We start from the raw sequence: 72,089 nt of genomic DNA on the forward strand, positions 1-72,089 counted from the left end.
TGGCTAGGAGGTCCGGAACAGGACTGGTGCCGGCTCATCCGTCGAGCCGGCTTATATACCCTGCCGGCGGTTCCCCCACTCTGCATCGAGGCTGTGGTGGGGGTAACGCCGGCGTCGTAGTGGGGCGCCTCTGGGGGTTGTAGTGGGGCGCCCCTGAGGTAGGGTGACCCGTGTATCGCTTGTGTTTTTGCGTTTAGGGGCGCCTTAGGCGCCATAGCCTCAAGTGGCGGGCGGGTAATCGGCCCGCGAGGCGTTAGTAACGGCCACGCCGTTACACTACCCCCTCCCTAGACGGCGGATCGTACGTGGTCGGCCGAGTCGGGAGGTTGATACAGGGAGCCGCGAGATGGCGTGGGGGGTATGGCGCTGGAGGAATCACGGCGGCTGGCCCTGTTCTACGCCCCGACGGTTTCCTCGTCCTCTTCCTCGGATGCCGCCTTGAGGTCCTGCACATGGATGTGGCGGTGCCATCGTCCTCGGGCGTCCTTGAGGTCAACGATTACGGGGGATACGATCCTCCGGACAGTCATTGGTCCGTTGTACTTCGGGGCCAGCTTGGCGTTGAACGCGTTGGCCTTGCTGGACAGGGGGCGGTCGCGTTTCCAGACGCGTTCGCCTAGCTGCGGTCGCCAGTCTCGTCGCCGCAGGTTGTACGGCTTCTCTTGCCGCTGGAAGGACCGGGCGAGGTGGATCCGGATCACCTTGTAGGCGTCCTCCAACTGGGTCTGGCGGGTGCTTGGTCCTGGTGCTGGTGCGGTTCCTGGTCGATCTTCTGGATGTGGGCGGGCGAGCTCTCGGCCGTGCAGGATGTAGGCCGGAGTGTATCCGGTGGCCTCATGTCGGGCGGTGTTGATGGCGAACTGTAAGGCGGAGATTCGCTCGTCCCAGTCTTTGTGCCGCCGGCCTACGTACTGGCTGATCATTGTCTTAACTGTACGGTTTGCTCGCTCTACCGGATTGCATTGCGGAGTGTACACGGGGGATGTCCGATGTTGTATCCCGTAGGAGGCTAGCAAGGCCTTAATGCGTTGCGCGACGAACTGAGTCCCGTTATCGGACACCAGGGCGACCGGACACCCGTGCCGGTATATCAGGCGTTCGGTGAGTGCTCGGGCTACGGCTACGGCGGTGGCTTTTCTGAGCGGGACCATCTCGATCCACTTACTGAACCGGTCTTGAATGGTTAATAGCCAGGTATGGCCGCTAGTGGATCAAGGCAGGGGACCGATCAGGTCTACGGCGGCTTGTTCCCATGGTGCGCGGACGGGGGTGGCCATCATCCGTCCAGCCGGTCGTCGTTGACTGGCCTTGTGCCGCGCACAATTAGCGCACCCTCGGACGTACCGGGCAATCTCCCGAAACATGCCGGGCCAGTAATATAGCTGGGCCACCCGAGCCAATGTTTTGGAAATGCCCAGGTGCCCGGCGGCCGGGTCGTCGTGCATTCGCTGAAGCAGGGCGGGTCGTTGGTCTGTAGGCACGCACTGCTTTCATTGCTCTTCGGCTGGTGTTTCCCGGAAGTCCAGATCGTGGAGTATATGCCTGTACAATCGTTGATTCTGGATTTTATAGTCCGGGTGATCGGTCGGATGTCTCCGTACTTCGGCTAGTTTCCGGTGGTACCACCGGCATTTCGGCCGGGTAACCGCCAAAGCTTCCGGGAGGCGGGAGAGGGCATCTGCCACCTGGTTAAGTGTCCCGCGCCGGTACTGGATGTCGAAATCATGTTGTTGTAATTCAAACATCCAGCGGGCTAGTCGTCCGGTAGGGGCCTCAATGTGTTGTAACCACTTTAAAGCTTGGTGGTCGGTCACGACGGTGAATCGGTAGCCCTCGAGGTAATCCCGCATCCGGCGTATACCCCACACGACAGCCAAGCACTCTAGTTTGGTAGCGCTATAATTCTTCTCGGCTGCGTTGAGGGTCCGGCTGGCGTACGCGATAACCCGCTCTCCTTCGCCGAGGTGTTGGGTTAATACGGCCCCTAACCCGTGGGCGCTGGCGTCGGTTTGTAGTAGAAATGGTCGCGCAAAATCCGGACAGGCGAGAGCAGGTGCGGTGGTTAAGGCCTGTTTTAGTTTCCGGAACGCGGTTTCTTCTTCTTTTGCCCAGGTCCAGCGCGCTCTCTTTTTAGTGAGTCGAGTGAGAGGGGCGGCGATAGTGGAGAAGTCAGCGATGAATCGGCGGTACCATGATGCTACCCCCAGAAATTGCCGAACCCTGCGGAGGATCGTGGGGGCAGGCCAATCGGTAATGGCTCGCACTTTCTCTGGGTCCGTCCGGATTCCGTGCCGATCGATAACGTGTCCGAGGTACCGGAGACTTGGCCGGCAGAAGTGACATTTTTCTGGGTTGAGGCGGAGTCGGGCGTCACGGAGGCGGCAAAAGACTTCGGCCAAGTGGCCTAGGTGCTCCTCGAAAGTACGGGATGCGACAACTATGTCGTCCAAGTAGACGAGGACGTGTGGTTCTAACTCGGGTCCTAGCACGGTGTCGAGCAGCCGTTGGAAGGTGGCCGGTGCTGAATGCAGTCCGAATGGCATGACGCGGAACTGCATCAGCCCTCTCCCTGGCACCGTGAAGGCGGTCGCGGGGCGGCTCTCCGGAGTTAGTGGCACTTGCCAATACCCGCTGCGTAGGTCCAACGTGGACAAGTAGTGTGCGCCTCGTAGCTTATCCAAGGTGGCGGCAATGTGAGGCAGCGGGTATGCATCTTTCTCGGAGGCCGCGTTTAATCGGCGGAAGTCTATACAAAATCGGTAGGTCCCGTCTTTCTTCTTTGCCAGCACTATCGGAGAGCTCCAGGCGCTGGTGGAGGGCTCGATGACTCCTTCGGCTTCCATCTTTTGGACCTCTTGGTCGATCACGGCCTGCATGGCCGGATTACGGGGCCGATATCGTTGTTTAATGGGCGGCCCCGGTTTTAGCCGAATTTGGTTTGTGGCTTTGTCGGTCGGGCCGCGGACCGATTCGAACTTTGGAAGTTCGTTATTTAGAAAGGCCTGTAGCCTTAGCGCCTCGCTGGTAGTTCCTGGGCTGATACTGGCTGTCGCGATTCCATCTTTGGTTGTTGTCTCGGTGACAGGTCTGGGCGGCGGGCGCAGCTCGACTCCTAATTTCGCCCAGAGGTCTATGCCTATTAGTACGGCGTTGTCTAGTTGTGGTAGTACGGAGAAATGGTGGCGGTACGATTTTCCTCGTAACCTGACCGTTGCCTCGATGGTCTCGGCAATGGGGACTTGGGTCCCGTCGGCCAGGCGTATCTGGGCTGCCTTGAGATCTGGGCTAGACGGTGTGCGGTTGATTCGGCGGGCCGTTTCAGCGTTTACAAATGAAATCTCCGAGCCGGAATTGAGGAGGCCCCACAAATGTTGTCCGGCGATCTGGATCCGGAGGTGCGGTCTCGGGTTGTATTTTAGGCCGAGTCGGGCTGGACGACGGCCGCGACGTCTCCGGCCCGCACCCCGTTTCCCGTCGGGGGGTGACAGTCACGGGTGAGGACCCCGTCCTTGCCACATCTCGAGCAGAATTTCTTCGGAGGTCGCTGGCAGTGCAGGCGTGTATGTCCTCGTTGCTTGCACCTCCAGCAACATTCCTCCCGACTGTAGGCCGCGGAAGCTACGACCGGGGTGTGGATTTGCGGCACGTCTCTTCGTCGTTCTTGTCTCCGGCGGTCGGCCTCTTCGTATTTCGGTGGCTCGGATGCTCAGATCTCCGACGCTGAGCACGTCCGCCCGACGGATGTACAATTGGTACTCCGGATCCATGTTTTCGTAGAGCTGTTCCAGTTGGTCTAGGGGTGAATATCCCCCGGCGCGCCGCATCATGGTCAGGACCTCGGTGGCGTACTTTTGGAAGGACTCTTTAGGGCGTTGTTGACGTCCCTGGATCGTCCTTTTCATCTGTCTCTCATACCCGCTTGGCAGGTATTGCTGGCGGACAGCTTGGCGAAAGTCGGCCCAGCTGGCTATGGTATCGCGGATGTTGCGATACCACAGCAGGGCGTCTCCCCGTAAGAGTTCGGGTAGCCCTAACAGCATCTGGGCGTCGGTGTAGCCGTAGCCCAGGCACAGCTCTTCCGTACGCTCGAGGAATGCCAGGGGGTCCTTGCCCTCGAAGTGGCACCCCCATTTTCGGATCTGATCCATGATCCTGGCCGGTTCAACAGGTGTCGGGGCGGTAGTTTCTTCGTCTTTGGTTGGGCTTCCGGTGGCCATTTCGACGTTGATAGTGGGCACAGGTAGGTGAGTTCGAAATAGCGCAGGGTTTTGCCCGACAAATCGGCGGAGGCGTCGGCGGACCTCGTCTAAAGTTCCTTGGCTATCGATTCCGTGTTTTTTGGCCAAGGCAATAGCTTCGGATTTTAATAATTGATTTACCCACGCGGGCATCTGGATAGGCTTAAGCGAGTCGGGATCTCCACTGGGCAGGTCCCTGTTTCGGGCACCATGTAACGGTTCACCTTTCCCGACGCCGCGGATCGGCTCGCCGGTTCCAGGATTCGGGAGGAAGGGGGAGATTCAGACTCGCTTATTCCTTATTAACAATGCTTTGGTTTATTCAAAAAGAAACAAGTAAACAAAAAGTTTGTTGGCATAAAGCCTAAATAGAGAAACTTATTGACTACCCGGTATAAACAAAATGTTTGTTGGCATAAAGCCTAAAAAGAGAAACTTATTGACTACCCGGTATAAACAAAATACGGAGGCGTATAGCCTGTAGCGGTGTCCGGAAAAGATTTACAAATTACCCGGTATAACTTAGAGATACGGTGTACGGAGGCGTATAGCCTATAGCAGGAAGAAACCGGAAACCGGGAAACCCGGCGTAATGACGAGAAACCCGTCACCCGGTGTATAGCAGGAAGAGACCGGAAACCGGGAAACCCGGCGTAACAACGAAAAGCCCGTTGCCTGGTTAGGAGGTCCGGAACAGGACTGGTGCCGGCTCATCCGTCGAACCGGCTTATATACCCTGCCGGCGGTTCCCCCACTCTGCATCGAGGCTGTGGTGGGGAGTAACGCTGGCGTCGTAGTGGGGCGCCTCTGGGGGTTGTAGTGGGGCGCCCCTGAGGTAGGGTGACCCGTGTATCGCTTGTGTTTTTGCGTTTAGGGGCGCCTTAGGCGCCATAGCCTCAAGTGGCGGGCGGGTAATCGGCCCGCGAGGCGTTAGTAACGGCCAGGCCGTTACACTATATGTAGAATATTATATCTTGTTGGAAAATTTTTTAATCTATTTTAATAGATAATTTTTTACTAATTTCCTCGGTAGCAGTTATACAAATTGTAGATAATTCTCTTGAACATTTCTAAATATGCCTGCGTGTTCTTCTTTCATTAATTTCTCGCGAGACATTTTTTCACAAATATTAGATTAATATCACTTACTAATTGCTGTAATTCTCTACTATCTATTTTAGAAAATCTAAAATTAATATCACATCCTTTTTTTTAAAAAGCTGATTTTCAAATAATTTGGAAAATTATTAAAAGTTGTATATAGAGGAGTAACATTGATGCCAACGCTATACAAGATATACGTGGGGAATTTTAACTGAAAGGTTAAAGGAAGAAATGGAGGGGAAGAATATGATACCGGAGAGTCAGACAGGTTTTAGGAAGGGAATGGGGGTGATGGATAGTATCTATGTGTTGAACTATCTGGTGAATAAGAGGGTAAACAAGAAGGGGGGAAAGGTAGTCGCGGCATTTATGGACCTGAAGGCGGCGTTTGATTCGGTAGATAGGGAGGTGTTAATGGAGGCAATGAAGAGGAGGGGAGTGCGGGAGGGATTAAGGAGTAGGATAGAAGAGGTGTACAGGGAAACGAGGAGTAAGGTAAGAGTGGGGAAGGAGGAGGGAGAAAATTTTTGGACGGCAAGGGGGGTGAGGCAAGGTTGCCCAATGAGTCCGCACTTATTCAGTTTGCTGATAGCGGATATAGAGGAAGTGCTAAGAAAAGGAGGTTGGGGGGGGGGGTGAAACTGGGAGGGGAAAAGGTGCATTGTTTGGCGTACGCAGATGATATGGTACTGTTGGCGGAGGATGAAGGAAGGGATGATACATATGTTGGGGAAAATGGAAAGGTATATGGACAAGAAAAGGTTAGAGGTGAATGTGGATAAGACAAAGGTAATGAGGTTTAAAAAGGGAGGAGGAAGAATGAAGAGAGTGGAGTGGAGATGGAAAGGAAAAAGGTTAGAGGAAGTGAAAGAATTCACATATTTAGGGTATAAGCTACAGAGGAACGGGGGGCAGGAGGCGCAGGTAAAGAACAGAGTTAGGAAAGCAGGAGCGGTGATAAGACAGGTGTGGGGAATGGGAAAGAGAAGGTTTGCAGGAGACTGGATGAAAAGAGTATGGCTAATGGAAAGGTTGGTGGGGACGGTGTTGGAATATGGGGCGGAAATATGGGGATGGAAGGAGAGGAGAGAGGTGGAGGCAATGCAGGAGCGATGGATTAGGTGGACGTTAGGAGTAGACTGGTGCACGCCGGGGTATATGGTAAGAGAGGAGATAGGAAAAGACAAATTTAGGATAAGGGCAGGAAAGGAGGGCGGTAGGGTATGAGAGGAAGTTGGAGGAAGGAAGGGGAGGAAGTTTAGCGAGGAAATGTTTTGAGGATATGAAAGAGAGGATAAGAGGAGGAAAGGAAAGAACGATGTGGGAGGAAGAGAGGGGGAAATTCTGGGAAGAAAGAGGAATAGAAGGGAAAGAGATGGAGGAAAAAAGGGGAAGGGGAGAGGAAGTATATGAGGGATGGGAACAGAAAGACAGGGAAAGGCAGAAGGAGGAAAGATGGGAGAGGATAAGAGAGTCGAGATATAATAGATGGTATGGGGAATGGAAGGAGGAGGGTTTACCGGAATACCTGAAGAAAGGGATGGGGGGAAAGTAGATGGAGAAGGATAGTTAAGGTTCAGAATGAACAATGAGATGAGAGGGGCGAGATACTTGGGAAGAAGAGGGGAAAAGAAGGTGTAGGTTATGCGGGATAGAAGATGAACATGGGAGCATGTGATAGGAGAATGTGGGGGTGAAGGGGGGGAAGGGAAACTGGTGGAAGAATGAAGGAATACTGCAGGAAGAGGAGAAGGGGAAGGATGGATGAGAGAATAGAGAAAAGAGGGAAGAGAGAGATGGAGAAAGGAGGGAAGGAGGGGAAAAGGAGGAAGGAAGTAGAGGAGGAGGATGAGTGAGGTATGAATGAGGTGGTGGAGAATGTATGGGGAATCGGAAGCCGAAGCGAAGCGATAGGTAGGGACGGGCTCTTTCTCTCTCTAAAGTAGTAGATAAGTAGGTTAAGGTAGAATTAAGTTATTTGTAAATTAGATGTAAGAGTAGAGTTAAGAGTAGATTATAAGTAAGATTGTAAGAGTTGTAAGGTTGGGGAACGCTCCTTCCAAAAGCGCCTTCAATCCCTTAGGGGACGAATAAAGAATTGAATTGAATTGAATATTAAAAGTTTGTAATGACTTTGGCTGCAACAATTAAATGTTTGTTTCTAGAACTTGGAAAAATTAAAAAATTTAAACTATGTTTTAGAAATAGGAAATATGCCACAACATTAGAATTTATATTTAGAAATATATCAGAAATAATAAATATTGTCTTAATTTTTTATTTTTGATTCATAATCTTTTTGGTCAAGAAAAAGTTTTATAGTATCCCAAAAATTTAAAAGTCATATATGAATGATAAGATACCACTGTTTATTGGATTATTATTTATATATTTATATTTATCCATTGATTCTTCTTTTACTCTTAGATACAATATTAAATAATATAATGTAGTATATGGCGCCAGACAACAATTCACTTTTAAAAACTTAATATGCCAATGGTGGTACTTCATAGATGATGTGGATAATCGTGATCATTAATCATTTTATTGTTTTAAGATACAAACGTATATATATTGTCAGTATACATGCGTGCAATTAAAAAATTATATAAATACACACACACGCACACACTATTTTTTTATATATACATGTGGATTTTATTTAATGATTTTTGTATATTTTTTAAATTCAAAATAAAATTCTTTGTGTAATATGTTACACATTTTTTTTAAATTAATTTTTTTTTCTTAAAATGTCAAATTATTCATATCATGTATGATTTTAATCAATAATGATTTCATTAATAAGTATATCGTGAAGCTTAATAATTTATTTAAATGTTTACATTTTTGTATCGAGCACTAGTGTATCTTTATAATTATAAGGAATATTTATTAATTATTATAATTTAGAAATTTAATAAACATTCTATTAATTCCTCTATTTTTTATACATATATATTAATATCACTGATATGTGAGAATATTATATAACATATTAATAGATAAAATTTACTTCACATTGTTCTAAAAACAATATATATAAATTCCTTACCACCTCGTGGCCATTGTTTACATGAATGGATTCATCATTAACATAAAACCATTTTGATTTATTACTTTTATAGTCTCTTAACATGTTTGTGTAATGACCTTCATGTAAATTATTTCCATGATGAAATATTGCACTAACGACTTTATAAAAGTTTGTTCCAATAGATATTTTGGCAGTTGAAAGACCTTTAATGTTACATTTATTTATAATTCTAGATGTGTCTTTATCATTTGATAAAAATATCATCAATTGCATTACAATTATTTTTTTAAAAGAACATATATCATATTTAATAAGCAATTGATTGTTTTCTTTGCAATTTTCACACATTCCTTCGACAGATATCCAATGAGAAAAGTTTGTGTTTCATTAAATATTGCATATCTATGCTCTGTTTTAGATTTGTGGGAATAGTTAGTGTAGCTATTATATTTTTTTGCTTATTAACGTTTGTGTATTACATTTTTTGCAATGGATTGTTGTAGAAAGTCGTGTTCAATGATATCTTTAAGAATTGTAATCTTTGCACAGAGCGCTATTAAAAATTCTGCCGCATCTCGTTGAACATTCAGTAAAAATGAATTACCAAGAAATTGTCTTATACTCATACTGTTTAATACATTCTTGTCACCAATATAATCGTTAATTAATTGCTTCATAACATCTGTTTCATCGTGTTGTAATAATAATTTTCTAATAACAGTATTATGTACAATACATTGTAAAACGGTATTTGCATAGCAGGAAACATTATCTGTATTGATAAAGCCTTTAATGGACGGTAATGAAATATTTTCAAGATTTGTTGATTCTTCATAAATTCCTGTCCAGCAAGAAATCGGACAGACACTGTCCATTGTCGATCTTTAATCTTATTACATTGATTTTTTTGCATAATAATGCTTTCTATATCTTGACGATATAAGTTTCTTAAACGATTATATTCAACAATGGCTAATTCATTAGCTTTTACAGATCCTGGATCAAAATTTATCAAATGTAATCCTTCTATAGATGTGACTCGTGACAATGCCACATATGTTTGACCGCAACTGAAAATAAGATTTCCTGCATCAATAACAACCGAATTCAAACTTAACCCTTGATTTTTATGAATTGTTATTCCATAACTAAGTGACAATGGAAATTGTTTTCGAATAATGTATGCTTTGTCCATTACTTCAAATTTGACACTTACACGTTCTATAGTCGAATTCTTTTCCATTCGATAAAGCAATTGTTAATGTATTTACATCCTTATTATCAATATCACGTAAACATTTCGTAATTGTACCAATAGTTCCATTAACAAGTCCTAATGTGACGTCGATATTTCTACGTAGCATAATTTTTGCCCCTATTTTCACAATTATCTCATTTGACAGTCCACCAGTTTTCGTACTATCCTCATCATCTGCACCAATAATTTTCAATATTTTTTTCTTTAAATATTGTGGACAATCAATACTATCTTGTGCTAACAATGAAATATTTTCAGAAGGTATGCGTTCCAACATTGCGGTATTAAGAACATTACATAAATTACATGTTGGTAACAAGCACACTGGATCGCACGGCAATTTTGCAATATAATTACATAATTCTTCTAATCTATCATTACATGATGTAGATTTAAAGTTTATTTTTCTCGAATTCAATGTTTCAATATCAGTATCTGTTACAATTCCAAGTCGAATTCTAGAAAGTAAATCTCTGTAACTGATATCACTTTTTTGACGCATATTAATCCTAAGTTTATCATAAGTAAACAAATTATTCCATAAATTTGTAGCTCCTAATGTTTCCAAATATTTTTCTGTCTTAGCGTTACTCATACGAGGGTCACTATTTATATTTCGGGGAATAGGAACAAAAACAAATAGTTAAGCTGCGAATATATTTTTATTGTTTTTCAAAGTACTCGCCACGATGATCAATACACTTTTGCATGCGCTTAAACCAATTTTCAAAGCATTTATTTCATTCCGAATGAGGTATCTCCAAAACATGATTTTTGAACGCTTCAATAGCTTCTTCGGGCAATGAAAATCGTTGACCACGCAGTTTATTCTTCACGGATGGGAACAAAAAGAAATCATTGGGTGCCAAATCAGGGCTGTACGGCGGATGACCCATCAATTCGATGTTTTGAGTGCTCAAATAGTCTCTTGTTTGAGCCGATGTGTGAGAGCTCGCATTGTCATGATGAAGAACAATCCGACGTCTCTTGTTTGTTTTCCTTATTTCACCGAAGATTTCTGGCAAACAGATGGTTGTGTACCACTCAGAATTTACTGTTCTACGATCTTCTAGAGGCACTGTTGCAATATGACCAGTTTTTCCGAAGAAAAAGGCCACCATTTTCTTTGAAGTGCTTCGTGCGCGAACAACTTTTGTTGGATTTTGTTCATCTTGGAACACCCATACAGTCGACTGCTGCTTACTTTCGGGCTCATACGAATATATCCATGATTCGTCACCTGTCACGATTTTATAAACGTCTTTTGAAGCACCGCGATTGTATTTCTTAAGCATTTCTTTGCACCAATCGACACGAGCCTTTTTTGAGCGATTGTCAAATTATGTGGGATCCAACACGAACATAACTTTCGCACAGCTAGTGTTCATGTAAAATCGCATATATGCTGGTGGAACTAATGCTTAGGGATGCCTCAATCTCACAATAGGTTACATGACGATCTTGCTTAATCATTTCGTGCACAGCATCGATGTTTTCTGGCACTACAGTCGATTTTGGACGACCTTCACGAAACTCGTCGGACAGCGAACTACGACCACGATTGAATTCACTATACCAGCGATACACAGTGGTTTTTGATGGAGCTTCATCGCCAAAAGTCAAATTAAGTTGATTGACGCACTTTTGTTATGATAATCCACGTCGAAAGTCGTAAAAAATCATCGCACAAAAATGTTCACGATTCAGATCCATTTTTTGCCGAGACGAAACTTTCAACTAAATATAAAATAAACAAATAGCGTCTGTATGACAAAATGTTCTGAGTACGCATATCGTCAAAAATGTCAAACTTTACGATGGAACCGTCAGATGGACTCACATGACATCAGTGTTGCCAATTCCCGAATATAAATAGTGACCCTCATATTAATAAAAACAGACTCTTCGCGTACTGGTGGCAATAAATCACCTAATAATAATATGTGCTTTTTCCCGAACCATCCATCATCGTCATTAAACGTGTTGAATATTTCTGTTAATCTAAGATGTATATATATAAAAGTGATATTTGATACCATTGATATTTCATCGATTATAAAAAGAATAGTATTCTTTAATTTATCTCTTAATGTTTTTAAAACAACGTCGGATAATTGTCTGTATTTAGGAATATAGCCATGCTCTACTGGTAATTGAAAAAGTCTATGAATAGTAAGTCCATCAATATTAAAGGCAGCAATACCCGTGGGTGCAGCTACCGCAACATCCTTATTTAAATTTTGTTTCACCCAACATTTAATAGTTTTTATGAGATAACTTTTGCCTGTTCCACCTTCGCCACTTACATAATGTCTCAAGCATTTCGAATCAGATTTAATGGTATTTGTAATGGTATCGAATACTTTCCTTTGATCATCATTTAGCCCAGAAATTAAATCATCGATATTTGTTTCGTCTGGTTTAGCTAAAACATCTCTAAATTCTTGCATAGCATTTCCTGCTTCCAAAGCAAGAAATTCTGTTTCATTATTAGATTGCTTATTTTTCTCTTGTGATTTTACTATTTCATTTAAATAATTCTCAATATTTTCTTTAATATTTTTCAAGTAATTTTGATCATTAACAATTTTTTCATGATAAGATATTGCTTCTGGTAGTTGCGAACATATACTTAAAAATGTTTCTGCATAAGTAGAATATTCTGATTTTATTTCTGATAAATCTCTCCATGGTTTGAATAATAATAATAACGAATAGTAATATTTTTCTGGTTGCATTTCAACATTGTATTTATAATGATTCACCAGATATCCACGCTGTCTTTTCTTAATATAATGTGGATATTTACCTTCACCTTTCAAAGTATAAAAATTATTGGCAGGTATTTTCTTTGTAATATCATACCATTTCGCAAAATTATAAAGGCTCAACGATTCGAGTTCTTGTGGTCTAGTTGGATAGTAATAATCAATCATTGATTTACAAAAAATGTCTGTTGAATCTGCGTCCAACAATTTAATTTCTTTAAGTGTTTTTATTTTTCGGCTTCTAATTTGATTAACATCTAGCCATCTAATTGTTGTACATGGATCTATTCCATATAGTGATATACCGAGAAGTGTGTCGCATGCTTCTAGAGCACCACATTCTCTGTTATTTAAATTACGCATTGCAAAGTTCCAAAGACGACTACGTAATGATTTCGTAGAGTTAACTGCTTCGAATGTATCATTTGCATAACTCGACTCAGATTTTGTAGTATATTTTGTACAGTACCAATTTAACAAAGTTGATTTTTCACCAATAAATTGCATATCCATGTTACCTTCCCATGCAGTTAAAATTACAGGATTGTAATCATTAATATTCTTTTCTTTTTCTTCTCGTGGAAGATCGTATAATCTGCTTTTTGCTTTTAAAGTTCTTCTTCCTGCTATCGACGATACTAGATCTTTTAAAATTAGATTTTTGGTTACTGGACGTGGAAATCCAAATCGACAAACACGAGTAACACCCTTTTTACTTTTCTTACATCGTAAACAGTAATTATTATGAACGTGACGTTGATGAGTATTGACTCTTCGATATAATAAAGGTGAAATATCTTTATCGGGTAATTTACATGATATATATTTCAATAGAAACTTAACAATTTCTTCATTAGAAGATTCGCCGATTAAAGGAGCGTCTTTTATCCATACTAATAAATGAAAATGTTGAGTACCTCTACCTTGATACTCACGTCTCCAAAAGTAATGTGTTACTTCACCAATCGGATGATCACTCGAACATATGAAATCGAGCATAGCGTGAAATTGATTTTCCATATATCTAGATACGGACACGGGATCAGATGCAATAAGTTCATTCGCAGATTTTGTGGACATATTAGGATTTATTTCTCGAAGATATTCAATCATATGTGACCACAGCCATTCGCTTGGACTTAGAGTTAAAAACCAGGTAGCAGGTCCATAATAATAGATCATACAACTTAAATCACATCTAGGTTTGCGCCAATATTGTTCACTGTTGCAAAGTCTTAAAAATATTGTACTTATGTTTCCTTCTAATTTATTTTCTGACATTGCATTCAAGAAGCTTTTTGCTGTAAATCGTTCTCTCAAATTCACTATATTCATTTTATGATAAATACCACTATTTAATTGTCGAATATTTGCATTATTCAATAAATAAAATATATACTGTATATTTAAACGAAATTGAGAATGTTTGGACATTAATCGTGATTTGATAAACTCGCTATCTGACAGACGTATTGGTCTTTCTTCATATTGACCATTTTTTCCAAATGGATATAAATCGGGAAAGCACAAAAGATCCAAAGTTTTATCTCGACCATCTATTGAAATATTTTCAACTCTTAACATTTGATACAACGCTGTTGCACTCTCATTTGTTCTTTTATCATACATTGGATACATAGTAAATAATAATATAATGTTCGTAATACGTGTCCGGATCCGTAATCTGTGTCAATAATGCTTGCTGAATTTGTTCCACATTATCATTCAATTGATATTCGACGTCGTTTAGTTTGTCAGTTAATAGATTATCATGTGATTTTGGTAATTCAATTGCTGTATATAACGGATTGTGTTTTTTGAACCATGTTAATACTTCATAAATTTTTTTAACATTTACTAAATTTTCCCACATTATTTTAGATTTAGTTGGAACACCACGAACTACAATGTATAATTCGTGATCATAATTTAATACGTCTGTTGGGTTACAAATTTTTTTTATCGTTTTATTTACTGGCAATGGTAAGTGAAACGTTCTGCCTTTAACTTTACTTTGAAGATGTGATTGTGGTAAATTTTTCTTTGATACTGTTCCCATTTTCTGTACAACTTGAAAAGCTTTTGCTCTTTGTATCAAAATTTTTTCATATTCATTTAATGTAGTTATTACGTCTGGTGTTTTGTCAACGTATAAATTATTCAAAATACATATTGGTGGTAAAGTGCCTTTACGAAAGTATGTCAAACAGTATCGGCAAATATATAACTCTGTACTTTTTAAATCAATATGCAAGTAGTTTATTAATTTCTTCCATTGTTTTCCTGATAAAGACTTTCTTAATTTTCCCACATTAAAAACATTTCGTTTAAAGCAAAGTTTTTCACAAGATAAACATACAAATTGAGGTGTATCTGTAGACCGTTTTGTCAATACGGTAAAAGCTTTCGAATACTTTAATAATATTTCATCTTCATTTAAGTTTATAACTGTTTCGATATTAACATCGGTAAACATACTTTTCCTACATATATTATCAACAATTTTGTCCAAAATTTGCACATCACCAGAATGTAAAGCTTCGTCCAATTTTAATAGTTTGTGGTAATAATATGTCAAGCGAGAAGCAAGTCTTTGTATATATCTCACTTTTGGATAATGTGGTGACAAGAAATGCAAAGCCAACAATTTAGATTTACATAATTTGGGATCAATGTAACATACTTGCGAATGACCAAGTTTATTCGATTGTCTATATGAATATGAACATGTTTCTATTGATTTAATAAATGTAGAAATATTTCTCACTTTTGAACACTTTGATATTGTTGTTAAAAATTGTTTGAATCGTTCAATTATGATAGCATCATTTATTCTACATAGAGATCCACATTTCCAAAATATTGTTGTTTTATTACGTGTACATTTTGTCGTTATTGGTAAAACATTAGTTACTTGTCCATTTTTATTTATTATTAATGCTTCCTTAAATTCAATATACTTGTAATTAGTTTCAAAAAAATATGATTCTGTGGAAGCAGTATGTTTACTTGAACCACATAAAGCTTGATTATAATTATTGGAAGTAATATCATCATTACATTTATTAGCGCGACTTAAACATACTTCTGCTTTTTCTCTTAATAATGCCAATGTTTTTCTCAAGATTATTATGTATTTTTCTCTAGCGTGTATACACCATTTAATTATTCGTTCTGCTCGAAGTCTTTTTTCTTCTATTGAAGATCCTTTAATATTTCGTAAGAGGATTTTAACATATGTTTCCATTGATTGCAAAATTCCAATTCTATTTTCTTTTAAATACATACGCCTATATTTCCAACATATTTTATTAGCTATACAATTTTTTTGCTTTTTTGTTATATATTTCTTGTGGTTTTCATAATATTTTTTATTAGATAATTTCTTATTTGTAGGACAACGTATATATTTTTCTAATCTTTCACATTCATGTTTCTTATGTAAAACATAATATTTACGTTTTTTTTTCACGTTTATCATTTCTATCATTTGCATATTTTAAACGCTTTATAGCACGATTTTCTAATAAATTATATGCATATGCTTTTCGTTTTGCTGCACGATTTTTAATTCTATTTTCTTCAAGTTTATCATACATTAATTGTTTTTTGATTCGAAGATCATATTGTTCTTGAGTTTCATATTTTCTTTGCACACGTTTTCGATGTGCATCTACTCTTCTGCGTTCTACTACTTTTAAATGTGGAACATTTTCTGGAATGTTATTAATACAATTTTGTGGAAAATGTTCAATTATATTAGTATCAAAAATTTTAAATAAATGACTTCTCATCAAAGAATGTTCATAGTTTATAATATCTGGTTTTAAACCAAATAATAATGATATAGCAAAAGCAATTGCAAACACACCACAATCATTTCCATTTGGTTGTTGTTGCACTTTAGGAAATTTAATATTATTTTTATTGAAATTAAAAAATGGATACAATTTTTTTAAATATATTTCATGATGAGCATGCAGTTTTCCATAATTTAATGAATCATATATATATATATATATTTAGTATCATAATAGCTGCATACCCAGTGACCATCATATTTCAATGTACTGCTATGCAAGATTTGTATATGTTCTTGCATAGCTGAAATAGGCTCTATTGTTTCGGGACATTGAATCCTCCATGTATCACGAGGACAAAAAGAAGAGCAATTTTTTAATATAGAATTAAATGCATCGATATGAATATCTTCCAACCACGTATTATTTGTTTTACAATATTTATATCGTAATTTGATAATTTTATTATATTTTTAATTACCATTTTATTATTTTCTGTATTTTTTTCAATTAAATAAAAATAAAAATATAATTGAAGTACTTACTTGATCCTGTACTTACTTTGTAACTACCGCCAACTATCGCATCAACTGCCAACCCGACTCCTTTAAAAAATGTAAAATTTAAAACAATACTAAAATTATAAACATTATTTAAAAGTACTATGACACGAAACTTGTAGAGAATATGAAATTAAGAAAAGAGACAAGTTATATAAATTAAAATATTATATATATATATATATAATTTATATAAAAATATATATAATTGTATAATTAAATAAAGCTCGATTAAAAAGTAAAGTTATCGTCCGATCGCTGAAGTTAACTAATGCTTGAACATGATCAATATTTAGATGGGTGACCCGCTTGGGAGCATTATTATTTTGTATAATAATATATAATCATATATATTATATATATATTTCTATATATATATATATATTATATATATGTCAATGGCTATTTTGGACGACATCAAAAAATCGAAACATTTTACTTGTATACATAAGATGATACATCGGACTTCCCTGACGTATGTACATTAGTTAGATTAGATTAGATTAGATAATATTTATTTTGCCGCCCCAATTGGGGCTTACAGGCGCTTTTTTTTTAAAGGGAGCGTTCCCAAACCTTTATTCCCTTCTTTACCCTTTTCTCCTTAGCCTAAACTTCTACCTAAAACTTAATCTAATTACCAGTATTTTTCGCCACCGCCTCTCCTCTTCGCCCGCCTTTCTCATCTTTTCTCGCATTTCTGCCCGACCTACACACACACCACACGTCCGCCTTTCCCTAACCTTTCTTATTCTAAATTATCTTAACTACGCAACTCTTACATTCTACTGAGCCGAGTGTTGGAACCTTCCGCTGTCCGGTACCGTTAGTTCTTCCACATCCTGTCCTCTCCTCCCCTCTCTCACGCTCTCCACACTCACTCACACACTCACTCCCCCCTCTCTCTCCCCTTATCTCCTACCCTCTCTCACCCCCCTGTCCTCCTTTTTCTCCTTCTCCTTCTCCCCCCCTTTCCTCTTGCTTCCTCTAACCTTTTTAAACCATATTTCCCCTTCCCCTCCTTCCTAATATCTCCTTTACCATTTCCTGCCAGCTCTCTTCCCTTCCCCAATCCATACATTCCTCCCACACATGCTCCACGTCTCTAACCCTCTCCCACATATCCTGCATTCCTATCCTCCTCCTTTTCCCAATACCTATTTCCCTTCATTCATTCCCCAGTCTGTACCTTGCCATCCTCCTCCATCTACCTTCCGCCCACCCTTTCTTCAAATAGCCCGGAATCCCCTCCCCTTTAATCTGTTTGTACCACTTATTATATTCCGATTTATCATTTTTCCTACCCTCTCCTCCCTCTGTTCCTTTCCTTCCCATTCCTCAACTTCTTCCCATCTGAACTCCTCCTTTTCCCTTCTTTCCTCTATCTCCCTTAATCCCATCCCCTTACCCTCAAAAAATTCCCTTCTTTCTCTCTCCCACCCTGACAATTCCCCTCCTTTTTTTGCCCTTTCTTTAATCTCCCCCAAACATATTCTCGCCAACCATCCTCCCTTACCCTCCTCTAACCTTCTCTCATATCCCCATGCTCTTCTTCCCATCCTTGTCCTTATCTTTTCCCTTTGCAATTCCTCCCTTACCATATATCCAGGCGTTCCCCAATCCACTCCTAACATCCATCTCAGATACCTTTCTTGTATCCTTTCCAATCCCTCTCTCTCTTCCCATCCCCATATCTCCATCCCGTATCCTAAAACCGTCCATACTAACGCATCGAAGAGCCACAACCTCCTCCCCAGTTATTCCCAATCTCCTCTTACCTATTCCCCATACCTGTCCCATAATTGCTGCCCCTCTCTTTATTCTGTCCCTTACCTGTCCCTCTTGACCCCCATTCCTTTGAATCACATATCCTAAATACTTGTACTCCTTTACCTCCTCTAATTTTTTTCCCTTCCAAAACCAACTAGCCTTTTTTAACCTCCCTCCCCCCCTTCTGCATCTCATCACCTTCGACTTCTTCTCATTCAGTTCCAGTTCCTTCCCCTCCAGATATCTCCCTAACCTCTCCATCATACACCTCATCCCCCCCTCATCTTCTGCCAACAGCACCACGTCATCCGCGTACGCTAATGTATAGACCTTGCCCTCTCCTAATCTCACACCCCCCCATCTCCCTTTCTTCATTTCCTCCTCCAAGTCCGCCATCAACATGTTAAACAGAAGCGGGCTCAGTGGGCATCCCTGTCTCACCCCCCTCCCCGTCCAAAACTTCTCCCCCACCTCCTCCCCCGTATACATTAGTTATAATTTTGTAATAAAATGAACTGGTACATATGTATAAGCAATTAAGTATAAAACCATTAGTACAGCGACAGTACAAAATTATGTACAACACATTGTACTATTTGACTATTATAACGACACCACTAATTTCTATAAAACGGTTGTTTTAACGACACTCCAAAAATAAGTTGAAAAATCTTTTTGAATAGCAATCATTTATCAAATTTTTTCAACTTTTTAATCATATTTTCGTATATACTAAAGAATGTCATATAATTTAAAATTAATTATTACTATCGGAAAAGCGATAAACGATTTTTGGAGCTTTCATTGGATTCTCGAGGCTATAGATGTGATGTAATAGTAATATTGGCTCAAAATTCAACCGTCTAATTGAAATTGACTTTTCGTTTAAAGAAATTTATAGGATTTCACAATATATGAAACCCTTATTGTTAGAACAAATTTTTTAAGCAAGAAGTTAATTATTCGATTGACATTATGTATTTTGTTATAATTTATTCGAGTATTATTTTGCTTTGATTTATTAATATTTATAATTTGTTTTTAAGTAAATTTAAGTTGTGTTTTACTTGTAATACGCAAAATTAGCTGGATATCGATTCTGTAACTTTTTCTAAAGTGAAAACGTGAAAAGTAAAAAATTTCCGCCAATCGTACATCGATTTCATTTTAAAATCAATGCGTGATTGGCGAGAATTTTTCACTTTCACATTTTCACTTTAAAAAAAGTTACAGAATCGATATCCTGGTGCAAGGAAGTGAAATCAGTTGAAACGATAGGACGATTTTTTAGTCTTTTCGTAGTTACTTTCAAGTTAGATATTTCGTCATCATGCGTTAACAAGAACGGATGCAATACCGAGCGTTTTCTTTATAAACCTTGTTTTTGAGTGCTATAAAAAGTTTATAGAAATATCAAATTATTAATGTTTTTTTAGTTGGAGTTATATAGGTGACAAGTGTTAGATGTATAAAATATTTATTTTTGTTTTTTGTATATACATAAATACATTAACGCACAAGAAAAGCTAGATTAGTGATGTACTGCTGTAATGTTGAAATTGACGTCTGTAATTCGAAGTTGTTAAATAGATTTCCTATGTGTCTACATTTTTCTTTGATATATATACATAGTCTGTATTAATTATTATAGACATTTAATTATTGTAATTTTTTCTTAAGAGGTGCAGGGAGAAGACAGAACAATATGTGGTTAAATAAAATCGATTTTATATGAAAATCTCATGTATTTCGTAGAGAATATATGAAGTAAAAATATGTAAAATAACAGTAATGAAACTAAATGTTATGTATATAACTGTATCTTTGGTTGTACAGGTTTATTTCATATAGCATTTGATAATGATATGTGACATATGGTAATAATATTTGAACATTTTTTTTTGTTTTTCTGAATGTTTTTTATAATAATTCTACATAGATAAAGAATATGTGAACAAAGTTGAAATATTCACAATTTCAATTAGTTTTAAAAAAAGAAACGTATATATTGTATACATTAAATGACAAAGTTAATATGTTGAAGAAAAAGGGTTATCGCCTATAATCTTTTCGTAAAGTGTTACGTTTACATTAAGTATTTTACTTTAGACTTAACTTGTACATAATCTTAAACTTTAATCAACGCACACAAAAATCATAATGATAAGATCAGACTTAACGTAATTTAACATAACGATTTTTTGTGCTTTGACTAAAGTTTGAGATTATGTACTGACAATGAGTAAAGTCTAATGAATAAAAGGTTAGTACTTAACGTAACGTAACGCGTTACAGAAAAGCTTGTGCGGTGGTTCAAAGAATACATAAAAATCTTAATTATAACGTATTAATATAGTGTAATATACAATTTTGTGTTCGATTTTATAATCTGAAAACATTAATATGTGTTTATAATACCACTAATCATACAAAGAAAATGTGATAAATATATAGTAAGACGAGAGAGAAAATGATAATTGTACAACAGAATGGTAACTAAAATCATTGCTTATAATGTATGTAGAACTTATTTTAAGTATTACTTATTCATTTTTATGACAATACAAAATTTGATATCTTTTTCTTTCTCTCTCTCTCTAGTTATAAATAAGGAAACTTAATACTCTCGACTTCAGCAAAAATAATAGAACCTTGATACATCCACTCATGTTTACTTTGACTATATAAAGCAACATCCTTAAAATTAAATTTAAAATCCTTAAACGTTTAGCGATAATACAAATGATAAATAATATGTAATTAATTAATTAACATAACATAAGAGATATTATACCATACTAACTAATCTATAATAATCAAATTGTAATTAATTCAAGATATCACTATAATTAGTTGTTTGTTGGCTAATCCGTTTATTGTAATTATTTTATAATCTTTTGTAAGGATATCGAAAATTATCAGTTTGTATTCGATTCATCAAAAACACACAGCAATAACAAAACCTTGTTCTAATCAGTAAAATGAAAATGTGTCCTATTTATTTACTATAAAAAATGCTACTTTAATATGTAACAAAGAACTGCACCATTAATAAATTAAATGCAAAATTAATATTTTAAAATTTAGTTAATAAAATCGCCGACGAGTATCACATATCATTTTTTTAGCACAAAAGCAAGTAAAAATCGCATTAGTATCATTGAACATTTAGATTGAAGTGTCTAATATAACATTTGTCTTGGAATTTTCGCTACTGTTAACATTATAATAAAATAAAAGTTTGTCAGCTTAATTGCTCTCAATTTGCAACCTTTTCATACATTTTTTCTATATCAAAATTGATTTAAATTGCATAAAGTTTTTAAGTTTATGACTTTTGTCACTTGCATTTCATACACTGGCTTGACAAATTTACTTGAAAACATCAAATATATCAAAGACTTATATTAATAATGTTTGCAGAGATGATAGAAACATCACTGTGAAGGTTGCTTTACTGTTTCTGCCTTGTGCTTTGTTGTAAAAGGAACAGAAGTAATCTATTATTCTTTTATCAATCTCATGATTTTTTAACAAGTGAGTACTATTCAAGCAGCTATGGAATGTTAAATAAGATACAGCTGAACATCTTCTGGAACATATCACTTTATAAATTCCATCTTGTACTGAATCTGTTCCGTTAAGCATTCTATCCACTTCTCATCGCTGGGTATAGCAATATTCAGGTTCTCTGATTCTATTGAATATATTCAATATATCCGATAATCTAGGTGTATTCAACGTTAATCTTGAGTTGAACGCCTTTACAAAGTTCTCCTAAAATGAGGCAGTGAAACTGAAACTAAAAGATAGAATAAGATTTACTTTGAACATCTATAATGTTGACGAACTAACGCACACATCTATATATTAGCTTATCTAATATACAGATTACTACAGATGTACAAAACAAAAGAAAAAGATATTGAATCAGAGTTGTATAGTACATATTAAATTAAAAAGTTATATATTATACAAAAATATAAAGTATTAAATTATATGAATTTTAATTTAAAAATTTAAGATTTAAGTAATATGAAAACATTTTATATTGTTTTTAAAAAATTCTGATTTTTTTACAAGTATTCATAAAATGTTTTGTACGAAATTGCAAACTCTTACACTATTGTTGTTGCAAGGTTTTTTGTTTATTATGCAGCCACGTTTTGATTTGCGGCGATGTACGCCGAGCCAGAGAAATATATTTTTTTTTTACTTCTTGAATCTCTTTTAGAGACGACAATGTATGATTTTCTATATGTTGTGCAAACGCAGAAAGCACTGCTTCTTTCTCATTTTCTGTCCATCGTACTCTTTTTGTTTTTCCATAAGGAGATGCTAGAGGAGTATAGAGAATATTGTTGAAATAATTTAACAAAACAAAATAAGTATACTATTTGTTATTGACTTTGACATAAGAATAATATGTTGAGTGCTATAATTATACATTCTTATTATATTCCATCTTCAACGATAATAAATTATTTAAATGTTAATACTATTTTATTTTACTTATTTACTTTTAATTTTGAATAGTAATTATAAATAGTTTTAGTATAAATATTGGAAAATGTTATCGGTCATGGAAACAAAACTAAGTTATGTATTTCGGTATAATAAAAAAGGAGCGACAAAAGATAATTATTTGCAGGCACTAATCAAATATGTAATGTTATATTAGAAATATATAAATAAGTATCATTTTAAGAACGAATTAACATAATAATAAAGGAAACTGAATAGTATTGTAATTCGTACAGTTATGGATTGAAAGTAGATATGAAAAATTACTTACTACTACGTTTCCGTTTTCCACCTTGTTCATCCGTTTGCTTGTCAGAATTTCTGGAATGATTTGATGTCTCACATAATGAAATATCTACAATAAACAGTAGTTATTAAACATTTACAAAATTACAATATCATAATATCGTAATGCTCTTATTTGTTATTATATCATTACAATATTAAAATAATATACAAAAGGAATACTTAGTATAAAATAAATAAGCACCAAAAAAACAAAACCAATTAATAATAATAAATAAACAGTGAAATAATTAATAATGAAAACAATAATGTAAATATAATGTAAATAATGTAAATCTTAATAATATAAACAATGTAGATATTAATGTTATAAATTCTACGTCTTACATAATTTAAGCAAATAACATTACTTATTTCGCCAGTATTATTGTTGTTAACGTCAATTATGTTATCTTCTATTTCAGAATCACTGTCCGATATCGATTCATTATTCGTATTTTGTGCATTTCCTTCCGATACTGCTTCTAAATAGCGGGAGATTTTCAGTATATCTCTGCTTGCTATTGGTTGCCTATAATGATCTCTATGTATTTTATCAGCATGACCCATAAATGTGGCAAGATCCGAAACATCAGTATCATTCAGATTAAATTGAATGCAGTGTGTTGCTATATGTTTTCTTAATGTTGTACCGCGCAAAGTAGTTGATTGACTTGCGTTACATTGTTGGGAAAATTTACGCATTAAAACACAGGCCCTCAGGTATTGGTGTCTATTTTTGTCGACAGCAGGTAGTCCAAAAATATAAGGGTTTTTCTTTAATACATTAGCCTCTTCACGATATTTTAAGATTAAAGTGATACAATCAAAGAGCTCATTCGGTAATAAACAGGCACTGTGCGTCCTAGTTTTCCTCTGATGCAAAATCGGACATATTTCTCTGCAATTTTTCTATCTTCCATTGACAATGATTTATAAATATCACTGTACATATTTTTATTTACTTTTTCATAATTTTCAAAATCTTCTATTAATGCTCGCTCAATTTCTCCTGCTCGTCGTCTATTAAAGACATGTGTTGAAGTTAATGTTACTTCTCCTAAAGAAATCCACTTCTCATATGAAAAGGACTCATTTAATGCTGTATATGCTTCAGTTCTTATTTTCGCCAAATGTGTGTGTAATTTTTTAATATCTTCCAATGACGGGAGATTTATTTTCTTGTGCCTTTTATGTGCAGACTGCGTTTCGAGAACTGTTTTGTTGACACTCGTACCTATATCCACAACTAACAGTTTTAAAAAGTCTTTAACTAATTTTTTCTTCTCTTCATCTTGAGTCTTGATGCATTCCATAATGAAAAGATTTCCTATATGCTTAATAAGTGTTGACAAGTTAGCCGCTACTGCAGGAGTTTTATAAAGTTGTTCTTCATTGTCATATCCTGCAACTACATTAATTGCTGAAATACAATCGTCATATATTTGTGGATGATACAGCGACTGAAAATCTTTTACATTCGTATTTATATCTTTTAATGCTATAAGAAAACGACCTAGTAGACGTAATCGTGCACGAATCATATCATGCTGATGTTGGGATTTGTATTTAACACACAACTTATTTGCATATATGATCAATAATTTGTCATATCTCACAATACGTGTTACTTCATCATCTCGCATAACAGGAAACACTGTTTTTCTTAAACACTCATTTGCTATTGAATGTATTCTACCAGTGATTTTTCTTCCCATAATCATAATATTTTTATTTTTTCGAAAATCTTTTTTAAGACAAACTCGAGCATGATGACGTATTGTGTTTTTTGCGAAAAATTCTTTACATTTTACACAGGCAACAAAATCTTTAGCAGTCTTATTAGTTTTCTCATTTGGACGTCTGCATACAATTAATTGACCAGTATTAAATTTTGGGTTGGTGTTAAATTTAAAATTACCCATTTTTCGAATAGTATCTATTATTTTTTTCCTTACTGGGTTTCTTTTAGGCAGAATGGCAAATTTTTTTACATTAGGCTCATTAGCATGTACTGTTTCCAAATGTCGTGCAAGCTGTGATTGCAACTTCATACAAAAAGCGCAATAATTTTGTTTCGATTTTATATTAGACTTTTGAACATACATAACTTCATCGTTACATGCTGATGTACCAACAACATTTGTATTGATGTATCAAAACTGGAAGTGGATAAAATAGTTCTGTTAACAATTGACACTTGCTTTTGAGGAGATTCGTTATTTAAAGAACTGTGTTCTGAAGGTATATATTCTGAATCTTCATCATCACTTTCATTCTTATCATTATCTAATATAAAAAAAACAAAGAAATTATATAACTATGAACAAAGGACATAACTCACATATCATTGAAAAACTAAAGCACACAATATTTGCATGTCAATGTATATATTACCAAAAGACAAAAAATAATGTTTGAAGTAGGTAATAGAGATAATAAAATTTATTTATTTTAATTTTAATTCAAATATAGAATTAATAAATCAAGAAAAGTAGGCCAAAACTACGAGCCAAAGTAATTTAGATGTAAAAAAAATTAAACATAATTTATTTATATAATAAAAAGTATACGTTTCGATTTTACTAGGTCTTTCTCAATACAAAAGATAGTTTGTTCAAATATAGAGCACAATATTGCACGAATTACATTACTTAAATTTATAATTAGTCTTGCAAAAGTATATATTTATAATTAGTCATTATAATTAGAATCTCTAAAAGTTTATATAAAATTAATGAAACAAAATTATTGCCGCTTTTTGCATGAAGTTGCAATCGCAGCTTGTACATTATATGAAAATAATAACGAACTTGATGTAAAACAGTAGCAACTCAATGTTATAAGAATTATATCCATTAATATATATAATATTATATATGTACGTATATGTATATCAATTATATACATAATATTGTGAAATTTGTTAATTAAAAATGTACGTCAAAAATTATTTATAAAGAAAAAAAAAACATAACTACATACTATAAGACACTGGCGCAGCAACAATTTCTGGATCTGGCACATCATCTCGGCAAGGAGATAACATGCTTACACGTCTTGCATCAGTTTCTGTATGATTTATTGAAGATATAAAAAGAGATAAGTGTAAATAACATAAAATAATCCATGTTTACAAGATTATACTTTAAACAAATTTTAAAATGTCAGTTTATAAATACTTCATAAAACTTTATCAAATTGTATTACTGTGTTATATTTATTTTTGTTTTATGTCTAAAATTTTATCATTTCTTATGTATATTTGAAACTACAAAATCTGTTTTTTTTTTAAATTTATATAAGTATAGATACAATCTTTTATCTCTAAACAAATATAAATATACACAAACATTATTAATATTAATATTAATAATAATATTAATATTGTTTAATAATATTAATAGTTATAATATTGTTTGTTTATGTCTGGGCAAAAAAAACGGCGTTATTTAGTTAAAAGGCAACAAAGTGAAGTATTGTTTCGGAAGATCTGAATAGCTTGGTTATAAGAGCAGTCGCTTGGAAAGCGAAAGACTCGGGTTCGATTCCCAATTCAACCAACTTTCAGACCGATATTTTTCTCGTCTACAGCTTTACAGAGGGGTTAATGGAAAACATGAGAATTAGAGATCTAAATCAAAGATACTATTCCCAATTAGCAGAACAATTAATTTTCGCAATAACCGACGCAAAAGATATCGTATTAGGCTCCTGCAGCTGATATATTTATAATATTATTATATAAACATTAATGTTTATATTTTAATTTAAGTGGTTGTCTATTACTTTCATGATATGCTTATATATATATATATATATATATATATAAATTTTATTGCATTTATTTCTTATTTTTTATAATTTGTGTATATTTATATTTTGTTTATGAGTTTATACTTATTTATATAAAAATAATTCAATTTTTACATACCAGTCATATTGAAACTTAATCTCCTAACACACTCATTGATTCTAATAGATCCATTAAATGAATCTGCAAACAAAACATGAGATTAGATAAACAGGGACAAATACGTTCATTCAACAGTGCAATAAAAAATTGCATATTATTTATAGTATAAAATATGAAACTTAATATTTGAAATTTAATTCTAACAGTATTGCATACCAGATAAAGAAATATTTGCCTCTGCTGCTTCAATATTATCATTCATGAAAAAGTTACTTGGCATGACAGTTTCAATGCTCTCATTTTCATCTGTAAAGATTATTGTGCCAATATCTGAAACAATATATATAAAAAAAAATATTTCATACAGATAATAAAATAGTGCTTAGAAATATAACTGATAACATTATCTAAACTAACCAAAATTTACTGGGAGATCTGTAATCTCTTGATAATCACAGTTGTCAATAATTACGGGAATTTCATCTTCTTTTATGTCATATCCTTTATTCTTCGCATTTAAAAGCGTCGGTTTATGGTGACAATCTAAAATAATGAAAAAGTATTATAATCTAACACATAGAATACCATATATGCTGCATTGTGTCATTGCTGGAAAGAACCCAATGTGTATTTGACAATTTAAAAAAAAACAAAATTAAATAAAAGAATGTATTATTATTTATATGTATTTTATTATTATATTAAAAGATATTAAGTATACAAATAATTAAAGATAAAGATATTTGTCAGTTTCTAAATAATTGCAAATATGCACATTTACCAGCATTTGATGTAACATTGATTATCTTCTCATTACAATCTTTGTTTGACACAGATTCAATATTTTTATCTCTTTCATCCATAGACATTATCATGTCAGATGCACCAATATTTAATGAAACATCATATTTTTAGTAATAGACTCTTTGTTTAGTATCACAGACTCATTGCCTTTGTTTTTATTTATAAGACTTATCGAATTAATATCTGCAAGAGAAGAAATACATGATTATGTGACATACATGCGATAAAATAAGCATTACAAACATCATCCATATGAGCTAAACCAAATAATTGAGAACGTGCACATTTACCAGTATTTGATGTAGCATCGGTCATCTCCTCATTAGAATCTTTATTTGGTACAGATTCATTATTTTTATCCCTTTCATCCATAGACATTATCATGTCAGATGCACCAATATTTAATGAAACATCAATATTTTTAGTAATAGACTTCTTGTTTAGTATCACAGACTCATTGTCTTTGTTTTTATCTATAAGAATTATTGAATTAATATCTGCGAGAAAGAAATACATGATTATGTGACATACATGCGATAAAATAAGTATTACAAACATCATCCATATGAGCTAAACCAAATAATTGAGAACGTGCACATTTACCAGTATTTGATGTAGCATCGGTCATCTCCTCATTAGAATCTTTATTTGGTACAGATTCATTATTTTTATCCCTTTCATCCATAGACATTATCATGTCAGATGCACCAATATTTAATGAAACATCAATATTTTTAGTAATAGACTCCTTGTTTAGTATCACAGACTCATTGTCTTTGTTTTTATCTATAAGACTTATCGAATTAATATCTGCGAGAGAAGAAATACATGATTATGTGACATACATGCGATAAAATAAGTATTACAAACATCATACATATGAGCTAAACCAAATAATTGGAAATGTGTACATTTACCAGTATTTGATGTAACATCAGTCAACTTCTTATTACAATCTCTGTTTGACACATCTTCATTATATTTATGGTTTTCATCCATAGACATTATCATGTGAGATTCTCCGATATTTAATGAAATATCAATGTTTTTGGTAATACACTCCTTGTTTAGTATCACAGACTCATTGCCTTTGTTTTTATCTATTAGACTTATCGAATTAATATCTGTGAGAGAAGAGATACATGATTATCACATACATATGATAGAATAAGTATTGCAAGTATTATCGATATGAGTTATACTTACCACTAAATTTTGGGAAATCAGTTCTTTTGCGTAATATATGTGGTTTATTTGTTATAATATTTTTTTAATATCTTGCAATATATATTTATTATCTGTAATGTTAAAGAAATATTTGTTAATAAAATAAGAAATTGAGAATACATTAAAATGTGTTCCCAATTACTTATTTTATTTGTAGATGTATTTTTACATGTATATTTTCATTATATCGTGAATAATCGCATCATTACTGTTTACTATTCAATCTTGGATTTATGTATATATTGTTAATGTAATATAAATGTTAATTACATACAATAATAATAAAAATATAAAATATAGATATGAAATGTATTCTTAACTCACCATTTTTCACTAAAATGATTGCTGGGTAGCTTCGTTTATCGCTATATGTAGCTTTTGTAACATTTTTTTTAATCGTAATTTGGTTAGATGTGCACACATGATAAATATCATCATAGAACTTTACTAACGTATACATATTTAAATTTATTGTATGTATAATATATTATTTTTATTGTATGTAATTAACATTTATATTACATTACCAATATACATATACGTAAATCCAAGATTAAATAGTAAACAGTAACGATGCGATTGTGTACGATATAATGAAATTATAGATGTAGAAATACATCTACGAATATATATTGGTAATGTATTAAATGTTAATGACATCCAATAATAATAATAATATAAAATGTTGATATGAAACATATTACAAAGATTGATGTTTTATTTAACTTACCATTTTTCGCTAAAATGGTTGCTGGGTAGCTTCATTTATCACTATATGTAGCTTTTGTAACACTTTTAAATCGTAATTTGATTAGATTTGCGCACATAATAAGTATCATCATAGAACTTTACTATATATATATATATATATATATATAACGTGTACATATTTAAATTTTAGTACTATTGTATAATACATATTTAGTATTAGTAGAATAAATATTATATTGTAATACCTCAATCTTGTTCACATATTCTTTATCTATATATCTTTATCAAATGCAATATGAATACAATCTGTACAACCAAAGATATTGAGTTATATACATAAATAAAATTAACTTTTTTTTATTAAAATAAATTTTAAATAAATTCAAATATATAACATTGAATTATTGTTATTTACATATTTTTCTTTCAACAATATATAGTTAAACATAACAGATTTTATATGTAAATCTCATATGTATTTACTACGAAATACATATGAGATTTACATATAAAATCTGTTATGCTTAACCATATATTCTGTCCCCTCCATGTATCATCTTAAGAAAAAATTGCAATAATTAAATGATTATAATAATTAAAATAATGCCGGAGCAGTGGCATCTGTTTTGTCAGTTTTTATCGACCGAAAAGTGAGATAGATTCGATTAAAAATCTATTGACTAATACAGATTGTTTTATTACTTGAAATATAGCTAGCGCGATTTATTAATTTTAATACTTTAATATGGCAAAAGGGTTTGTCAATCTGTATAGTCAATCAAAATTCATTCAAAAATAACTAATTACTATTCATTTAAGTCATTCAAATTATTTGTAATGAAAAAGAAATAATTGTATTATATGTCAAATATTATATTTTCAATTTTTTGATAAATTCTTATACTGTCATCAAAATCGCCAAAAAATAAATATAGTGTCGTCAAAGTGTACAATGTCGTCAAATTAAACAATTCTCCATTTTGAGTTAGTTTGACGACGTCGCCAAAGTGTACGATTTATCGGTAAAATTTTGACGACCGTCGTCAAAATAGCCAAAAGTCGTTGAAATAGCCAAGTGTTGCGTAAAATCGTCGTCAAAGTATGCGATTGACATATATATATTTATTTATATATGCTTATATATGAAATATTTTTTATATTTCGGATATTCTTTTAAGTTATTGGTTTTTTGAATAAATCTAAACATATATTAAATAAAATATGTCTCGATATACATACAAATTTGTGTCAAAGTATATATATATATATATATATATATATTCCTATACTCCCTATTAAATAATCTTTAAAATTATTATATTATATTTTACGTATATGCATATATGAAATTTAAAAAATAATACAGAGATAAAAATTACCGAGAGAGAGTAAGAGAAGACGAGAGGGAGCGAGAGAGAGCGAGAGAGGCCGAGAGAAAGCGAGAGAGAGCGGGAGAGAGCGGGAGAGAGCGAGAGAGAGCGAAAGAAAGCGAGAGAGAGAGCGGAAGAGAACGAGAGAAGGCGAGAAACAGCGTGAGAAAGCGAGAGAGAGCGAAAAAAACCGAGAGAGAGCGAGAGAAGACGAGAGAGAGCGAGAGAACGCGAGAGAGAGCGGCAGAGAGCAAGAGGGAGCGAGAGACAGCGAGAGAGGGCGAGAGAGAGCGAGAGAGAGCGATACAAAGCGGGAGAGAGCAAGAGAGAGCGAAAGAAAGCGAGAGAGAGCGAGAAACAGCGAGAGAAAGCGAAAAAAACCGAGAGAGAGTGAGAGAAGACGAGAGGGAGCGAGAGAGAGCGAGAGAGGCCGAGAGAGCGCGAGAGAGAGCGGGAGAGAGCGAGAGAGACCGGAAGAAAGCGAGAGAGCGAGAGAGAACGAGAGAAGGCGAGAAACAGCGAGAGAAAGCGAGAAAGAGCGAAAAAAACCGAGAGAGAGCGAGAGACGACGAGAGAGAGCGAGAGAACGCGAGAGAGAGTGGGAGAGAGCGAGAGAACGCGAGAGAGAGCGGCAGAGAGCGAGAGAACGCGAGAGAGCGGTAGAGAGCAAGAGAGAGCGAGAGGCAGCGAGAGAAAGCGCGAGAGGGCGAGAGAGAGCGAAAAAAGACGTGGGAAAGCAAGAGAGAAAGGGAGAAAGAGGGGGGAGAGAAAGAGAGAGAGTGAGAGAGAATTTATTTTTTGTTTGGTTGCTTAAAAGGTTAAGCAGCTGAGGAAAATGTCACTATACTGGGATGGGTGACCGCGGATAAGGTAAAGCAGCTTCGGGCTTCGGACAGAATCACTTTGTCGGGATGGGTGACCGCGGACAAGTACGACGCCGTAGTCTTAAAAAAAAGTGACACCTTTTCGACCAAAAAATAACTTAAAAAATTCATATCTTCGCAACCAATAGAGCTATCAAGTTCGTTAAGGTCTCATTTTACTCGGAAAAAATCGCGCTTTCGATTGATTTGGTCATCTTTTGAAAAATATGTTCCCGTTCATGAAATATTTCAAATTTTTGTTTTCAAGGTGACGAAAATCGTGTTACGTCCGGTAAAGGATACACAATAGCGTCCTACGGATAATTTTTGCTTTTGTTTTGATATTTTCGCTATCTTTTCGATATCTTTCAATATTTTTTTTTGTTTTTTTGTAGATTGTATTTCAATTTGACGAATGAAAGATATAACTTAGCGAGACGTACCGCGTCTCCTGATTGCATAATAAATAAAAATTCTCTCTTACTTCTTGGGTAATTAATGAGGAATTATTAAATTCTTGGCAGATACAATCCCACGCAGCTTCTTTTTCGCGTAGTGTATTAATGTTACTTTTTTTACATTCGATAACTTGTTTATATTTATTTAAAATTTGTAAAAAAAGACTTCTTTCCGCTGGCGTATAATGCTTACTTTTGCTTTTGTTTTCCTTTTCTATTTTTTCCATTTTTTATAAGATTCTTTAACTTATAAGATAAAAAAAAGTAAAAATGTTTATGCACATACATACTACGAAATCAGACTAACCTGTAATTTCATGGAACGAGCAGAATAGCCTTCTGTCATTGGTTGTTTCAACGGAATTATTCCGAAAATTTCCGAACGCAAACAAGCATTGTCTTAAGCACGGTCTTTATAAAGATAGTCTTATACGACACAAGACGATCCTAAGGATTAGCTTCTTCTTAAGAATTATCTTATGCATAGATTATGAATTTATAATGTCTTAAGACGATCTTAATTGAATAAGATGATCTTCATGAAGATTTTGCCTTGAGAAGGGACTATGAATACGGGCCTATTTGACGATGTAATCGCCACAATATATATAAAAACACAAACCTAATACATATATGTATAATAGTATGTTGCACTTGTAATCATGAATACATATTATCAATAAAAAAATTAAAATAAATAACTTTACAAGTATTGCTTCTATACATATAATATAAATATATGAAAAAATCAAAATAAAAACTTGTGTAGCTTTTGCTTTCTTTTTTATAAAATTCTCGCAATGTAACTTAACTTTTAGTTTAATGTGTTATATAATTAATTTCACATATTGCACTTGTAATCATGAATACATATTATCAATAAAAATTGTAATAAATAACTACACAGTACTGCTACTCTACATATAATATAAATATATGAAAAAATCAAAATAAATAGCTTGCGCAGTGCAGCTTTTCTAACTTTTTTTTTTATAAAATTCTCGCAATGTAACTTAACTTTTAGCTTAATGTGTCATATAATTATTTTAACATATTGCACTTGTAATCACGAATATATATTATCAATAAAAGAATTGTAATAACTACACAGTACTGCTACTCTACATATCTATATATATAAGCACCGTCTGTCTGTATGTATGTACGCGAACTACTTCCGCATTTGTGGACCGATATTCGTGAAACTGGTACCAAAATGTTGCAAATTTTTTGGGGGTGGCTGCTGTGGGGTTTTTTTTTTAATTTTTTAATTTTTTTTTTTTCTACAGAGGAGGGTATGTTTAATCTTTTTTTGCAATATTTCTGAACACATGGTATCAAAATGTTGCAAATTTTTTTGGAGATAACGACGATGCGGTTTTTTTAAGTGTTACACCCCCACCCACGCACCCACCCACGCATCCACCCACGCGCTTGCGCATTTATGGACCAATTTTCACGAAATTAGCACCAAAATGTTGCAAATTTTTTTGAGAAAACTACTGTTTTATTTTTTTAAGTTTACGCCTCCACCCACGCAATCATCCACGCGCGTGCGCATTTATGGACCAATATTTTTACGAAATTGGTACAAAAATGTTGCAAATTTTTTGGAGATGGCGACGATGCGGTTTTTTCAAGTGTTACACCTCCACCCACGCACCCACCCACGCAATCGTATATTTATAAACCGATTTTTTAAAAATTGGTACCAAAATGTTGCAAATTTTTTGAAGATGGCGACGATGTGGTTTTTTCAATTGTTACACCTCCACCCACGCATTCATCGACGCGCGTGCGCATTTATGGACCAATATTTTTACGAAATTGGTACAAAAATGTTGCAAATTTTTTTGAGAAAGCTGCTGTGTGGTTTTTTAAAGTTTTATCCCACCCACGCATTCACCCACGCATTCACACATTTATTCACAGACTTTTTCGAAATTTGTACTCAAATTTTGTTGGGGATGGCTACTATGATTTTAACAAATTTTTATCATCTTATTCATCCACCCACGCACCCATGCACCCATGTGCATACGCATTTATTGACTTGGTCACACCAATAAGTAATTTTAAATAAATTTGTGTACATGTTTGTGATTGCAAAAATTTGCAACATTTTGGTACTAATTTCGTGAAAATTGCATACAAATTAAAGGTTTATTTACACGAATTGCACACATAATCACAAATACGTACACAAATTTTTTAAAAATTACTTCTTGGTGTGACCAAGTCAATAAATGCGTATGCAAATGGGTGCATGGGTGCGTGGGTGGATGAATAGGATGATAAAAATTTGTTAAAATCATAGTAGCCATCTCCAACAAAATTTAACTACAAATTTCAAAAAAGTATGTGAATAAATGTGTGAATGCGTGGATGCATGCGTGGGTGGGATAAAACTTAAAAAAACCACACAGCAGCTTTCTCAGAAAAATTTGCAACATTTTGGTACTAATTTCGTGAAAATTGGTCCATAAATGCGCATGCGTGTGGGTGGAGGTGTAACACTTGAAAAAACCACATCGTCGCCAAAAATTTGCAACATTTTGGTACCAATTTTTTAAAAAATCCGTTCATAAATATGCGATTGTGTGGGTGGATGCGTAGGTGAAAGCGTAAACTTAAAAAACCCCACACACATACACACAGAGAGAGAGAGAGAGAGAGAGAGAGAGAGAGAGAGAGCGTGTGTCTTAAAGAAAGAGGGAGGGAGAGAGATAAGGAGAGAGAGAGCATGTGTCTTAAAGAGAGAGAGAGGGAGCGCGTGTGTTTTAGAGTGAGAGAGAGAGAAAGCGTGTCTTAAAAAAAGAAAATAAAATATCTGGGAGAAAGAAATAGATAACATAGTAGTCATCCACAAAAAAATTTAAACATTTATTTTGGTATAAATTTCGTGAAAGTCGAACAACAAATGTGGAAGTAGTTCGCGGTAATACAAAAAAAGAATTAATTTTTTGTGTTAAAACGGATTTAATATAGACTATATGAGGACCGCGCAAAGCGCGGTCCGAATAGAAAGGCTGGCTTTGAGGACCGCGCGAAGCGCGGTCCGAAAAGCTAGTAATATAAATATATGAAGAAATCAAAATAAATGACTTTGCGCAGTGCAACTTCTCTAACTTCTTTTTTTATAAAATTCTCACAACGTAACTTAACTTTCAGTTTAATGTGTTGAAATAATAAAAATTAGGTATTCTACTTATTTTTTGCATTTGCTTAAATACAAGTAATCTACGTATTATTTTTGAATAAAAAATTAAAATATTTTCGATTTGACTACATAAATAATTTCTGAAAAAATATTTATTCATTTAGTGAAGTTTAATTTTGCCAGATATATAGTTAAGGATTTACGTTTTAATTTGAGAAACGGATCGATTAAATAAGCACTTATTTTTTTCTTTTATACAGGAAATTTTTTTCTTAGATGGCAGCTGTGAAGTGATAATTTCTTTTTGAAATTCTTTCAATATTGTATTACGTTCTTCTTCCGTCCAACGTCTTCTTTTTGTTATACCAAATGGAGATGCTACAAAATAAATTAATTATCTATGAATCAGAATAAATATTTCTATATAAAAAGCAATAATTTACTTAAATTTTATTTAAATGTATTTTTATTTATATTACTAATACAATAAGATTACTTTAAAATTCTCTTCAGAGTACTGACAAACTTTCATTAATAAGAAAATATTAAAATTAACGTCATAATTATAAGAATAAAAAGAAATAGTAATACAAAAATAAAAAATATAAAATAATATATAAAATACAAATAATATAAATAAATGTATAATTAAATTAAGCTAATGTGTGTGAAACCTTTATCATTTATCATTATTATTTTTTAATTAAATATTATTATTATGTACATTAAAATTCTATCAAAAAATGCATTATAAATAAAAGCTTAATATATTAATATACTTTGACATAGTCACATGAAAATATAATACTAAATAATATTTAAAAGAAAATCCACTCTGACTTGATAAATTTATAAAAACTGAATATAATATGTGAAAATGAGAAAATCCTAAAAAAATCATAAAAATGAAAAGATCAGGCCATGTTCAAAAGAAGGTACTCAAAAATTTAAACGATCTAATAATAAATTATCACGAAAAGTAACTGATATGTTATTCAAGGTGCCAGTTCAAAGTGAACATACGTAAAGTAGATATTATCTAAATTTAGTAATAATATATTACCATGAAAAGTAACTGTGATATTTTATTCAAGGTGCAAGTTTACATTGAATATACATACATATAAGTAAAACTGATTACAATTTGATTCTAGAAAATAAGTGCGATATGTTATTCTTAGTGCACAAAATATAATAGTCGTTTATAAAGATTTGATTTGAAATTCATACTAGCCCGTACAATGAAAAATAATTGCTCGTAATTCCAGAGTACCAATTTGTTAATGACTCAGAAAAATAACATGGCGGCCTTTATACAGCGCCAGAGCAGCCGATGTTTTATTTCGGCGCTTACGGCAGCCTTTATACAGCGCCAGAGCAGCCGATGTTTCATTTCGGCGCTTACGGCAGCCTTTATACAGCGCCATTATTTAATCTGTTCTAAGAACAATATGTATGCCCCTTGTGCTCCTTTGGGCCATTTTTTCTTGAACACTACCATATCATTAGAGTAATATCATTCCGATTTTGTGTCAGCTCTCAACATACACGTGTAGTGACCACGATTCATTTCTTCACCTTCGTGAAATATAGCGCTTATTACCTTGTACTTTTTTTCATTAATTGTGATATTACTCGTCGGCACGGCATTAATCCGATTGTTGATAATTTTTTTAGAAGCACCGTTTACAAAAGTATATAAATTGACCTGTATTACTACGACGGATAAAGTTGATTCGATTACGGTTTTCCTTTTCAACACGGTACCCTTACATTCGTTACAATTGCCGTTTATCGTTTCCCATTTAGAAAATTCTACATTAATCAAACTTTGTAGAGTGACACCTTTTTTCCTTTTTAATGTCGAATGTATAGGTAATATTAGCAAACTACTGCTTTCCAGCTTAGTTACATTGTAATTACATTTGACATTCGAGCAACATGTTACGTGCTTTAATTCGAGTTCTAATACATCATTGATGTCGGAATACGTCGACATTAGAGCCGTAAAAAATTCCGAAACATCTTGTTGTGTTCGTTCTTCGAAGCGTTTTCCGACAGATCTTCTAACCGCTTGAATGTTGCAATATTTACGTTCACCATACGCGCAGATAGCATCAGTCAATGCATTCGATGCTTTATTTTTCAGTATTTGTTGCCTAATACGTACGCAATAAAACGCACATTGTAATATTACATTAGCGTAACACGAAACAGCATCGTTATTGCATAGGCCATATATTTTCCACGTAACTATACTTTCTGGTTCCTCACAATCATAATTCTGCATATCATCAATGATATTAGGGATATCCCATCGACGATCGTTTATTTTCACAACCTTTTTCTCGGACGGATTGATTTGTGACAGTTCAGATTTGAATAAAGATCTCAGTCGATTATATTCTACAATGGCTCTCGAGTTTGCTTTAACTGATGCTGGATTGAAATTTATCAAATGTAGGCCTTCCAATTTACTTACTCGTGACAAACCTACATAGGCTTGACCATCATTGAATACAGTCGTTCATAAATTCATCATTGCATTGTTACATGTAATTCCTTGACTTTTGTGTATAGTTATTCCATAACTAAGAGACAATGGAAAATGTTTCCGATGTACCACTAATTTGTGGAATACTTCAAATTTAATATCTACTTTCGTTATTGCGATTTCTTTGTTATCCAAAATAACTATTTTGATGGAATCAATACGATTGCCGTCAGCAGAGCGATTAACTGCAACTACATTGCCTATCGTTCCATTGACAAGTCCCAAAGTTACGTCAATGTTTCGTCGAATCATCACTTTAGCGCCAATTTTAATTGCTATTACTCTTTCAATGCCAGCTGTTTCAGACACTTTATCATCTTTGTCTTCCAAAATTTTATGCACCATTTTTTCATTGCTGGAGCACAGTCGACATCATCTTCTGCTATCAGTAGAATTTTATCGCTGTCGATTTTATCGAGCATTGCTGTGTTCAAAACCTTGCACAAATAACACGTGGGCAATAAACAAATTGTATCAATCGGTAATTGATTCATATAAGTGCAAAGTTCATTCAATCTTTCGTCGCAACTACTTTCTTTAAAATTGATTTTTCTAGACTGAAGAACATTGATGTCAGAATCCGTTACTAAACCTATTCGTATTCTAGAAAGTATATCACGATATGTATTGTCGCATCTTTGTTGCATATTAATCAAAAGTTCGTCGTACTCGCACAATCTCCACAAATCACATCCACCCATGATACCTAAATACTTCTGAATCTCTGATCGAGACATTTTAACAAACGAAAATTGTCCTTTTACAAGAGGAAGCTGCAACCAGTCCCAAAACAGGAGAATGTGTTTTCTGCCAAAAAAACCATCATTTGTATCTGTCGTATCAAAGATTTCACATAATCGTAGATTGATAAACATAAATGTCACATTTGAAATCATGGATACTTCATCGATTATAAATAATTCGACATTCTTTAATTTGTCTCTCAAAGTTTTCAAGACCATGTCTGACAATTGCGTATATTTTGGTGTAGATTCATGACTAACGGGTAGTTGAAACATTCTATGGATTGTCAAGCCATCGATATTGAATGCTGCGATACCCGTGGGAGCAGATATGGCAGTCGTTTTTTCCAAATTTATTCTGATCCAATGTTTAATCGTTTCAATTAGAAAACTTTTCCCTGTACCACCCTCGCCACTTACGTACAGTCGCAGAATCTGATTCTTATCTTGTAAAACTTGGCATACTCCATCAAAGACTCTTTTCTGGTCTTCGTTCAATTGCGACATCATTTGCGATAAATCAATCGGGTCGTCAATCTTACCAAAATCTTCCAGATCTTTCATCGCGTCGTCAGCTTCTATCGGATTACAATCCAGTTCATCGTCATCGGATTTGTCTCTGTTTGCTGTTTTCAGATCATTTTCGCGCTTCTCGATTAATTCAGCAACGTTTCAAAAGCTTTCTGTATTTCTTCGAGCCTTTCGTGATATTTCATTACCTTCGTTAAAACAGACTCTGAATTCTTAAAGGCATCCGTGTAAGTCTCGAATGTACCTTTGAGTTCACTCAAATCTTTTCATGGTTTGAATAGAAGAAGCAGCGAGTAAAAGTATTTTTCGGGCTCAGTTTTTATATTAAATCGATAATGGTTAATTAAATAACCCTTTTTTCGTTTTTTTTTTTAAATAAACCCGATGCCAGTTTGTAACACTTGACTTCGTCATTATTTGGCATCTGTTTCATAATTTCCCAGAATCTGGCAAAATCGTACAAATTTAATGATTGTAATTCCTGAGGTCTATTTGGATAGTAATCATCGATGAGTGACGAACAGTAAATATTCGTAGAATTTTCATCGAGAGCTTTAATTTCATTAAATTTTTAATTTTTCTATTTCACACCTCATTAACATCGATCCATTTGACCATGGTATCATTATCCATACCGTACAAGGGATTCCCTAATAGTGTATCCGCAGCTTCTAAAGCACCGCATTCTCTGTTATTTAATGAACGCATTGCAAAATTCCACAGTTTCGATGCCAAGGACTTATTTGAATCTATCACTTCAAAGTCTGTATTGCATTTTTCCGACTTTGTCGTGTATTTTCTTAAATATAAGTTTAAAAACTCTGATTTTTCTCCAATAAATTATATGTCCATATTTCCCTCCCAGGCTAATTTGATAGCCGGATTATAATCGTTTATAAATCTTTCCGACTCCTTGCGAGGAACATCGTACAATCTGCTCTTACTGCGTAAATTTTTTCTACCGACTATCGAAGTGATAACGTCTCTTAAAACGAAATTCTCAGTAACCGGCCGAGGAAAATCGAACCGACACTTTCTGTATATATTAGTTTCCGTTTTTTTCGTACGCATGCAATACGAGTTATGTTTATGATTCTGATCACTTATTACCGTATCGTACAACGTTGGAGAAACATTTTCATCTGGAATTTCACACGTTACGTATTTTCGAATAAACGTAGCAACTTCTTCATCGGGCGATTTTCCTATTACTGGAGCATTTTTTATCCAAATCATACAATGCATGTGCTGAATACCTCTACTTTGATATTCCAATCGCCAGAAGTAATGAATAACCTTTCCTATTGGATTATCGGACGAACAAATAAAATCAATCATGGCTTTGAATTTTATGCACATGAATCTAGAAGTACTTACAGGATCGTATGCGACTAGTTCGCTGATGCCTAACTTCTCTTTATCGGGATTCATGTCTCGTAAATATTCACCCAAATCGGACCATTTCCATTCACTAGGACTCAAAGTCAAAAACCACGTCGCTGGACCGTAATGCAAAGTCATGCATTTTACATTATTGGACGGTTGTCGCCAAAATTGATCCGTATTTCTCAATTTTGCGAAAATACTCATTAAATTCGATTCTAATTCGTAACCTTTCAATTCGTTCAAGTATCTACCAGCAGTGTATCTCTCTCGTGGGTTAGTAACCATCATCGTATAATAGATACTACTTTTCAACTGTCGGTAGTTAGCATCATTGAGAAGGAAAAACAGATACTGCAGATTCAACCTGAATCTACTATGTTTCGACATCAATCGTGTTCTAATAAATAAATATTCCGGCAATGCAAAGTTTCTATCTTCTCGTTGTCCATTGACACCATCAGGATATAAATCAGGGAAACACATGACATCCAGATATTAATAACGATTATCCATTGGAAAATCTTCAATTTTCATCATTTGATAAAGCTTCAATGCAGATTCGTTATCGATTCTTTTCGCGTGTATTGGCTATATTGTATACTGATCGTTAATATCCGAATCTTCAGTGATTTGTGTGAGGAAAGCCTTACGTTTTAAAACGATTTGATCTATATTATTTTTGTTTTCCTGTACATTGTACAAATTCAATGCTGGTAATTTCTCAACCACCTCATTTATTTCGTCATTATCGCTTTCGTCATCGACAATCCGATATTCTGTTTCCTGCAACTTATCATTTAATAGATCATCAGATGACGCCGGAAGACGAATTTTCGAGTAATGAGGATTATTTTCTTTCAACCATTGTAAAGCCTTATACACTTTATTAATATCTACCAAATTTTCCCAAACCACTGTAAATTTCTTGGGTATACCTCGAACGAGAATGTGCAACTCGTGATTCAAATTTATAGGATCTTCCGGAGGACATACCTTATCCAATGTTTCTTGTAAAGGTAGAGGCAAATGAAATGTTCTGCCTTTTACTTTGCGGATCATTTGTCTATGCGGTATATGTTTGTTCGAAACATTGCCCATCAATTGCACTACTTGAAAGCTGCTAATTCTCTTGATTAACATTTTTTCGTAATCATTGAACTTTGACAAAACATCTGGTAATGGTTTTACCGCAAGATTATTCAAAATGCAAGTAGAAGGCAACACGCCTTTTTGAAATTTACCCAAACAAAGCTTACAAACGAATTCAGTATTATTACTGTGTTCTGTTACGTTTGCTATCAAATCTTTCCAAAAAGATCCGTCTATTGTTTTCCTCAGCTTCTCGAGCTTAGAAACGTCTCTTCTCAAGCATAATTTTTCGCAAGAGATGCAAGGGATACGTGGTAAATCCAACAATCGCTTTTTCATGACTTTAAATGCTTCGTAATTTTGCGAGAAAATCTTTTCCTTGTCCAAACAAACATCAGTTACATTTTTTGGATAAAATCTTGCTTTATTCTTAAAATCATTGGAAATTTTAACTAATTTATCCATATTGAAGAATCTCAAAGATGATAACAGTTGACAAAACTTATTATAATTGTCGATCAATTTGTAAACATTTCTTCGAATATTTCTCACGAAAGGAAAATGAGGTGATAAAGTGTTTATCGTTGCAATGTATGACTTGCAAAAATTCGGATTTGTATAGCATTCCGGAGGATGTCCTAATCTGCTACTCGTACGTGAAACGGAACAATTTTTTAGCTGCGCCATGAATTTAACATTCATTATCTTTTTCAAAGTACCTTCTTCAAACAGTTCCAAAAATTTTACAAACTTTTCCATGGAAGTATCATTTTGGTATGTGGCATTTGTTCTCATCACAATGCCACATTTTTAACTTTTTACCATTGTTATCTATTAACGGCAAAACATTTATTACTCCGTGAGGAGAGGATTGTCTCATTATAAGTGGTTGCTCAAACTTTTTCCTTTGCTCGTAAGCAGTTTCATAAAAGTACGCTTCGGAAGACGAATATGTTTGGATAAGCCACAAAGAGCTCTAAGTTGATCGCTTTTTAGATATTTCAAAGTCTTACATTCATTGAATCGCAATAACGCAGCTTCAGCAACGTTTTTCAAATATAAAAACACTTTTCTTGCTGCATTGAGGTACGATTTTTTTGCTATTACACACCACTTAAATATCTGTTCGGCTTCCAATCGAGCAGATACTGTTGATTTAATAATTTTTCTCGACATCTGTTGAATATAAAACTCTGAATATTTTGGAAACTTAAAACACTTTTGCCAAGATCGAACGGTATTAAATTTTTCCTTCATTCTCTTGAACATTTTCCATCTTTGTACGATAGACTTCTCGCTACGTTTTGCATTGCACCTCTTGTTGTACAATTTTTTCGAGTCGGGATATTTTTGTCTGAATTTTCGTTGGCGGTCTCTTTCACGGGCAGCATTTTTTAAATAATTTTTTTTTTTTGACGTACCTTTTATTTTCTACATCTTTTTGGTATTTGCCCCGCTTTCTTTTACGTATTCCCTCAAGATCTTTTTTATATATATCACGCATTTTTTGACGCTTTGTTTCAGGATCCTTTTAGTACTGATCACGCACCATCTGAAGTTTTGTTTCAGGATCTTTATGGTACTGATCACGCACCATCTGACATTTTGTTTCAGGATCCTTATGGTACTGATCACGCACCATCTGACGTTTTGTTTCAGGATCCTTATGGTACTGATCACGCACCATCTGACGTTTTGTTTCAGGATCCTTATGGTACTGATCACGCACCATCTGACGTTTTGTTTCAGGATCCTTATGGTACTGATCACGCATTATCTGACGTTTTGTTTCAGGATCCTTATGGTACTGATCACGCATTATCTGACGTTTTGTTTCAGGATCCTTATGGTACTGATCACGCATTATCTGATGTTTTGTTGCAGGATTCATAAAATATTTTTCTTTGTGAGAAAAAGCATCTTTTTCGATTCGTTTCGAACGCTGTTCCTCTGTTTCCACTACGTGCAAGTCTTTTTCTCAGTGCATCCCTCTCTCGTCTTTTCAATGTCTCCAACGGCAGTAGCGTTAATGGAGCAATTGAATTATAGAGGTACGGAAAATGAGTTATTGTTTGTTTTTCAAACATTGCGGACAAATGAGGTCTTAGCAACGATTGATTATACGTCACGATGCAAGGATTTACGCCAAACAGAATAGATGTAACAATCGCAATTGCCATAAGACCACAATTATAACCGTCACCTTGCGACTGAACTTTAGGAAAAACTATTGGATTGTTTTGACAATCATGAAAGGGAAATAATCTGTCCACAAAAATTCGAATTTCTCCATTCAAATTTTGTATATTTGCATTACGACTACCTTCATGAGAATCATATATAATAATAGATTTTGCATCGTAATGGCAAGCAACCCAATGTCCACCACCAAAATCACTGTGCAGTATTTGCAAATGCTTCTTCTTTGAATTATTTAGTGGAACAATCTGATCGGGAAATATTGTCAACCATACAGGTCGAGGTGCATAATTAGAATTGCTCTCGAGTAGCACATGGAAACTGTCTATCATCGTTTCCGTCAACCATTCTTTGGAAGCCAAAATATTCTTTTCCTTATTGCCATAATGGAACTTGTGACACTGATGATCCATTTTCAGTTGTTTGGGACAGTTTTAGTTATAGATATACGGCGTTTGGGGCGGCCTTCTAGTGATGCAAGTATCGAATAAGATTTTTCTAATTAGACGCCTAGGGCAGGCGAAAGGTCTGAGATATTGCAGACTAAAATGCTACAAAAGCGAATACTGTTAATTTGGATGTGTAATAGACCCAAAACAAAAATAAAAACCCTATAGATAAAACTTTATAACCCTAACATATTATGAATTGTTAAATAAATCGCAAAACATTATTGATACTATAATTATTTGGTGAATAACATTATTGATAATAATAAGAGAAATAATAGAAAATGGTATTGTGATTGTGATTGAAACAAACATTCTTTCTAAACAGAGTTCGATTATAGTATAAGTTTCTTGATTTAAAATGTGCTATATTTAAATCATTTAATTATTTTTTTCGTTCAAGTACAATTAACAGCAAAAACTGCATATACGTAGGTATGTATTTAACTCTACTGCCATTACTTGAAACAAATACATTATTCGATATTAACAAATTGGAACTCTGGAATTACGAGTACTTATTTTTCATTGTACAGACTAGGTTTAAATTTTTGAGGACCTTCTTTTGAACATGGCTTGACCTTTTCATTTTTATGATTTTTTAGAGATAGGGTGAGAGAGGACGAATGAGGGTAAGAGAAGACGAGATAGGCGAAAGAGGGTGAAAGAGGACGAAAGAGGGTGAAAGAGGACGAAAGAGGGTGAGAGAGAATGAAAGAAAGTGAGAGAGAACAAAGGAGAGTGAAAGAGGACGAAAGAGGGTGAGAAAGGTCGAAAGAAGGTGAGAGAGAATGAAAGAGAGTGAGAGAAGACAAAGGAGAGTGAAAGAGGACGAAAGAGGGTGAGAAAGAATGAAAGAGGGTTAGAGAGGACAAAAGAGAGTGAAAGAGGACGAAAGAGGGTGAGAGGGAATGAAAGAGGGTGAAAAAAGACGAAACAGGGTGAAAGAGGGTGAGAGGGAATGAAAGAGGGTGAGAGAGAATGAAAGAGGGTGAAAGAGGACGAAAGAGGGTGAAAGAGGGCGAAAGAGGGTGAAAGAGGACGAAAGAGGGTGAAAGAGGGCGAAAGAGGGTGAAAGAGGACGAAAGAGGGTGAAAGAGGGTGAGAGAAGACGAAAGAGGGTGAGGTAGGACGAAAGAGGGTGAAAGAGGACGAAAGAGGGTGAAAGAGGGCGAAAGAGAGTGGAAGAGGACGAAAGGGGGTGAGAGGGAATGAAAGAGGGTGAAAGAGGGTGAGAGAGAATGAAAGAGGGTGGAGAGAGGGACGAAAGAGGGTGAAAGAGGCGAAAGATGGTGAAAGAGGACGAAAGAGGGTGAAAGAGGACGAAAGAGGACGAAAGAGACGAAAGATGGTGAAAGAGGACGAAAGAGGGTGAAAGAGGACGAAAGAGGGTGAAAGAGGGTGAAAGAAGACAACAGAGGGTGAGAGAGAACGAAAAAACTGAAAAAATAGGACGAAAGAGGGTGAGTTAGGGCAAAAGAGGGGTGTGAGTTGGGGTGGGGGTGGGGGCGGGGGGACGGGATGTGGGAGGGAAAGGGGTGGGTGGAAGTTGAGGGAAGTGTGAGTGAAAGGTAAGAAGAGATTTATATATATATTATATATATATATATATATATATATATATTGTGACGTGACAAATTGAAATTGTCCGTCACAAGGGCTGAATGGCCCGATCGGGGGAGGGCACGGGACTTCTGCTCTCCCGAGACAGCGAGAGAGAGAGAGAGAGCGTGCGTGCGAAAAGCGCGGAACCGGACGCGATCCCGCTGCTACGCGTTTTCGTATATTTTTTGTTGTTAGAAGTTTGTTTTGAGAGTCAGGATTATTTCGGCGGCAGACAGGATGTGCGACGAGTCTCAGCCGAGAGAGAAACCCTGGAGGAAAGATAGGAAAGCATGGAAAGCAGGACGACGGGGACCCCCTTCGTCAGGGACACGCTCGGTAAGCCCAAGATCAAAAATTTTTTCACCGAATATCCGACAACGGAGTAGGTGCCACTGCCTCAAAATTTGTACCTTCCAGGAGCGAGCAGGGGATGGCCACTCGGGTGCAACAAGCACCCGAGTCCTCGCATACGGAGCGCCGGCAGGAGAGCTGCCGCCCCCGGGACATCCGGAATCCCGAAGGAGAGCAAGGAGCGGCTCTGCCGTGCGCTGCCGCGACGACCGCCTACGAGGGGCAACCCGCGGATCAGGACTCCGCGGGTAAGGATAATTACGCGCGCAGCCGCAAGGATCACCGAGGCCGCGCGCGCGGCCGACCTGATAGCGCCGCGAGTGGCCTATCTAAGTAATTGGGTCACCGACGTGTCTCCTGAGGGCCCCCGGTTCGGCACTGTCTAGCGAGCGCCCGAGGAGAGCAGAAGTCCCGAACGGAAGCGCAACTCAGAGAGAGCGAGAGAGGAGAGGACGCTAAGGAGCGTCATAGGACTGGTGAGACGACGTGGTCATCCTGCTGTCGCCGAATTAAGGTAGCAGGGTGGATGGGTTCCGAATCATTTATCGTTAATAGATTACGCTGGACTTAGTTGCCGGCCGTTTTAAAATTTGCGAGAGATTCGTTTATTGTCGAGTCGCGTTAGTAACGTAACGAGACCCTATTGGGAGAAATTACGACCCATCCACTCTCTCGCGTTTCCGCATATTCTCTCTCCCGCGTGGACAGTCTTTGCGCGTACCCTTGTCGCGCGAAAATTACCGTGATTTACGCGTTGCCGAATATTGTTCGAGACGAAAAATCAAAGAGCTCATAAACGCTTTCGGGCTTATTAAAGTATTGATGTGTAAAGTATGGATGTCGTAAAGTTTTGAGGTTGTAAAGGCTTAAAAGAAAAGGCGTGATTACGTAATTTTGTGTATGAAATTGATGTACGGCGCACGCGGTGCGCCCTTACGCCGGCCCCTTTGTTGTCGCGCATACCGCGCGGATCACGCGCCCGCGGCGTGGAGCAATATACCCGGTGGCGCATCGCCGATTTAATTAATCATTTTTTTTTGTTATTGGAGACACTACCTCGTTGCCGCGAATTTGTTAAATATTATTCATGACTCGGCACGGCGAACCACCGGTCATATTGCCTCACCAAACTCTCAATCGTGCATCCGTGCACGCCGCTATTTCTATATATTATATACTCATGTGTCTTATGAACACCATTTAAATATATGTTTTATTGACTTTAATTCCTCGGGTTATTTCTCGCCGCCACGCACCCGAACCCTTACCCGTACAGAGGCTAGCCGAGCGGGAAAGTTGCCGTCGCGATCTCTCTCTCTCTCCCCCGCGATTGACGCCCGCGAAAGGGCTGGGACAAAGAAGTCCGAGTAAATTAAGACTTAGCGTCCCGCGAATTTATTAATTGAGAGACGGTGCGGCCGCACCTGGCGCCCAACTAAATTGAGATTTTAGTTTTCTCTTTATTATTTTTTTTTTTTGTTGCAATTTTTTTTGTGATCGAACGGAGAGATCGCGCCGAAGGTAACCGATATTCCGCAGGAGACTTTTCTCCTTCCGCGACGAATGGATATTCGCTGCGAATTCCGCGCGATACGGTTATAATATATATATATATATATATATATATATAATCCTGATGACGTCAGCGGACGCGGACAGAGAAGAAGAAGAAGACGACGTTACTTCATTTTTCATTGAAAACGTCACTTTTTGACCGCTTGTATCTCCAGAACGGCTTGACCGATTTTATTCCTTCTTGGCTCAAATTACTCGTGGCGATGCCGCCTTTCAGGTTATATTACGTGCGTTTTATATTTTAGTAGTTTTACACCCCCAAAAATTGGACTTTGATGGTGCAAGATAAGGAGACTTGTAGTGTTTTTTAAGGTCTTTTAGGGTTTGAACATGGCCGGAGACACTACCGCGTCTCCTAATAAATAAATAATAGTAATAATCATTTTTACCTGCTGTAATTTTGTGCCTAATGATTTGTATAAATCTAAATGAGTTTCTTTTGTTATACCTTCGCGAGTAATAAAATTGTCAATAGTAACCCGTTCTATTTCTCCTGCTCTTCTTCTATTAAAAACTTGCATTGATGTAAGTGTAACTTTTGCAAGTTCTAGCCATGTTTTGTATTTAAATTTCTCCTGAAGTTTTGTATATAATAATTTTCTTTCGTTATTTAGATATGAGTGTAATTTTTTTATATCTTCCATAGATGGAAGCATAACTTACTTCTGTCTTTTATTTTGTGTCATATTTTCTTCTACTGTTTTGTTTATAGATATACCATAATCTTCTTGTAATAATTTTAAAAAGTTTTCTGTAGCATTTTGCTTTTCTATATCATTAGCTTTTATGCATTCAGTTATTAACAAATTACCAATTTGTTTTAAATATGTCCCAATATTTGACGCAACTGATGGTGCACCATATTTTTTATTAATATCATCAAAATGAGCTACTTTATTTACTGCTTTCAGACAATCATCATATATGGAAGGATTATATATATCAGAAAACTCTGTTATGTTAGAGTTATATTCTTTCACTGCGATAAGAAACCTTCCTAATAATCGAAGTTTAGCATCTTGTTGGTGTTGATGATTGTACTTGATACATAATTTGTTCACAAATGTTATTAATAATTTATCATATTTAATACTTTGTGTAACATCATCTTCCCTCAAAACTGGGAATAAAAATTTTCTTACTGTCTCACTTGCACATTCATGAATTCTGCCCATCTCAGCACGTCCTAAAACTTGTACATTTTTGCCTTTGGATTCTCCTACACATTCTTTAAAATGATGCCTGATATTATTTTTAGTAAACCATCCTTTACACTTTGCGCAACTTATAAAATCTTGTACTGTTTTGCAACTATTTTTGGCAGGCCTTCGACAAACAATTAATTCTCCCGTATTTAAGGAAGGATCCGTATTGTGTATGAAATTCCCTTTCTTTCTAATAGACTCTGTAATTTGTTTTCTTTCTAAATTACCTGCAATGAGAATATTAAATAATGTATATATAATGTAAATAATGTATATGTAACGTAAATAATGTATATATAATGTAAATATATTAATAAAAATTATAACATATTAATATTATATTAAAAAAATATTTATATTTATTAATATTTATAAAAAAATATACTATAAACTTAAATAATTATACAGAATTGAAAAATATGATCACCTTTTGGTAATAATACAAATTTCTTTACTTCAGGTTCCAATTTATGCACGTTTTCTAAATGACGTGCAATTTTACTCTGAAACTTTTTGCAATAGTAGCAAAAATTTTTTTTTTTGATGTCTTTTAGGTTGAGAAAACATATAAATTGTCTTCTCTACAACCAAATGTATTGATAGAAGAAAGATCTATCAGTGATTCTGAAGAATTTTTATCATTAGTTGCAGAAACGTTATTGCGGAAGCTTTTATGTTCCGTAATTTCTTTTTTAATTGTAATTTCCGATGCTGAAGGTAGATATTCCGAAGTACTTGATGTGTTTGCACAAGCAATGTTGTCATTAATATTTTCATCATCACAGGAAATCATATTATTATCACTATTATTATAATTTATAGAAGCTTTGGCGTTAGTGAGATCATTTAAGATACTAGAATTATAATCATCGTTAAAAGGAAATATCATGACATCTTTGAGAACAATACCCGTTTCAGACACATTGAAATTGTCATTATCACTGGAAAATGTCAGATTATTATTATGATAATTATTACTGTTCATAAAATTAATATTAATATCAGTATTTACATGACAGTTATTGTCATCATCACAAGAAAATATCACATTATTATCAAACTCACAGTTATTCTTAGAATTATTAGCATTAATGTTATTATTATTGCACAAAAGTGATATATCAATATTAGAATCATTATCATTCGTAGAATTATTGATACTGATATTACTATCTACCGTTTTACAACCATTACTATTATCACAAGAAGATATCACATTATTAAAATCAATATCATTTGCAGAATTGTTAGCATTAATAGTACTATCTACTACATTATGATTTCTATTATTACAGGAAAATGTAATGTTAAGTTTAGTAGCCTTTACTCTATTCTGCTCATTGCTAGACTCACTAAAAATTATCATAGCATTATCACAACCAACAATTTTGTTAGAATTATTAGTGACGCAACCTTCATCATTTATTGCATTGTGATCATTTTCATTAGAACATGATATATCAATATTAGGATCATTATCATTCGTAGAATTATTGATATCACTATGTACTATTTTGCAACCATTACTGTTATCATAAGAAAGTATCACATTATCAAAATCAGTATCATTTGCAGAATTGTTAGCAGTAATAGTACTATCTACTACAATATGATTTCTGTCATTACAGGAAAATGTAATGTTAAGTTTAGTAGCCTTTACTCTATTCTGCTCATTATTAGACTCACTAGAAATTATCATAGTATTATCACAACCAACAACTTTGTTAGAATTATTAGTGACGCAACCTTCATCATTTATTGCATTGTGATCATGTTCATTAGAACATGATATATCAATATTAGGATCATTATCATTCGTAGAATTATTGATATCACTATGTACTGTTTTGCAACCATTATTGTTCTCATAAGAAAGTATCACATTATCAAAATCAGTATCATTTGCAGAATTGTTAGCATTAATAGTACTATCTACTACATTATGATTTCTGTCATTACAGGAAAATGTAATGTTAAGTTTAGTAGCCTTTACTTTATTCTGCTCATTATTTGACTCACTAGAAATTATCATAGCATTATCACAACCAACAATTTTGTTAGAATTATTAGTGACGCAACCTTCATTATTTATTGCATTGTGATCATGTTCATTAGAACATGATATATCAATATTAGGATCATTATCATTCGTAGAATTATTGATATCACTATGTACTGTTTTGCAACCATTATTGTTCTCATAAAAAAGTATCACATTATCAAAATCAGTATCATTTGCAGAATTGTTAGCATTAATAGTACTATCTACTACATTATAATTTCTGTCATTACAGGAAAATGTAATGTTAAGTTTAGTAGCCTTTACTCTATTCTGCTCATTATTAGACTCACTAGAAATTATCATAGCATTATCACAACCAACATTTTTCTTAGAATTATTAGTCACACAATTTTCATCATTTATTGCAGTGTGATCATGTTCATTAGAAAATGTAACGTGCTTATCAAAATCAGTACTATTCGCAGAATTATTGTCATTAATGATATTATCTACAATGCTATCATTTCCATTATTATCGGCATTATTATTTGTAAAATTATCAATATTACCAATAATTATAGTTTTAAATCCGTTATTAGAATCAACGTGTTTTATAAGATAATTGACGTTACTTTGATCATTTGCATTGTGGCCTTGTCCATTATCAAGAAAAGATACTACATTATTGTCAAAATCAATAGCATTACTTAAATTGTTAGTATTAGTATTCTTTTTAGTATAATTCATATTGATAATGCAGGCATCTTGTGGTATTTCTGTAGTTTCTACAAAAAAAGTATAATTACTGTAAAAAATAGAAATGCAATATATTGCATGTAGTTTTAGAATTATAATACTGTAATACTTACTATTGTTATTATTGACAATTAATTTTATGTTTTCCAGAGCAATACGTGGATTATTTGTATTTAAACTTTTAGCAATTGCAAGAAGATCATTTTTATTTTCTGTAACAATAAATATAGTAATTTCAATTATTTATATATAAATAACCAGAAATTAACGCGTTGATGCAAGAATTTAACTGAAAAGAAAATTAAAAAGCAGTGCTGAGTAAAAACTTTAGATTTTTACGACTTAAGTTAATATTAATCTGTTAAAAATCGAATAAAAAGGTTACGTGCTGTTGTGCTCAATATTAACAATATTATTGCAATGAAAACATTTTATATTATTTTAAATAAATATAGAATGGTGATACTTACTATTCTGTGCAATTGTACGTATAATACATGTTTTTTTACGATTCCTAACTAGACATTTTACGCGTCTTCTCTTGTGTTTTATATTTACATGATATTTATGATAATTACAAAAAAATAATATATATCGTGACATTTTTCACTTAATGTGATGCAATCGCGTACAAACGAAACGAAACGATTTTCATTAAATGTAAACCGAAATCTTATATATATTACGCAATATCTTATGCAATATTGCTAATAAATATGGAAGGTGCCGGTCCCGCCAAATTATAAGTTTGTTCGCATAGCAGGCTCCCCCCCAACATACTTCTCGCTCCAATGCGATCCTATTGGATTATTTGGATATAAAGATGCCTTTATATGATAGCATCAAACGTGTCGGCGCAAAAACTCATTGCGCAAATGTTAAATAAAATAGATTTCAGCTTCTTGCTGCTAATAATAAGATGAATCATACGAATAAGTCGAGATCAAATGAATATTAGCACATATTAGTACTAAAAATTAATATAATATTAATTATAATCATTATATTTATTATATTTATTAATATTATTAGCCACAAGAAGCTATTTTCTATCTTATGTGACATCTGCGCAAACGTAGATGCTTGACGCTTGATGCTACCATGTAAAGGCACCTTTATGGCTCTTGCACACCAGCGCGATGACGCGACACGCGATGCGCGATATCCAATGAGCGTGCAGCTTTTCCGCACGTCATATCCGTCGCACTATAGAGTTCGACATCGCAAAAAAGTTGACCAAGTTTGAAGATTTGTAGCGCGCGACGAGCGATTTACTGCGATTTTATCTATAAATGCGATGTCGTTATAAACAAAGAGGATCTCTTTGGTTATAAATAAACATGCAACGACATCGATCCGAGAGTGATATTGTCATTAAATTATAGAATTGCAATAAATGGTAAATATGCAATAAATTAGGTTAGGTTTCGTAATCGCGCATCGCGTTTATATGAATAGATAGAAAATCCTATTCTTGCGATTCGTCGCAGATCGCGTGTCGCGTCATCGCGCTGGTGTTACTGAGACAGAGGGTGCGTTCCGTTATGCACTGCAAGTACTGGCACTATGACGTCATGCAAGTGTACTGTTGACAGCGTTCCTTTTTAATTTTGTGCACTTTGAAGCTACTGCAAAATAGTAAAACGGAACGCACTACAGTACGCTTTCAGCAGACTTTTAACTAACCTTTTTCGCTAATAATCATCGAGTGAAAAATTGGTGAAATGGATAATACCATTATTGCATTAATTACATATAATTTAATCGAGAATATATATGATTCGAGTGAGTCATCAAGTGAAAGCGATTTGGAAATGGAATTAATAAATGAAATGAGACGACAAATTAAAATACCTAGAATAAAATGTAAAAATTACGTTAAAAATATTGTATCATTATATTCAGATATGGAATTTAAAAGTTAGTTCCATCGTACACATGGAGGTAGCCATCTTGATTACTGCGAGTGCTTTACCTCGCCGGTTGCAGTAATCGCAACAGGAAATAACGTCACAGAGAGAGAGATTGCGGTGGAACGAGTTAAACAGTATTTAGATCATGTGCCGACTGAAAATACAATGGGCACTAATCAACCTTACGCGTGGCCTAGTCAAAGTGTTGTGGAATTTAAAGAAGTTGTTTTTATGTACAAGTAATATTTTCAAATTTTTTGATAAAGATAATGCACGATTGTAACATTTGGTAAAAAAAATTTTTGTAATTATATTCGCAGGAACCATTTAGTGCCATCGTTGAAAGAGATAACATTCGTTATTTGACCAGCGGAAAAAATAGGCGTCGTTGGTCGCACCGGTGCTGGAAAAAGTTCGTTACTATCTTCGTTGTTTAGACTGACAGAGATCAGTTCTGGGAGTATATTAATCGACAACGTGAATATTCAAACGTTACAACTGAACACATTAAGGTATTCATAAACTTGCAAAAAATAATCATTGTATGTTAACACCCAGTGAAAACTACCTAGTCAAAGTAATGTCAAAATGTTATCAATTTGATGAACGGTATGATGTCAAAAAGAGAGATCATAATGATGGCAATTTGACTGCAAAACGTCCCATACTTTGATGATGATTTTGACTGTCATTTTGATGTCTGTTTGATGTCAAAGGGTTTTTCGGTTAAAGATAATAATACAGTTGTAATGGATAATATATTTGTTTATACTTTGAATGTTTTTAGCTACGATGCATGATATGTTACACTACTATGTTACATTCTGTGATGTCTTCTGTCATTCAATAGAAGAGCTTGTTTTATATATAAAACAAACTTTTCTTTTGGATAACAAAAGACGTCACAGAGTAACATAGTGTAACATATAGCGCATTGTGGCTGAAAAACATCCAAAATATAAACAATTACATTATCCATTACTCTCTACAAAAATAAATACAAAATTAAAACTGAATTACATTGAATATGTTGAAAGCAGCAGTTTTTAATCGAATATATGTATTTTAAATTTATTTGCTCGGTCATAAAATGCAATTATAATTAAATAACTTTTAAATAAAAAATTCAATAGTTACAAATGTTTATCAATATTTTTTATTCATATGAGCATTATATATATTATATATATCTATATAGATATCTATATAGATTTTTTAGATACTCTTATTATCTATTATACTAGTCATAAAAGAAACATTACAAAACCTTGTCACATATGAGATGTACGCAAATTAACTATAGCACAATTAGTCGTATAACAAAAAAGTAATTAAAAGTAACTCATAAACTGACTGAAAAATCGTAGTATCATCAAAAATCATGTAAACTTCGCATAAAAGAAACGTTATATGTTAAACAAATATTGAAAGACATTTTATCTGTTAAATTTCCATATTGGAAACATCAATAACATAACAAAAATTCATCAATCTCGTAATAAAAACTAAACATTGCACATATAATAAATAATAATGTTTTCATTATTCAACTCTGCCAAGAATAGAAAATATATAAACGAACGTAAATAATAACTCAAAAATAATAAGAAAAACTAAAAAATAATGTACTTAGGTACTATATATGTACTTTACTTATAATATACTTCAGGCATCAGAGGGGTCGTAGACCTTATAAACTGTTCGTATAGTTCAGATTCGGGTTACAGTAATGACGATAGCTAACAAAAAGAAGCATGGCTATTGCGGTACGAAAAAGCAAAAGTTGAAAAGTACACTCTACAATGGCACAACGATGTCGAACGGTATACATAATACAATCGTACAGCCAGAGATGGTTCTATTAGGCATCAGAATTTTGCGACTCATTAACTTTCCTTCCATTTGCAGTTTGAAACCAACGCTTGATCTTTGCTTCAGCTTCAATAAGAAAGCTATCAGGAAAACGTAATTTAACTGCACCTATACACAAAAACAATTGCAATAAATTAATATTATTAACAAAAGAAACACTGATATATATTTCATATATTATAAGTATTAAAAAAATAACTTAATATAATTAGAATGAAAATTATGAGATTTACGTAATAAATTTAAAAAATCGAGATACTTGCCAAATACAACTTCACATAGTTGTGTTTCAGAAAATTTTATCTTATCGCCTTCTGATCCACTTCAACTTATTAATTTGGCAAGATCATTTGAGATCAATTTGGACAAAATGTTCCCTGTGACACTGCGTTCTGAGGGAGTAGAAGATGTACCAAAACTGCCACATTTAGAATAAAGCAGATCTCGCTGTTAAGGCATGAAATGTGATTATCATAATTGTCTAGTAAATTTTTAACATGCATTATACATATATTATAATAACATGATATAAGACATACCACAGATTCATAATTGATGCGATTAGCTGCTAAAACCGTCTCCATTTTCTGAAAGTCCTTTTTTGTTTTTAATGGAATAGATGGAATTTTAGAAGATATCATGGATTTAGCATGATCTGGGTTGACAGACCGAACAATGATTGCCTGGTTAATCAGTACTGAATCTAATTTTTTGCTAATTTCCAGAAGTACTGTGCTGCTTAGCTTATATTCACTGTGACAATGTTTGCAGTCATCACCTAAAAAAATAAAGTCTATTAAACATCTGCAAAGAATGTCAAAACCATAACTATCTAAACCGTAAACGCAGATAAATACCTTTATTCTTAAAATTGTAGGAGTAACTTTGATTAGCCTTTGTATTCGGCAAAGAAAAATGTTCTTCATTTGTACCAGAACTTGAATCAGCAGAAGTCTGTACCAACGAACATGAAGATCCTTTATCAGGATTGTTTATCCGCATTGAGTGTAATGAAAGAGAGTCTTGAGCATCATCACTTGTAAAATCAGGTGGAGAGAGAATTGTAGAAGTTTTACTCGAGAGTCTTTGAGCAATTAACGCGTGTTCTAATTCGTCATGTCCAACAATGTTCGCCTCGATATGATTTCTGATTTTTCTCAGATCTCGGATAGTTTCATCGTTAATATGCGAGAAATTAACCCGTTCCGTAGGCGCTGCGATTAATAAAAAATTAACGATTAACGTATGTCTAAATTATAATATATATCCCCTACACTTGGTAATATGCTTACCTATCATCGTCCTTCTTGACAATTTTGCTACTTATTAACAGTTATTAAGGATGACACATAACAAACCAATAATACAGAAAGACAGCTCATTTTAAACTCTACTTGATCGGAAAGCGTGCGTGTTTATATATGATCTAATATCTATGTTTGACTTCTTAATGTCCTATTTGTCCTATTATTATTTATTGTTCGCTAATATATCCAAAATATCAAAATACGACTCGCTAAATAACTCAGTATCTTTGTTTAAATTTAGTCCATTTTTTTGTTCCTTGATATGTAGCATCTCAGAAATGAGTCTTTTATAATAATTATTTTCTTTGTCCATGATCTTAACATTGTCCCAATTAAAAGTATGATGTTCATTTCTTATGTGTTCAGAAATTACTGAATGTTTCGTTGAGTCCAACCTAATATTATTTTTATGTTCTTTTATTCGCGTCTGCAATTGCCTCTTTGTTTGGCCTACATAAGATGCATTACAATTATTGCAACTGATCTTATAAACCACATTCGAATTGCATGGATGTTTAGTTTTATCTTTCTGTGCTTTAATAATATTATCCAGTTTGTTGAGACATCTATACCCTACAATACAATTTTTATTTTTTACCGAAGAAACAATCATTTCTGAGATCCTATCAATATACGGAATGACAAAGAATTTTTTATCAACCGAGTCATTTCCTATACTTTTTGTTCTTTCTATGTTGGCCTGTCTCTCTATAATGCTCCCCTTAGATATGATGTGTTCTATCCGATGATTAATTTTGTTAAAAATCAGATCAAGAGGGTAACCATTGCTTATGAGTATATTAATAATTAACTCTAAATTTTTATTAAAAAATAGTGGATGTGATAGCAATAGACATCTGTCTACAAGGTTATATATTATTCCAATATATAGAATAATTTTAATTTGCGTTAGTTTTAATATCTAATGACTGTAGTTTTATAATTTATACATGTAATAAATGGTAGTTGACTGAACATCTCGAATATTCAGCTCGATAAGTTGGCCTTAGATTTATCACTTTGTTTTCTGTTTGGTATGATCCATTTCCTGCTGTTTTTCGTGCTTCTTAATATTACTTTGAGATTGATTATCGCGAATCTTTTGCAGTTGTCTTTGCTTTCGCTCACTATCTTGGCTGGAATTGTTTTGAAACTTCTGGACTCTAAATTCGATATTTTTATGAACAGATTCTTTTCTGGTCACTTTCTCCATCTCTTTATCTTGCACTTGATTCAGATGGATACTATCTTTAACTGCCTTCAAGGCATCAGAGTTGATTTCAGGCAAAGTTTCGCTGCCGTTATCACTACTACTTTCACTAAGTTTTCTAATTTTACTTTTGCGATAAACTTTTTCTTTTCGAGTTGGTAAAGTGTTTTCCTTGTCTTCACTATCTTCATCAGAATCATCAATGTATCGCTTTGGTGGCTTCCTCCTTCGTGGGGCGTTATCTGCTTCTGTTTCAAGGGATGTGTTATCTTCAGCTTTCTTCAAACCTCTGACTGCATCATCGTATTCACCTACAATTATCAGTTTAAAAATAATAAGTTTTATTTTTATTGCACAAAAATTTATTTAATCAAAAATTGATAATATATGCATATATAAAGAAATTGACATATTAGATTTAATAAACTGACGGTATAAGTGAAGAACGGATCCTTTATGAAGAGGCTAATGAATATTAGGCTCAATACAATTTTTTACAGCTCTTTTTAAGTGTACAAGTCTTGATCCTTTTTCGGGCCAGTTTTCTGGAGGCCAGAACATATCAGTAATTTTATCGTCAAGTTTGTTAATCCATTTAACAGGAACCACTGCAACTTTTTCTTCTTCCTCTTGTTTGTCTCTCGCGAAAGCCACCACAGCATACTGAAAAAACCAAGATTTATAAAACTTAAAAAATGACCTAAAATTATATATACAATATTAAAAAGTAATGGACTAATGTCAAAGTGCTATAATATTATAATAAGTAATATAGACAACTTTTATTCGGCATCAAGTATTTTAAAAATATTTGCAGTAACACTTGTAAATGTATGCTTGATTTAATTAAAATTCGTCCTATTTTAATAAATTGATTGTTAAGAAAAGGAAGTCATATATTCTCATACAAGACAATAAACACACAATGCTGATACTTTTACAAAAACATATATAAATACACACTTATTCACAAATGCATATATTGCTATAAATTTGCCACACTACTAAATATAATAAAATAAATACAGTAAATTCTAGGTAAAAATGCTACTTTTTGTTTCCACAACCGATTTCTCAGAGAAACCTTAACCACAAGTGTAAATTTGAAAGTTTAAATTATATCACCACAAAGAATAAACTAAACTAATAACCAATGTCGACTATAAGATAGTAAAAAACAATAATCATGCAGCATATTACGGTACAAATCCATCTTCAGTTTTAAAGCAATGATCAGGAACATCACATCTCAATGTAAATTTATTGCTGGTAAGCACCTTATAGTGCTGCCCTGGAACAGTTTCATTAGGATCAACATGATTTTCGCTTAGTTCTATACCCTCAATAACATGTTTCGGCTCTGACAAGTGTCCATTGGTTTCAGCATCCCTTCTTGCTAATTGTTGCAAAGGATGATATCCCGATCGTAATGATTGCTTGATTGTTTTTAAATAGTTTTCATATGGAAAAGCACTAAATGAATCTAAGGATCCATGCTCTTCGCATTCATCAACTAAATGAGTAAGTCCATGAACATTAAACACAACAAAGTCACGGCTAAAAACATTACTACTACATTGTACAAATAAATTTAAAAATATTCTAGCAACATTTCTCATTGCAATATTCTGCACGAGTAAAGGAGAGGCTAAAATGTAAATGCTACAGTGGAGGAGCAAGAAAGTGTGATATATTTTCGTAGGAGTATGATCTTTCATTATTTTAACATCATCATATAGTAAAAATCTTCTAAACTCTGTAGCCTTAAGATGAGCAACCGTTTTGAATCGATAAGGCTTTCGGTTAAATTCTCTAGGAATAAACTGCCCAATCCATGCTAAAGTATTTTTAAAAGCTTCTATGTTTTCATCTCTCAATTTGCTTCGGTTTCTTATTTCTAAGAATCGCATCAAAAATCTCTTCATCACACCAACGCATACAAGATGAAGATATTCAAGCCTGAATTGAGATACCATTCGAATATTGAGTCGTTCTTCTAATGGTGATAATCCTTGATGGTGTTCAGGATTTCTTCTGTCAATAAAAGATTGATCTGTACGTTTCTGTCTATTGTTCAAATAAACCATTCTGTGATGGTACCATTTACCTTCAATTTCACATTTTTCACATGAAAATAATCCATTATGACCAATGGTACACTTCACAAAAGATCTCGCTGCAGCATCACAAATAAAGTTATATATAGATACATCATAAATATGACCATTAAAATTAAAACCGTTTGTATAAAGGTCCTCTATTTCGTTAATAAATTCCTCAAAAAATTGTTCTAATGTTGAAGGCTTTAATTCTGTACCAAAATAAACACTAATAATAAAAGGTTCACAAATCTTATTGTCAGCCAATGATCCTAAAATGGGCAAAAAATGCAAATTTCCACTATTATCCAGAGGTAATCCGTCTATGCTGATATTCAATCGTATTCGCCATGAGAATTTAAATATTTTTCAGTTAAAAAAGAATTAAGACTTTTTTTTATTCCTTTGTACCACACATGTCCATTATCAATCTCAATCACTGGCGTAGTCTTAGGTGTATTCAGCAAGGTTGTATATGACTTAGGAAGATTTGGATGCACTGTGTGTAAAATACTCAACAAACTGTTTACTTTTCTTTTTGAGACATAAGAAGCCCATTCTGTTAGAGCCATACGTAAATAGACATCTACGTCAAATTCTTCATCAGATTCATTGTCAGTTATATCTTCTCGTATACTTTCTGCAGACAAATCCATATTATCTGACCAATCTGTATTATTATCACCTGAAATATCGTTTTTATATTGACTGTCATTTTCTATTTGCTCTTGTTCCAATTGTTCTTGTTCCTGCACTTCAACATCCGTATTTGATTCTACTGAATCTAAAATCTCTTTTTCATGTACATTTAAATGTTGAGATGCGTTACATGAATCACTTGATCCTTTATATTCTTCATATAATTGCAATCTGTTACGTCTCGTTCGCAGTCGCGGCGTGTTATTCGCGAGTGTATGGTTCGTGTTGCACGTACTCGAACTATTGCGCGAGACAACGTCGTATTACGGAAATTTTTCCGGGGATACCCACGATAAAGGGTTTTCCGACAAAGGTTGCACGATGCGGAGGGGGGGGGGAGAATGTATTACTCTTAAGGTAGCAATTACGACATGGAACCTATCTGTAATTCTACAATTATGATTGTGGTCCCGTCTTCTATCCTCGCCGGAACGCTATCTGGGCTACGCGAGTAGTCTTCGTATATAGACTCGCAAAGTTCGCATAGGTCACCCGCTCGTGAGAGGGTGAGGCGGTTGCTACAAGTTCCGCAAACTATCCCAACTAGTAATCCACCTATGGTTAGGCTATGTTTCCGGATCCGTGTCCAGAACAATTTAGAAGTTCGAGGTACCGCGGCGAAGCATGAAAGGCAAAGAGCGGCTTTAGTTTCAAAATGAATGTACCCGATACCGACTTGACAGTAATACGGAGGTTCGAGAGGTATTAAAAGATTAACCCCTGGAAGAGGGATTATACCTCTTTTGGTTATATAGGCGCGTCGCGATTACTTGGACGCGTCGGTACGAGACGGGAATTCAAATAATTGTGAGAGAGGATTTATGGTTAACACTAAATATATTTTAAGAACAATCTTTTCAATATCGGTACAGAGATATATAAAGTTCGTGCGGATTAACAAATGTGCGACTGTACGCGGCGACTGTCGGTAGCGGAATCTTCTAGCATATGTAACGCTCTTCCTATCGTTCCTTAAAAATTCACCTTCGATAGGCTTCGAAAATGTTCTATCCGTTTATTTCTTTTCTGTTACGTCTCGATGTTTTTCGTCTTTCGTCTCGTCTGTTATATTTTATTTATGTTTATTAGTCAGTGTTCGTATGTATGTATGTCCGTATTTATATACGTGTTTTCGCTATTAATTTCAGGGAAGTATGTGACGATGTAATCGCCACAGTACTCCCCCGCCAGTGCTATACCGATAGCACGATACGTTTGCGTGATGCGCTGTTTGACAAAAGTTTTTTTTTTATGGCAGACCGAGACGCATGTTACCATTTGCTCGCCGTTATAAATTCGAGCGCCAAGTCGAGAATAAATATGACGTGACAAAAAAATAAATAATAAATAAATAATAATAAATAACAATAATGTAATAAATAAATGCTAATAAATACCGATAACCTAACCTATACGTGAAGAATTTCGCTGTACTTAACGTTATTCTGTCACTCGTCGCTCTCGGTCTGAGACTCGTCCATTTAAATTACAAGAATAAATATAAAATGCAGAATATACAAGTTCTCGATACGCGTCGAATTTTCCTTTTCGCGTTTCGCGGCTTAAGTCGCTGTTGCCGTGTATACATAAATTTTCGACGATAACACAAATCAAAGAAATTTGAAATCGCGAATACTAGCCACAAAAAAAATTAAAGAATCGCGAACCGTATACTTAAAATTTTTTTTTTTTAATATTTCCGTTTCGCGGTGATTTCTCACGGGTTTGCTGCACATCCTGGCTCCCCGGTGCTACAGGCCCGCCTGGAAACGACTCGGGAATCGGACCTTTCTTCCCGCTCTCGTCGTTCTCTGGCTCTCTCGGGGCAGCGACCTCGCGTCCTCTCGCGCGCTTCGCTGCTCGACCTCGGCGTCCCGGTCTCGTGCCGTCAACTCTGCCGGGCTGTTGTTTTCTGGCTCGCTCTGTAAAATATAAGCCGGTTTAAGACGGTCTATTGAGACCGTTTTCTCTTTGCCGTGCATACGCACGACAAAGACTTTGTCGCCTCGGCTGATGACTGCGTACGGCCCCTCGTACGGCGCCTGCAACATCTTTTTCGGTCCTTCGTGTCGCACGAACACCTGTTCGGCCGTCGCTAGGTCCTTGTAAAGGAACGGCCGTCGCTCCCCGTGTCGGGTGCCGTCCACCGGTCGCAGCTCCTCGAACTGCTCCCTCAGCGTCCTTGCGAAGTCGGCCGCGTCGTCCTCGCTGTCCACAGGTCGTCGACTCAGGAATTGCCCTGGGATCCTCAGCGTCTGGCCGTACACCAGCTCCGCTGCGGTCGCTTGCAGGTCGTCTCTCCACGCTGCTCGGATCCCGAGCAGCACCGTCGGCAGCGCCTCCGTCCAGCGATCATTCTGCCGGCATTGGATTGCCGCCTTGAGCTGGCGATGCAACCTCTCGACCATGCCATTGGCCTGCGGGTGGTACACCGTCGTCCTCAGGTGCTGTACTCCTGTCATCTCGCTCAGCCGTCGAAAGAGATGGGACTCGAACTGGCGCCCCTGGTCCGTTGTTACTTGCACGAGCGCCCCGAATCTGCAAATCCATCCCTCGTAAAATGCTCTTGCGACCGTCTCCGCCTCCTGGTCTCGTAGTGCGAACGCCTCCGGCCACCGTGTGAAGCGGTCCACGCACGTGAGACAGTATCGCATGCCCTCTGAGACGGGCATCACGATAATGTCCAGGTGTACGTGCTCGAATCTGCTCGATGGTACTGCAAATCTTCCTAATGGCGCCGAGACATGTCGAGTGACCTTCGAACGTTGACAGGGCACGCATGCACGCGCCCAGCTGCGGCAGTCAGCGTTCATCGACGGCCAGACGTAGCGCTGCGCCACGAGTCTGCCCGTCGCCTTGATTCCTGGGTGTGCCAGGTCGTGCACCAAGTTGAATGCGGCCCGCCGAAAGGGTCTTGTCAAAAACGGTCGCGGTGTCGATGTCGTCGTATCGCAGTACACTTGTATCCCCGTTCCGGGAATCTGCACCTTCTCGAGTTTTATTCCGGTCTCTCGCCTTGTATAATCGTCGAGTTCTCTGTCAGTCCCCTGCGACTCCGCCAGTGCAGCGTAGTCCAGGGGAGAATTCAGCTCCTCGACTCGTGATAACGCATCCGCCACGACGTTCTCCTCGCCTGTCACGTGCCGGATGTCGGTTGTGAACTGCCCGATGAGGTCCAAGTGGCGGAACTGGCGCGGCGTGCTCTTCTCCGGTCGTTGACGAAAAGCGTAGATCAACGGTTTGTGATCCGTGTAGATCACAAACGCGCGCGCCTCCAGCATGTATCGAAAGTGCTTGACCCCCAGGTAGATTGCCAGCAGTTCTCTGTCGAACGCGCTGTACTTCATCTCGGATGGGCTTAGCTTCTTCGAGAAGAAGGCTAACGGCTCCCATCCGTCGCTGCCACGCTGTTGCAAAGTCGCTGCCGATGCTCTGCTCCGACGCGTCAGTGAACAGGGCGAGCTCTGCGTCTAACCTGGGGTGTCGCAAGAGCGCGGCCTGTGCCAAGCTCTCTTTCGAATTCTTAAATGCCTCCTGCGCTCGCGGCGTCCACGATATCGCCACCTTTCCCTTGACGTTGCCGTGGAGGAGATCGTTCAACGGCGCTAGCATTTCGGCAGCTCTCGGCAGGAATCGTCGGTAGAAGTTGAGCATGTCTAAGTAGCGTCGCAGCTCCTTCGCCGTTCCTGGCTCTCGACACGCGAGGATCGCCTCCACACGTGTCGGCAGCGGTCGTGTTCCCCCGTCGGAAACTTCGTATCCCAGGAACTCTACCTTCTGCTGTCCGAATACGCACTTTCGCGGGGTTGATAGTCACCCCGTATTCCCGCAGACGTTCGAATACTGCTCTAAGATGGTTTCGATGCTCCTCTTCCGACGTTGACGCGACCAGAATGTCATCGACGTACGCGTAACAAAAGTCTAATCCGCGTAAGACTTCGTCGATGAATCTCTGAAACGTCTGCGCCGCGTTTCTCAATCCGAATGACATGTACGGAAATTCGTACATGCCAAACGGTGTGGTGATCGCCGTCTTCGGGATGTGCTCCTCCGCCACTGGAATCTGGTGGTACGCCCGCACCAGATCTATCGTTGAAAATAGTTTTTTTCCTCCGAGGGCCTGTGCAAAATCCTGGATATGTCGCACAGGATACCGGTCCGGAATCGTCCTTGCGTTGAGTGCTCTATAATCGCCGCAAGGTCGCCATTCTTCGCCCTTTTTCGGCACCATGTGTAAGGGCGCCGACCAACTGCTCTTCGAAGGTCGCGCGATTCCGGTCTCAACCATCCGTCGGAACTCCTTTTTCGCGGCCGCGAGTCGATCCGGAGCGAGTCTTCGTGGTCTGCACGCGACAGGCGGTCCTGGCGTCGTTTCAATAAAATGTCGCGTGGCGTGGATCGTTTCTTGTATTTGTCCGCGCGGCCTCGTAATGTCCGCGTATTCCACCAACAACCGGTGGTACGGCGTCTCCCCTGTGATCGTTTTAATATGCGGTACGTTGCAATGGATACAACGCCCGCGTGCGGTCAAGCTCGTCAGCTGATCGACGAGGCGAGAATTGCGCAGATCCACGAGGAGGCCATAATGCGCGAGGAAATCGGCACCGATTATTGGCTTCGACACGTCCGCGATCACGAAACGCCACGCGAAAGCCCGTCGCAATCCGAGATTCAAAGTTATGTTTTCCGTCCCGTATGTGTATATTGGTGTGCCGTTGGCGGCCGATAACTCTTAGGTCGATCTCTGTCGTGGCCCTCGAACCATCTTTCGAGGGAACACGCAGAAATCCGCGCCCGTGTCAATTAAAAAATTCGTTTTCGTGTTTGTGTCCGTCACGAATAAGCGGCGCGCACTATGTTCCGGGTCGCTTGCCGCCTCTAACGTCCCGTTCCTGCGTTTCCCGGCATCTGCATCGAGCAGGGTGGTCTGCACTGCCGTGCCTCCGCTCCAAACTGCCAATGATACCAGCATACGCCGCTGGCCGGTGGACCACGGCTGCTGGATCGCGCTCGCGGGCGTGAACGTGAACGCGAACGAGGTCGCGAACGACGTCGATCATCGTCGCGATATCGGTTATCGCCAATAGATTCAATCGACTTACGTATGACCGTTAGTTGTTCTGCCATCTCTTGCTGCATCGCAAGCCGCATTTGCGCCAGTCGCATCTCCATCCTGGCTTCCTGCATCGCACTTGGGGCCGCCTGCATCGCGATCGGGGCCGCCTGCTGCATCCGCACACGCGGCTGCTCGTACGCCCGCGCCTCCGTTTCTACGCGCGAACCGATCACTCCATCGTCTCGCGTCACAATCATGTCAAATCGTTTTTTTACACGCAACTGGTCACTATCACTTTTCCCGGGTCCGATCGAATAGATCGTCTCACTGGTCGTCACAATAAAAAAGTAAAAAATGTACCGCTCTCTCACGCGAACACAAAAGAATCGCGAATTCCCGCTCGCTCGCGATCACGTCGGGACGTCACCACTTTGGTTAAACGGGCGTCGTCGGATTACTCGGACGCTTCGATACGAGACGGGAATTCAAATAATTGTGAGAGAGGATTTATGGTTAACACTAAATATATTTTAAGAACAATCTTTTCAATATCGGTACAGAGATATATAAAGTTCGTGCGGATTAACAAATGTGCGACTGTACGCGGCGACTGTCGGTAGCGGAATCTTCTAGCATGTGTAACGCTCTTCCTATCGTTGCTTAAAAATTCACCTTCGATAGGCTTCGAAAATGTTCTATCCGTTTATTTCTTTTCTGTTACGTCTCGATGTTTTTCGTCTTTCGTCTCGTCTGTTATATTTTATTTATGTTTATTAGTCAGTGTTCGTATGTATGTATGTCCGTATTTATATACGTGTTTTCGCTATTAATTTCAGGGAAGTATGTGACGATATAATCGCCACACTCTAAAGGGGATTGGGCACATCTATACCTGCCACGTTAGTTGCATTTCAAAAGATCATGCGTCGTTCGCTCGTAGATGGTTGATGAGACCGGACGTTGTCGAGAAGTCGGTAAATGTCGGTAAAATGAGTCGATGTGGCGTCGATACAACGTCGGCAACTGTCGGTAACGAACGTCGGTAGAGACCGCCAGTAAGTTGTCGGTAATCGTTGGTAACGAACGTTGGTAAGACGTCGGTAAATTGTCGGTAAACGTTGGTAACGAACGTCGGTAAGATGTCGGTAAAGACCGTCGGTAAGTTGTCGGTAATCGTTGGTAACGAACGTCGGTAAGACGTCGGTAAATTGTCGGTAACCGTTGGTAACGAACGTCGGTAAAGTATCGGTAATCGTTGGTAACGAACGTCGGTAAGACGTCGGAAAAGACCGTCGGTAACCGTTGGTAACGAACGAGAGTACTCTTGATTCAATTATTGTTTGTTAAATAATTATTATGTTGCATAAATGCGCGACGTTGTCTCCTTTAAGAGGAAAAAGATTTAAAATATTATACTTTTCGCGTTTTCTAAGTTAGAATTTCTTAGGCTGCAGCGCACGTGCTGGTCAACCCTACTTTTATTGCCCGACCCTTTTTTTATGGCTTCCGCGGTGAACGCTCGGAAAAAGGAAAAATGCGTCGTGGATTTTTCTCGAATATTTTTCCACGTGGCGGTGGCGTCTCTTATTTTATTTAACACGCGCGATTTTTCAAGTCAACATGAATTTCACTTACCTTTAGCAGTATCTTCCTGATAGAGTCGGCTCGTATTTGAAGATAACGCGTGCGACGAGGGTCGTTCTCTGGGATGTTGAGTGATGGCATGCGGCGTGGTCCGAAGGTTATGGTCACCGGGTTCCACGGCACGAGCTCGTCGTTGTTATTAACGTTAATATTGTTTTTAGCGTGAAAAAGCTTTTCGTATTCAGGGTCGGCCTGATATTCTACACCAAGAAACTGGGAAAATTGTTCAATGACAGACTCCCGATAAATTCGATTCAGCTTGCGAAGCTGGTTTTTCCTTCCCGCCCGTCGCGTCTTAGGCATGTCGCATTTGAATCAGAAACATTCTCTAACAATTGCTTTGATAAGAAAGAACAATGTGCGGCGGATCTCACCATTGGTTCCTTATTTTCGGCGTATGAAAAAAAATGTTACCTTGGCAGTGATGAGCGGTTGTCCGCTCCAAACACAGCTCGAGTTAATTCTGGATTCGGAATGCAATGCCGTGTAGTTGATTTGATTATTATCGCATTATACTGTAGAAATGGATTTTGTAGATATATATATTGAACACTTGTTTCCCGAAAACACACTGGTTTATTATATAATAGTACAAGGTATTATTTGGAATAGAATTTTGAAGTTAAGACTTAGAGTTAGAGTTAAGACTTAAAGTTAGAATTTAGAGTTAGTTAGATTTTTAGAGTACGAATTTGGACTTAACTAGATTTAGACTTAGAGTTAGGTTTAGGAGTGCGAGTGCACTGCTTGGCGTCGCGGAAAGAACTGCCGAAATTCGGGACTGCTCTGAGGTCCTTCGTTTCGGCGGCTCGGGCCTGCGGTGGCCTGGAGAGGGGGAACTCTCCGGAGTAGGGGCTCTCACCGTGGTGGGAGATCCCTAGGCGCTACGAAGCGCCACGCTTAGTCTCTAGGCGGAGTTAAGCGTCATGGCCGGCTTTGGCGCGCTACCCGGACATAGTAATAAAGCCGGACGTGACAAATCTCAATCTACGTTCACGCTCCACCTCAGCTTGCCTTTTCAAAATCCGCTCATGACGATTCTACATATGAAAGAATGCATTGTCATATTATAAAAACAAAAGAAGTTATATAACAATGCCATTTACAATATTCCAATATTCTGCATTTTAGCATTTTCAATAAATGACTGATTCAATGCCATAAATACATTACGTACAATAAGCTTCTTGCAACAATCTTGCTCTCCACCAATCTAAATCTAATTTAACACTTTAGATAAACTTTTACCTATATATCTTTATGAATACAAAGATCATCAGAAAAACTGTACTCTGCAAAAGTATATTTCTCTCTCCTTCTCTCTCTTTTTCTCTCCTTCTCTCTCTCTCACTCTCACTCTCTTTAAAAGTGTCAGAATACATATATTATATACATTGGACGACCATTATTGCATAAATATAAGGAGATTTAAATTATTTGTTTAAGATATGATGTAATTAAACATTTATTTTGTGTTTTTTCATATGTATGTATATATATATATATATTGACACTTTAAAAGAAAAAGAAAAAGTTTGTCTCCGTCTAACCTTCTCTACACATTTTTCATACATATACACAAACACAACTTTTCATAATTACACAAAGGCCTCTTTTGGACTTTATTATTTCTTACATATATAAAGTAAACACAAGAAAAACACCGGTTAACCTAACTTATCAAACTTTCTCAATTACTTATAATAGGCTAACAAATAAATACGCTGTAGAAAGCAATAATACTATTATGTATAATACATTATTTATACTTACTGCTCTTTTATCCATGTCGATTCGAGATATCAAGTCAAAGATTTTTTTATAATTTAACAATTTATTATGCACTTCACTTTTGCCGTACTACGTATACTACGTTCCGTCGGTTCCGTTTGCGGATGTCGCGGATGACACGTGACATAAAAGATTTGTTCTAAATAAGATCTGATGTTCTACCGTCTGTTTTTTTTTAATTGAACTGACTGGCTGAATATATTATTTTAGAGTGTATATCTTTTCTTTTCAATATATAAAATAAAAGAGATAAACTCTAAATTAGTATTATTAATTCAATTAAAAAGAATAAACTATAAAATATATACATTAAATTTAAAATTAACTAAATAATACATTAAATCAAACTCAATATATAAATGCAATATATATAGAAATTGCATATACAGGGTAATTCAAAACAACCGTTTGTCCTTAAAATGACGTATTCCTGACTCAATTCTAAGACGATTTTTCCTTTGCCAAAATTTTATCCGAAGCTTAGTTTTTGAAATATAAAAAGAAATAGTTAGCGAATTACAGCACGAGTACGGGCTGTAATCAGAAGCGGCGCAACACATTATCCGACGCGGGCGATTACGTGGGCGCTCGAAGCGATCAGCTGTTTGTTACACGCGGCGTTTTGTGTGTGTGGGTGTGTGTGTGCGTGCGTGTGTGTGTGTACGCGTATACACACACACACACACACACACACTCTCTCTCTCTCTCTCTCTCTCACTGATTTTTACCTTGTAGAGATGTTTGATGTCCTTTGACGAATAATTGTTGCCTGACTGGATACAATCCGATATTGACACACTGTGACACACTGCATAATGAAATCATTTTTTTGTAATAAATTCTATTGACACTTTGACTCACGCACTTGATTAAAAATTATTGTAATAAATAACTGATTACAAATTACAACACATAATCACAATCTGAGAGAATTTTCTCTTAGAATTTGCCCTGAAAATTGTGGTAATCGTAGGATAATATTGTATGGAAAAAATTTTATTAGAATTCCTCTAATTAATATTTATCACATTCAAAATAATAATATCTATCACAATAAAATATGAAACATGTTTTATTAATTTTACTAAACCGTAAAGTAAAATTAATGAAATATATTTTATATTTTATTGTGATAGATATTATTATTTTTAATGTGATAATTATTAATCAGAGAAATTCTAATAAAATTCTTTCCATACCATATGCTCTTACAATTACGATAACTTTTAGGGTAGATTCTAAGAGAAAATTCTCTCAGTGTTTTGATTAATTATTAAAAATTACTTGTAAAAACGCGCGGCGCGCACAGCACACGTTACTCGATGCGGACGGCAATAGTTTACACGGCAAGGACACGACAATCATAATCACAATCTAAGAGAATTTTCTTTTAGAATTTACCTAGAAAATTATGGTAATCGTAGAACATTATGATGTGGAAAGAATTTTATTAGAATTTCTCTACTATTTATCATATTAAAAATAATAATATGTATCACAAGAAAATATAAAATATGTTTGATTAATTTTACTATACAGTTTAGTAAAATTAATCACACATATTTCATATTTTATTGTGATAGATATTATTTTTAATGTGATAAATATTAATCAGAGAAATTTTAATAAAATTCTTTTCATACCGTATTGTCTCACAATTACCATAACTTTTAGGGTAAATTTTAAGAGAAAATTCTCTCAGTGTACCGATTAATTATTAAAAATTACTTGTAAAAAGGCACACGTTACTCGATGCGGACGACAATTGTTTACACGGCAAGGACACGACAACAGACTGCGGCGACGGACGACGCGATGCGTCGCGACGCTTCGCGACACGTCTAGACGATAACAATCACGCGGCGTTGCCGAACATGTGATTGACGCGAGACATGTATTAAAACGTATAATAATTATGTTATTAAAAAAGGCATATTATAACGTATTATAATTTTTTACGTTATAATACATTTTTTTTAATGACTTAACATTATCCGCCCGTTTTGCCCTTTCTTTTTAAGCGAGACGTGAGAAAAATAATTATGTTTTGCGAACAAGATGTTCCATGTATAAATGTATTGGTCGCTCTGAAAAGAGCGGATTGACTTTGGTCGCTCTGAAAAGAGCGGATTGACTTTGGTCGCTCTGAAAAGAGCGGATTAACTTTGGTCGCTCTGAAAAGAGCGGATTAATTTAT

The 72,089-nt window shown here is 35.9% G+C and overlaps 5 protein-coding genes, 1 long non-coding RNA gene and 1 pseudogene across 6 annotated transcripts; all 7 read right to left on the reverse strand.

Moving 5' to 3' along the window:
- Positions 1–9,581: 9,581 nt before the first annotated feature.
- LOC146722782 (uncharacterized) lies at positions 9,582–14,884 on the reverse strand. Its single transcript, XM_085483865.1, is given in 3 exon segments — positions 9,582–10,241; positions 11,533–14,049; positions 14,051–14,884. Coding segments are annotated over 3 exon segments (4,011 nt in total).
- Positions 14,885–22,083: 7,199 nt separating this feature from the next.
- Positions 22,084–25,016, reverse strand: LOC146722783 (uncharacterized). The gene is given in 5 exon segments (XM_085483863.1): positions 22,084–22,340; positions 22,661–22,876; positions 23,334–23,417; positions 23,719–24,198; positions 24,201–25,016. Coding segments are annotated over 4 exon segments (1,572 nt in total). The 5' UTR covers positions 24,994–25,016; the 3' UTR covers positions 22,084–22,340; position 22,661.
- Positions 25,017–25,430: 414 nt separating this feature from the next.
- LOC114941875 (uncharacterized) lies at positions 25,431–28,132 on the reverse strand. The gene is made up of 6 exons (XM_029317031.2): positions 28,045–28,132; positions 27,681–27,806; positions 27,480–27,593; positions 27,282–27,344; positions 26,333–26,419; positions 25,431–25,636 (listed from the first exon to the last, which is right to left on the reverse strand). The coding sequence occupies exons 1-6, from the start codon at positions 28,130–28,132 to the stop codon at positions 25,431–25,433; spliced, it is 684 nt and encodes a 227-aa protein (XP_029172864.2).
- Positions 28,122–29,001, reverse strand: LOC114941878 (uncharacterized). Its single transcript, XM_029317035.2, has 4 exons — positions 28,985–29,001; positions 28,671–28,877; positions 28,358–28,564; positions 28,122–28,250 (listed from the first exon to the last, which is right to left on the reverse strand). The coding sequence occupies exons 2-4, from the start codon at positions 28,762–28,764 to the stop codon at positions 28,156–28,158; spliced, it is 396 nt and encodes a 131-aa protein (XP_029172868.2). The 5' UTR covers positions 28,765–28,877; positions 28,985–29,001; the 3' UTR covers positions 28,122–28,155.
- A 7-nt stretch (positions 29,002–29,008) lies between these two features.
- Positions 29,009–30,158, reverse strand: LOC146722784 (uncharacterized). The gene is made up of 3 exons (XR_014924950.1): positions 30,025–30,158; positions 29,274–29,365; positions 29,009–29,191 (listed from the first exon to the last, which is right to left on the reverse strand). It is a non-coding gene; the product is annotated as an uncharacterized LOC146722784 (long non-coding RNA).
- Positions 30,159–39,170: 9,012 nt separating this feature from the next.
- LOC146722785 (uncharacterized) lies at positions 39,171–53,073 on the reverse strand. Its single transcript, XM_085483866.1, is given in 7 exon segments — positions 39,171–39,242; positions 48,728–49,378; positions 49,481–49,770; positions 49,971–50,096; positions 50,099–52,330; positions 52,415–52,513; positions 52,772–53,073. Coding segments are annotated over 7 exon segments (3,603 nt in total). The 5' UTR covers positions 52,905–53,073.
- A 3,002-nt stretch (positions 53,074–56,075) lies between these two features.
- On the reverse strand, positions 56,076–61,774 carry LOC114928928 (uncharacterized; annotated as a pseudogene).
- Between the last annotated feature and the right edge of the window lie 10,315 nt (positions 61,775–72,089).

The sequence above is a fragment of the Nylanderia fulva genome, unplaced genomic scaffold (genome assembly GCF_048542155.1).
Source record: "Nylanderia fulva isolate GAGA-0341 unplaced genomic scaffold, ASM4854215v1 Scaffold272, whole genome shotgun sequence".
Taxonomy (NCBI): Eukaryota; Metazoa; Arthropoda; class Insecta; order Hymenoptera; family Formicidae; genus Nylanderia; species Nylanderia fulva.

What these genes read in the sequence shown, in the direction of transcription:
- LOC114941875 (XM_029317031.2), bottom strand. Translation starts at nt 28,132, where the DNA reads ATGTCTATGGATGAAAGAGATAAAAATATTGAATCTGTGTCAAACAAA. An exon ending in CAATGTTACATCAAATGCTG is followed by an intron (nt 27,807 to 28,044) that starts GTAAATGTGCAT and finishes TCATTATTTTAG; the next exon opens with ATTGTCACCATAAACCGACG. An exon ending in GGCAAATATTTCTTTATCTG is followed by an intron (nt 27,345 to 27,479) that starts GTATGCAATACT and finishes TTTTGTTTGCAG; the next exon opens with ATTCATTTAATGGATCTATT.
- LOC114941878 (XM_029317035.2), bottom strand. Translation starts at nt 28,764, where the DNA reads ATGATAATGTCTATGGATGAAAGGGATAAAAATAATGAATCTGTACCA. An exon ending in CGATGCTACATCAAATACTG is followed by an intron (nt 28,565 to 28,670) that starts GTAAATGTGCAC and finishes TCTTTCTCGCAG; the next exon opens with ATATTAATTCAATAATTCTT. An exon ending in CGATGCTACATCAAATACTG is followed by an intron (nt 28,251 to 28,357) that starts GTAAATGTGCAC and finishes CTTCTCTTGCAG; the next exon opens with ATATTAATTCGATAAGTCTT.